The sequence below is a fragment of the Xyrauchen texanus genome, chromosome 8 (genome assembly GCF_025860055.1).
Source record: "Xyrauchen texanus isolate HMW12.3.18 chromosome 8, RBS_HiC_50CHRs, whole genome shotgun sequence".
Taxonomy (NCBI): Eukaryota; Metazoa; Chordata; class Actinopteri; order Cypriniformes; family Catostomidae; genus Xyrauchen; species Xyrauchen texanus.
Window position 1 is genome coordinate 36060235 of NC_068283.1, and position 72089 is coordinate 36132323.

The 72089-nt window shown below is 39.3% G+C and overlaps 2 protein-coding genes across 3 annotated transcripts; both read left to right on the forward strand.

Annotated features, from left to right (window-relative positions):
• The first annotated feature begins 3845 nt into the window (after positions 1–3845).
• Positions 3846–18345, forward strand: LOC127647154 (beta-1,4 N-acetylgalactosaminyltransferase 1-like). 2 transcript variants are annotated; one of them, XM_052131238.1, is made up of 13 exons: positions 3846–4121; positions 4880–4957; positions 6143–6286; positions 6411–6443; positions 6556–6693; positions 6951–7057; positions 7386–7423; positions 8249–8429; positions 8636–8722; positions 9671–9852; positions 14648–14791; positions 15068–15296; positions 16686–18345. In XM_052131238.1, the coding sequence occupies exons 3-13, from the start codon at positions 6156–6158 to the stop codon at positions 16865–16867; spliced, it is 1452 nt and encodes a 483-aa protein (XP_051987198.1). In that variant the 5' UTR covers positions 3846–4121; positions 4880–4957; positions 6143–6155; the 3' UTR covers positions 16868–18345. The 2 variants fall into 2 exon arrangements, with proteins under 2 accessions (XP_051987198.1, XP_051987196.1); XM_052131236.1 differs by lacking the exon at positions 3846–4121 and having other exon boundaries at positions 4610–4957.
• Positions 18346–38353: 20008 nt separating this feature from the next.
• gngt2a (guanine nucleotide binding protein (G protein), gamma transducing activity polypeptide 2a) lies at positions 38354–42588 on the forward strand. The gene is made up of 3 exons (XM_052131244.1): positions 38354–38501; positions 41750–41839; positions 42126–42588. Exons 2-3 carry the CDS (start codon positions 41756–41758, stop codon positions 42249–42251), a joined length of 210 nt encoding a protein of 69 aa, XP_051987204.1. The 5' UTR covers positions 38354–38501; positions 41750–41755; the 3' UTR covers positions 42252–42588.
• Positions 42589–72089: the final 29501 nt, after the last annotated feature.

Consider the following 72089-nt stretch of genomic DNA (forward strand, 5'->3'; position numbering starts at 1 on the left):
TCTCCAATTGTCAGGAATAGTGTCCAGTGTAATCAAGCAATTATTTCTGAAATAATATACAATATTGTTATCATATATTATAAGTAGTGAAGTCCAAAAGTCTGACTTGTAGAACTAGTGGAAATGCTGCCATTTTGCATTATTCAAATTGAATGCACGTTATTTGAATGCAAATAATTTTAATTGCAAATGTCATTACAATTAAATGTGCATAACAGTGAAATGTTAAAGGAAATATTTGCATACGTTAAAGAGTTTCTTAGTTTTAGAGCATGTATCCGAGCTAACACAAAACTGATTATCCATGTTATCCCAGCGTAATCTGTTTATTCCAAACCTCTGACAACATCAGTCACAATCCACTTTCAGTGCATCTTTTTCCATACAGTTTAAGTGAATGGCGATTTAGGCTGTCAGTCCCTAACATCCTGCCTAACATCTCACTTTGGAAGAATTAAAATAATTAAAGTTTGGAAGTGCATGAGGATGAGTAAATGATTGTGAGATTTTTTCATTTTTGAACGAACCGTACCGTTACATTTTTGTTTTCACTGTTCAGACTAAGAGCATTAAAGGGATAGTTCACACAAAAATGAAAATTCTCATGGTTTACTCACCCTAATGCTGTCCCTGATGTGTATGACTTTCTTTCCTCTGTCGAATACAATTAGGATTTTTAGAAGAATATTTCAGATCTGTAGGTCCTTACAATGCAAGTGAACACTCCAAAAAGCACATAAATCCATCATAAAAGTAATCCATATTTTCAGAAGTGATATGATAGGTGTGGGTGTGAAACAGATCAATATTTAAGTCCTTTTTTTGCTAGAAATTACCATCCTGCCCAGTAGGGTGCGATTATGCATGAAGATTGTGAATCACCAAAAACACAAGAAAAAAATGTGAAAGTGAAAGTTAAAATGGAGATTGACTGAGCAGAAAAGATCATTTATAATAAAAAAGGACTTAAATGTTGATCTATTTCTCACCCACACCTTCTATATCGCTTCTGAATATATGAATTTATCTGCTGGAGTCATATGGATTACTTTTCTGCTGACTGATGAGATTTTTAGTGCGTAAATATTTTGGCACACATTCACTTGCATTGTATGGATCTTCAGAGCTGAAAAATTCTTCCTACAAATCTTCATTTGAGTTTAGTAGTTGAAAGAAATTCATACATATCTGAAATGGTATACGGGTGAGTAAACGATGAGAGAATTTAAATTTTTGGTTGATCTCTTCAAGTATGTTGGCTCAGCTTTCTCTTTTTTTCAGTGCTGGCATTGAACCAGGTGAGCTTATATATATATATATATATATATATATATATATATATATATATATATATATATATCTGTTGGCAGGATGTTTGTCAGTACAAAGCACTCTTTTAGAGAAGAACACAATTGCAAATACCTGACAATGTAAATCTTGATGTGACAGTAAAGTGATACATGGCTAAAGCAAATAAACTTGCCTTTGTTAACAGCATTTCCTTGTCAGTTTATCTGTTTCTAAAACAAGCTAGGTGGTTTCAAAATGGATGAAAAAGGGATAGTTCACCCAATAATGAAAATTCTGTCATTATTTACCCTAATTTTGTTCCAATCCCAAATGCTGTTATGTGGAACACAAAGGGAGAATTTTCCATGTAAAGATTAAAAAGTTCAAAGTGACCATAGCTGCCAAGAGTCATATGACTAGTACACTGTATTTACTGTCGTTTGAAGAAATACAATGTATGTGCAATTATTCACAGAAAATCCTTCCCCTCTGCAATGGTTCTCAAATCTCACCATTTCACATATTGGTCAATCAAATTCGGTTACGACACATGCAAGAACATGCAATTACATTCTGGCATTAATTACAGTACATCAAACTTGGTATGATGAGAATCTGAATATAACCACAAATTACATTTCTGAGCTATGGCAGAGGGGAATATCATCAGAGGATAAATGTAAATTTCAGTGAGTTCCTCACACAAAAGTCTTTTATTTTGGCGAGTGAGTCATATGGACTACTTTTATGTTTTTTATATATTAGGCAACCCTGTGCTGCAGCCCCAAAGAGCGGTGCCACCCTAGGCCGCTGCCTATATGGCCTATGCCAGGATCCGCTACTGATCAGATTCATGTAATGTAAAGAAGAGTCCACAGTGTGAGTTGCTTAGGCTAAAGGCCTACTGCTGGGGAGATATATTGTCCTCACAAAAGGGTAAAGTGTCAGTCTTCACATTCCTTACCTGCACTCCTGCTATTGTTCTTAAGGAATTGTAATATGACTCTGTTGGATATGATTGATCACTGATGTCAACATATTCTTAAATTACAATGGAAAAACCTTTGCAATGTGCCACCTTAATTCTTTGAATGGACAGGAGTCAATCTTATAGGAAAAAATGACAAGGCAACCATTTCAATTGTACCGTGAGGGTTGGTCTTTTTTGTATTGTAACAACTGGACCGCAGCCATGCATGTGCCAAAAATAGGCTACATGAAAACAGACCTGTCGGGTGAGTTTAGATAATCACAGTGACTCTCTGCGCACCACATATTGTGAAAACTGAATTAAAAGAAAACATTGTTCCTGTGAACATCCCTGACATTGACCAATTCAGCTCTCATTCCAACTCTTGTAAGTTAATGTGTGATATTCAGGGCCGTAACCAGGCTTTGAAAATTAGTGAGATCCACTGTGAGGTGTCAATATGTTTACCAATGATAGTTTTTGTCACAAATAAATGCACATTTGACAATAAAGCATTGATTTGAGTTGGGCAGCAAAATTTACTCATATTAACTACAGAAAAATCAGCTAAATTTAATTAACATCTAATTTATCTAGTGCTATGTTAACTATGTTTCCTTTTGCCAAACTCTTAATTATTTAAAGATACACTCAGTAATTTTTTCCCCTTTAAAAAAGTTTTACTCCTAAAGAAATTAATGATCATTTTGAAACACATGTATAAAATCATGACTGCTCACATGAGATGAGGACTGTAGTTATATCAGTGGCCTTATAAAAGCGGTTTTATTCTACATGGGGCAGGGGCGCCCTCATGGGGGCTGCCATTTTAGAATCACTGGAATGATTCTGAATGAACGGCTGGCTCACTGGTGTAGTCAAAACAACCTGGAGCTGAACACACTCAGTGGAAATGATTGTGGACTTCACACTGAAAACCCTAATATGTTCATTGCACTCATTTGATTGAGTAAACTCATGAGTAGTGGGGTCTCCCAAAACTTGTTTAAGTGTTTAAGGATCAATTAACTTGTTTTTCAAGTAGAGTGACCTTAAATAGTTAAGTTGAGTTAACTAGATGCAAGGAGACAACTCAGATTTGAGTTAAAATATTGTTGTTTCTACTGTTGTCAAACAACAGCACAGCTCAAATAAAGATGAAAACTGATTCTAGGTCAGTTATTAAATAATTATTTTCAGAAATGCAAATATGCACTTCAGCAATGCATGAGATAGTGTGACCAGGGTCCAACTTGACCAAAGAGACACAAATCACCCTTATGGTGACATTACACCAAACAACTATTTGCAACAAAGCATAAATAATAATAATTACAATTCCCCAATGTCTTCTCTCTGACCAAGGAAACATAATTCAAACAGCAAGGGACTATGGGTATTCACCGTAGCCTCAATTTTGTACTCAGTAGTTTAAGTTATTAACACTTCAAATCTTAAGTCATTTCAAGTAATACTTTACAGTAATGTGAACTTTAGGTTTACGGTGTAATAGGAACACCCCAACATTGACCCTCACCATTCTAAACAATGCAGCAATGGAGTCATTCAGGTTCCTGGGCACTACCATCTCACAGAACCTGAGTGGGAGGCCCACACTGACTCAAAAAAGGCGCAGCAGAGGTTTTTCTTCCTTCACCAGTTGAGGTAGTTCAACCTGCCACAGGTGCTGCTGATCCAGTTCTAGTGATCAGTCATTGTGTCTGTCATCTGCAATTCAATAACTGTCTGGTTTGGTGCAGCTACGAAATCGGATATCAGAAGACTACAAAGGAGGGACCGTTGAGAGGATTATTGGTTGCCCCTGCCCTCCATTCAAGAACTGTCGAGTCTTTCCTCTAGAGTGAGAAAAAAAATCACTCAGCTAATAATATTAACATTTATTACAAATATATACACTATTTCTGGCAAAATACCATAGTTACTACTGCAGTTAATGTTACTACAGTACCTCTCAGGTATATTTCTATAAGCGTGCTGATTGGTGAAATGAAAAGCCAGTAATTACCGTTGTGAATTAACTTAAATTAATCATTTCTACAATGGCTTCTGTAACTGAACAATGTTTTCCTGTTTACCTCGGCACTGTAGTTTAATATGACGAGCTGTTTAATCTTGTTTCAGCTAGCTTCAGCACAGAGCCTTAAAGTGTCTCATATCAGATGGGTTTATAACAGAGAATTCTGTGTCAAATTCAGACGGGTCGCACGCGACTCGCGCTGTGTTAACCTCGAGACATCACGCCGCATGCGCAGAACAGGTGCATCAGACTGGTGAGACCGGTCCCGCTTTCTGTTCTGCAAAAATGCAAATTCGCAGTGTCAGGTGGTGCCATTTCATCTCATTCTTGTAGTATTTGCGGACACTAAAGAATCCAACCAACCGTCTAAACAAAAGTATACATGCATGAAGACACTCAAAGGATTTATCTACCACGTATTTTCTGTTATTCAGTTGCAGCCTGCCATATAATATAATAATATAACATAATATCCAACTTTATTTTTTTATATAAAAAATATACCGAGGACCGGACCTCGATGACATCATAGAGCTACTGCCATTGATATTTGATCCTCTCATACAAATTTGTTCCGACAGATCTCGCCGCATCTCCTCAGTCAAACAGCTGCCAGTGCGAGATTCAGCTTCTGCACTTTCTTCACGGATTTATTTAAGGTGGGATTTACTTTTTGATCCATTTGTGCTTGTCAGGTGAAATGTATGACCTATTCTGATTGTCTGAGATCTTCATATAACTTAAATCAGTTTTTTTCATTGTCCTTATTTATCGTTTTATTTAGCCTAATGAAAAAAAAAAACATACGCTCTTCCATTTTAATATTGTAATAGCTTGTTGTCAACTTCGGAATGTTGTCTCAGTATTATTCTCGTGGGATGTACAGATCAGTGATGTATAGCATTTCTTCATAAGACGATTGCACGTTGCTAAATGCTCCTAAAATGGTTTAATTTGTTAGTTGCCATGATAAGCTACATATCAAATTAATATTTTGGGTTCGATTCAAATTAAGCTTAACGTTGAATAACACAGTAATTCATTTCGACTTGTGCTTAAATTTTGTTTTAAAAAAAGCCAATGTTTTGAGGGTTAAAGGCAAAAATGTGAAACTTATAATTTTATAAAAGCACTTACATTAATAGGCTATTTCTGTTAAAACTCGTGTATTATGCGAGCTGTAAAGTTGTTTATTCTTCGCTTTTACGGTCGTTTTAGGGTTTAAATCAGAGTTATTGTCATGTCAACGAAGTTATATAATTGGTTTTAACCTATACAGAAAATGTAGTGATTTTATCACACTAAAATCACATTGTTTATGTATTGTGGCTATATTTTTTAAACAGTGAGTATTTTAACGTTTAGCCTACGGTTTACGAGCACACAGGCCATCATTCCTGTATTAAAGAATCCCGTTGAGTGGGTCGACTATAGGGTTTAACAGCAGTTCTTTTGAAACTATATTTTATTGCCTTTGATTTTTTTTTTCTTTTTCTTAAGATTATTTTTTTCTCTCTCCTCTGATTAATTCCGAATGCTTCCCTGTCTGAAGCTCCATTGATTGCAAGTTGGAAAACTCTAAGTAAACTACTTTAAAATATATATATCATTGTGACCTTATATATAACCTTATATTGGTTTAAAGAGAAAAGACATTTCAGGCAACATTTCTGTTCAGGATATTTCCACGTGTATGTCGACACTATACAATGTTGTTCTTCAACATGGGGGAGCAGGACAAGAGCAGTGCACAGCTGTACAGACAATATCTTTTTGAAATACTAGATATGTTCTATAGTAGCCCTTTAACTGCTATTGATGTGTGTACTACTTTATCCTTTCAGATTATCTCCAATAATGAACTACAACGGACAATGCCTGCTTAAATTATTCCTGAGTGTGCTTGGAATTACAGCATTGGGTATTTACGTTATTCAAAGTGGAATGCTGAATCTTACAGAAGTCAGGACTAGATTGTTGCCATCAGGGTGTGGGCCTAATTTTCTATTCCTCCGTCTTCCCGACTGGTTTCAACATAGCTTTTTTGTTTTATCTTGTGGTGTTGTAATGACTTTATGTTTAATAATTATGTTTTCTTTTCAACATCTCAAGGTATCTCCAAAATATAGTCTTTACCAAACCAAGGTAAGTGATTGGTTATTTAGCATTTAGAAATAACTTCCATCTCATGTCATATGATTTCTTATCTGTCATCTTAACCTATTTATTGCTTTTGTGTGTTGACACATTACCTCAGCATTGGACCATTTCCCAGTAAAAATCGTTCATCTTGTTCCTGCGAGGGATTTAGTGTCACTGGGCTAACTGTGCCAGCGGCTGAACTGGAAGATGTTCAGAGACGACGTTCTGAGGAGTACAGACAGTATCAGCTCAGGTCTAACAGGATTTCCAAATATTTTACTTTCCTCACCCTTTGCTCAGTTTCATTACATCACAGATTATTAAAGAGTTGCAGCAAAATTCATATCTTTAGGAAGCATCATAGAGTGGAAAACAAAAAAAATCAATGGAGACTATTTCATAGACTGTTATTTTAATAGAACTGTTGAAATTGGGGAGGTGTTTGGTTTTAATGTATGCTAAAAGTTAGTACATTAAAAAAAGATCTGTTTCTCAATGCATTTCTTTCAGGATGAAGACAAACTTGGACACTCTTATTCTGGCCCCATCCAACTCCCCTTTCCAATATCCCATCCAGGGTGTCAAAGTGGAACCTCTTCAAAAAAGTGTGATACCAGGTAAATCTCTTTCCTTTCATGTAACTCATGTTCCTCATCTCAGATGTGTTGACTGTTTTATTGCTTATTTCAAATCGTTATCTTTTAGCCTTGAGAAATCACGTGTACTTTATAACAATAAAAGCATATTCAAACAGTACTGGTATCTGTCTTCAAACTGAAGTCGACATCAAAGGTTTATTGCCAAGGAAGATTGGACTTCCAAGGAATTAAACCTGAAATTGAAACCCAAGATCCTTTTGTCAATACGATATTTATATTATTTACTATTACTGCTAATATATCTGGAGCTTGGATATATAAATTAAGAAACTGCCCATTCTCACAGGTTTGGCTTTGCACACACAAACAAGAAGACTATTTGAGGTTTGTTTTGAAGTCATAGTGGTCATGTGGGATTCTTTGGTTTGTAAGGTGGTTGGTGTTTTGCATTTGGGTTTGCAGGGGCACACAGTTCAGAGATGATGCAGAGATAGGCCAAATTAATGTCATATTAATATGATTCTTTTCTATTTCTGTTCTGTTTTTGAAACGTGGACTGGAGTTAATACTGATTACTTTTCACATGATGTCAAAAAGTAAAGGTCTTATAATGTTTCAAAGTGTCCAGCCATGATAATGTAATTTGAAACCTATATTGAATGGTTTAGGACTGAAACATTAACTCTTAAAAACTTGTCATAAATCATCTTCCTCTATCTGTAATTTGTGCTGACCTGATGGGCAACTTTCACTGGACTTAATTTAACTCACCATGGCATCTGTTGTACGGCAAATTCCATGGGTGTTTGTAGAATGACCTGCATATGCTCTTTCAATTTCACGCAATTTGGGCTTTCTTTTTGCAAACACAAGTTTACATACCACCCTTTCCTTCTTGTCCTATTCTTGCTTGCTTTTCATGCTTGCTGCTTGCTTACCTGCCTTACAAATCAGTTTGATTGCTTTTCAACTAGTCAATCTAACAGTTGCTATTAAAATTGTCATGCTAAGTGTTTACAAAAGTGAAAAGGGAAGACTGAGGATGTTTAACACGCAGTAACTACCTGATTAATGTGTATAAACACTTCATAATATTAAAGAAACCATGGAATATTTAGGTTTGTCAACTATAGCTTGCCAATTTATTGAAACAGGTGAACTCAGTTGTGAATCACAGTTTTGAATCTGATGATCTTTTGTGTCTACAAGGTGTCCTTGAGTGTGAAGAGTGGAGTGCTCTCAGTGGAGGGTCTTGTAGATGGAGAGCAGGTGGATGGACAGGGTCAGAGTAAACTGACCATCTCATCCATCAGTCTCATACAACTCAATGATCTGCTGAGCAGAGTGACCTACACTAGCACCATCTACCATGTCAAGACTAAAGATCTAGGTAATGAAAAGTCCTATTCTGTGCTATTCTTGCTTATTCCGTTTAATTACTTCAGAGAACAGATGTAAACTATGTGCCTATATTCTCTTGCTTTGCAAGAAAGCTTGTTTTTTTATTTTCTAGTTTACTTTTTCTTGGGTTTTGGATTCACTTGAGTTTTAATATTTAAGTCCATCCTAACCATTTTAAGTTTCTTCAATCCTTAGTTCATCTGTCATTTGAGGACTATGAAGCCATATTTCCCATCATTATCAAGAGACAATCTGTCCCTGTTCTGTATGATCCAGGGAAAGGTAAGACCACAAAGCTCAATAAGAAATATAAATATCTATTGTAAAAATATATGCAAAACATCTTCTGCATTACATTCTGCGTTAAATTTTTGAATCACTTTTTTTATTTTTTACAATTATAAGGTGTTATTAAACCGCTGTCTGGAATGATTGATGCTTATTGGTCAATCACAGACAAAACTGTGTTCAAATCAACCAATTTCATACATAGCTGTACAGGGCTGGACTGGTAATCTGGCATACCAGGCATTTTCCCAGTAGACCGACCCCTTAGGGGGTCAGCGGTGGACTGGCCAACGGGAGAACGAGCGGGTTGTCCGCGAAACAAGCCGAATGGGCCTCGATAAGCTAAAATGAGCTGCTGCGTTTGGCAGAATGGACAACAAAATGGCGCTACGATATGCAGAAAAGGACAACAGGCTGATTTCTCTTCCCAGTCCAGTCCAGCCCTGGCTGTGCTAGTTGTAAAGAATGTCTCTCATATCTGTTTCATTTTACATATTAAAATAATTTCAGCTCAATTTAATTATTAATTTACTTGGTGAGTGTAATAATAAGAGGGATGATCTCCAGTCAACAGGTAATTATTGCAAAATCAACCCATTTAGGGGTTACAAGACTGATGACCCTGTCTTGTTTTATTTTGCAATTGATGACCAGCTGTCTAAATACATCTTCCATTACTTATAATATACACTTAATACAAAAGTTAAGTGAAATTGTATGACGTAAGAACAATTACAACAAGTGCAAACATTTGATTTATAGCAATGTGTGACCAATAATGTAATATGATTGTGTATTCTAAAGGATAAACCATTAAAAATAATATGTATAGTGAGACCAACTTTCTTGAAAATGCATTGGCGTTGGCGTTAAAGGGAATCAGCTGTAACTTGTAAAACCTGATTCACTGATGAGTGTACCTCTTGCTATTTCTCAACTTAGATATTAACTCACAGGTAACCATAGCAACCAAGACCTTTCTGAGATATGAGGAGTTGGATGTCCTCATCAACAGTATCCGGCAGTTTTACCCGAAAATCAAAATCATTGTTACAGATGACAGCCTGATTCCAGAAAAGGTGAATGGCAGCAACATAGAGCACTACATCATGCCACCTGCACAGGTAAACATTTCTATGCTTTATCTACACATTAAATCTTTTTGTACTCCAAGCTCAATTCCCCTGGAATTCAAGTTGGCACATTTTACACTTTGCTGTGTTTAGAGAAAGCTCAAGATGCAGTCAAACTCTAATCCACAAAATGTATCTCAATGTAGGCACATTGACAGTTTATATAGGTCTGTAAAATGGCAGGCAAAACTGCTAAAAATATATAGATTTGCCCCTTGAAGGTCTCTGCGTTGTTCTGTCTTTTCTCAGCACTGAAGTAAAGCAATTATTGTTAATAATTTGCACTTTACAAATTCATCCCTTTATTAATTTTATCTGACTCCAATTTTATATTAATCTGACTCCAATTTTAAGTTGACCTCTAATTTAGATTAAAGCTCTAAATTCTTTCTGATTATTCTTTTATTTTAATCATTTAAGTTATTGATTACTCTGAATCCTCTTCTATTCATTTACCTTTTGATCAGTTTCTAATTAGATTCAAACTGATAGTCTTTAAGTGGCTTCCTCCTACATTAAAGCTTCAGTTATGATATAAATGATTCTTAAAATGGGATTCTCCTGCTCGGTTCCTCCAGAGCAGTTTCTCCTATTTTAAAGACCAAGTATAGGTATAAATGATTTCAGAAGAATACAGAATAAATCAAAAAGTAACAATTTATTTGCCAGGTAGGATTTAAAACACAAGTTAAAGAACATACCTGGCAGTCGAGAAAACTACATGTAATTGAAAAGCATGGGAAATCTGAATGCAGACTCCAATTATTACAGTTAAACACATTGAGGTGTGGGATCATTTGACTACAGAGAACCTTGAGCTCTGGGCCAGCTTTCCTTAAATATCCAGAGAGAATACACATTGTGTACCAAATGGTATTATCCTTTGATCAATGAGAATTTGGGGGTGAAATGGTCATTGGCTTCCTAGTGTTAAACCTTCAAGGAGGGGGATAGACCTACAGAGTTATTCAGTATTTGGCATAGACCTTATATAAACCTGGGAATAAGAGCACTACCAGACGCACTGAGACATTTTAAATGATACCAAACATGTTACTCTAGTTACATTATTTGTATACATCAGATATTGACTTTAGTTACATACAGATCTTAGGTGATTCTGAGCTGAAGGGGAATGGGTGAGGGGGAGAGAGGAGAGAATGGGACAGATGTGGAAGGGCAACAATGAGGTGTGAATTTGCAATCTTCGCTCAGTGGGGTGTGGTGCCTCAGGAAGAGTTGCTAATTGCGAAGAAGTTATATGTTGATTTTTCTCAAAGATCATACATTTGCTCTTTGCCTTTGAATGCAAACACATTGGCACCCTGTCTTGGCACCCTGCCTTACAGGTCTGTTATCGCTGAGAATTTGACAAAGCGGAGGCTGCAGTGGTTTCTGTTCTTGGCTGACAGAAGTGGAACTCCGGGGCGGACTGAGACTAAAAATTGGCCCACAACACACCACACCATAACACACTGGCTCATTGATTTAATTTTCCAGCAAAATTTCAAATTTTTGTGTTGGGAAAAAAGAAAGAAATTTCTATTGACTGCTGGTCGTGACAATGGACCCCACAATGCAAAAATTGTCATAAATTTAAAACATATAAAACCAATGTGATGAGTGATACATTTTTTTAGAGATAAAATAAAGTGCTTATTAAGCACTTAATAGCTCAGACAAATAATGTCCGAAAACATACAGATGTTAGGTTAAAATGTACATGAAAGTACAAGGGAAAGTGTGTATTTTACGTCCTGTGACAAGTCAGCATTTCGTAATCACCTTTTATCTTTTTTCTAAAAGTGCAAATAAACTATTGTCTTAGTTAATATGAGGTTGTGGAAACAACAAGTATAATAATAATAATAATAATAATAATATATATATATATATATATATATATATATATATATATATATATATATATATATATATATATATATAAAGCTATACAAGATCATAAAATGTTTAAAATAATTATATGAAGAAAGTGTCACACAGCAGGACACTGATGACAATGCTTAAAACTTCATGTCATTTACTCTCATAACTATGTGTAAATGTGTATTTAAATAAATAAATGAATGAAAACATACCTCTTAATGTGTAGTTCCCTGTCAAAAAGCTACACTTTGATGCTGAGCTGATTTAGGGCTTTGGGAACAACTTTAGGTGTGACCAGCTGTGAATGTGTGTGCAACACATCAATGAAATTGACCAGAATTTATAGCCTCTGCTGGTGACATCATTGGATGCACCTGTAGCAGGGCTATAAATAGATGCGTCACAGGTGCATCGTCAGATCATTTGTCTTCAGATCACTCTGTGTGTGTTGTGCTTCATGAGCCAGTCAGAAACTTTCTACTTTCCTCTGTTTGGAGTTAGATTAGACTCGTCTCGCTTACTTCAAAGAGCCAGCACCCACTCTTTCATCGTGGGGCTCTCGCATTGATCTGGCTGAGGAGCGAGAGATGAGTCCATCTCTATCGCTCGCTCTCTCCCCAGATCCAGCTGATCCTTCTCGTGAGCCTGAAGCGCACTTCGGTGCCTCTTCTGTTCATGAGGGGGACGCTGAATCTCGAGTCTGCGGACTTTGAGCACCCACCTCTGAACATTACACGCACACATAATAAGCGGCTGGAATTACTCGAGGTGGCTACAGTTAGACTGGCCACGTGAATAAGAGACCCCCAAACGATCCAAACTAGAAGACAGATTTCTGTCTGGTGGCCAAAAAAAATAGAAAATAAATCAGTCCCTTCCTTTTTTTGATGACCTCCATGATGAGCTTTCTCGTTCATGGAGTCCTTATACTTCCTGTGTCTTCGTGCCCTTGACGTCGACATATTCGACTATCGTGGGTGCTGAGACACGGAGGTATTCGGTGAAGAGACACTTGCAGGTTATGTCTCGCCTGGCTCGGCATTATCGCTAAAGAGACCCACTCTCCCCACAAAGCCGTGCAGGACCACCTCCTTCTCGATGCCCCAGTTTCGCCTTCTGGCTTATTTGGTGACACTATGAATGTAGTTGTGAAAAAAGTGAAAAGCCTTATGCTGTGACAAGCACTGTTTCTGCTTTTTTTTTTTTTAGAGAAAATAAGCCTCAAATAGCCACAAAATAATATTGTTCATTACTTATTTTCTGCATTGTAATCATTATTCCGCAAAAAATGGGTCTGCATGGGCATGTTGGGGCCCAGGGCGGCCACCTATGTCACCTGTAAGATGGGCTGTTTCTTGTGCAGCAACAGACCAGCACAAATTACCCAGCGGCCCACCGGGATAACGCCCGGTGCTCCCTTTGGCCACTCCACCCCTGGTGGAACCCAACGTGGTCTTCTGCTGTTGTAGCCCATCCATCTCAAGGTTCGATGTGTTGTGCATTCAGAAATGCTATTCTGCTCTCTACAATTGTGCAAAGGGGTTATTTGAGTGACCTCTCTCATCAACAAGGCGTTTCCATCCACAGAACTCTCACTCACTGGATATCTTTTGTTTTTGGCAACATTTTGAGTAAACTCTAAAGACTGTTGTGCATGAAAATCCCAGGAGATCAGCAGTTACAGTAAATACTCAAACCACCCCGTCTGGCACCAACAATCATGACACTTTTGAAATCACCGATATCACACTTTTCTCCCCATTCTGATGGCTGATGTGAACATTGACTGAAGCTCCTGACACATATCTGCATGATTTTATGCTTTGCACTGCTGCCACGTGATTGGCTGATTGAATAATCACTTGAATAAGTAGGTGTACAGATGTACCTAATAAAGTGGCCGCTGAGTGTAATTTCTCAATGTTTGGTTCATGTGTTCAGACTGTGATTAGTGATGCTAGTGTATCCAGTTCTGAGGTGAATCACAACATTAAAAATTTTGATTTGAAGCAAAAAAGTACATAAAAATCAGGCAAAATGACAAAGGAAGACCAGGTACTTATTTTCTTTTATTAGTTAATCAACTTCTGTTCCCAGAAGAATGACGTGATCAAATTAAAAATTATGAAAATATAAATAAATATTGATTATAGAAACAATATATTTTCAGATATTTACAAATAAATGGACCGGCAATCTGGTACACCGGGCATTTTCCCAGTGGGCCGATGCACTTTGGGGCCGATCAGAGGCGGACTGGCCAGCGGGAGAACCGAGCGGGCTGGTGGGTCGGCCTCGAAACATGCCGACCGATAAGCAAAAATGAGCCGTCGCGTTATGCAGAACGGAGCACAAAATGACGCCGCAATATGCAGAAAAGGAACAAGTTTTGGGCCAATTTCTCTTCCCAGTCCAGTCCTGTTTGAAAGTGTAGCAAGACCGATTCCTTGCATCATTAACAGTACATCATACGAATGGGTGATCGCTGCAGCGCTTGTTGGTGCACTTTTTTGGCTATGATACTCTGATTCTTGGAGTAGTTCTCATCATGATCTTGGGTAGTGCAGTTCTTCAACAGGAGTTTCACTATAAAAAACGAGTTCTAAAAAATTAAGTTGAAATAACATTGACTGATTGTTTAAACTGAAGCATACCAGCAATGAACAACCTCAGAGCTCACGGTATGTCTGTCTTCAAAGGTTTTTAAGTTATCGATAAATTCACCTATAGAAAAAATGTATGGGATTTTTAAATCAGGAATGCAACCAATGCGATCTATAGCAATATCTCAATGTGCTTAAAGAACTGCTTAATGGCCTGCTCAATCTCATGCTTTAAAGCAAGACACAACCTATCTGGCAATGCTATTTACATACACATATATTAACTTGTTCCTCAGGGCTGGTTTGCTGGCCGGAATCTGGCTGTATCACAGGTGACAACTAAATACTTCCTGTGGGTGGATGATGACTACATATTCCACAATTATACGCGTATTGAAAGCTTTGTCGAGATTATGGAGAAAGTTCCAGAACTGGATGTGGTAAGTTATGAGATTCGTTTTAGAATATAACTTAAATTGAAGCTTTTGTTTGTTTTTCCCTTGTTCCAATTCTCCAAATGACCTCTACTCTTTAATCTCTTACATGTATTAATGTTCATTCATCCCTGTTTATTAAGTTCAGTATGCAAATTTGGACAAGAACCAATCATGTGGATTCTAGCTTGGTTCCACTAGCTGAAATGTTCAATCATGTGTTTGGCCCACTTTGGCAACAAGCCATTGGAACAGTACCTCATCAGTGTCTCTTGACTCTAGCTTGGAGGAGCAGTTGGAAACAATCAGTTCTTTTTCCACCTTTCGTACGAGGAGGGGGATGAAGAGGAGGGTGGCTGTCTCCGACGTCTACATAGAAGGAAGCTTCAATCTATTCCAGGCTTTAATGGCTGCTTTTTTGTTGATGGGGTTGTCAATTTCTTCCTGGCACGGACAGATGCGGTGAGAAGGGTCGGCTTTGATCCATTCCTGAAAAGGGTGGCTCACACAGGTAGGCAGATCTTGTGGTTTTAAGTTTACATGTATCATGCTCATTTCATTCTTCACTAGAAAAATGCCTGGATCTCTTTTTCCAACAATCAACATTGCAATTGATTACCTAACCTTAAGTTTCACTCTAGACAACTTATTATATTTGAAAGACAAGTTTAGTGCAGTGAAAGAACAAACCCTTTTGAAAATTTGGTTTCACCAAAATGCAATGTGAATAAAATGACGACTTTGTCAGCAAATAGTAAGGGGTAGATAAAAACTAGGTAGATTTTGAAACATTTTCAGTAAGTTTCTGCGCAATTAGGGTCCGTTTAATTACACTGATGCAAGATCAAAAGCGCACTGCCTAATTTTCTTGCGACTTTTGGAGTCTAATTTAGCCTTCATACAGTACTGTAGTCTAACACATATGCAAGCATGCACCGTACACCCACCTATTTAATTTTTTTTGCATGTGAGTAAGAAAACATTTTAAGACTGCCAGAACAACAAGCTGGCTTTTGATCCAGACCTCTTAAAACTACTGAGCCGATGCCGCATCACAGTTAAGTAAATTGTGGACTTTCCTTTGTAAAGTTATAGCCAGTTGTATGTAATGTCAGCAAACCCTAAAACGACTGTAAAAATGACAATTAAAACAACTTTACAGCTCACATATTACACAAAAAGAATTAATGCAAGCGCTTTAATATAAATATAAGCTTCAAATTTCTTTCTTTAAACCCACCAATATTGGCCACATTCACTTTCATTGTAAGTGCCTCACTGTAAGCTCTATTTTTGCTTTTTTTCTTAAAGAAAAGGAGGAACGTGTTGAAATAAAATTTAGTGGTAATCAACATCGATTGATCTTAACTTGAACTGAACCTGCAACCTGGAATATTCCTTTTTTACTGTAATTCTCCACCTTTGACCAACCCCGACCAGTAGATGGCGATACGCAAAAAGAATGCGAATCTCCAAAAAACAAATGAAGAATGTGGAAATGTATGTGAAAGTGGAGATTTATAGTAAAAAAGGACTGAACTATTAAGATCTGTTTCTCACCCACATCTATTATATAGCTTCTGAAGACCTCCGGAGTCATATGGATATTTCATATCGGATCTTTTGCTATTTGATCAAGGACTGAGTAGATATAATATGGTGGTTTGAAGAGTGAGTGTACTGAAAGGTTATGTTTCACTATGCACTGCTAATGAAAATTTTATTAATATATCACAAAATGGATGCTATGGTGGTTTAGAGGTCCTCCGTGTTGTCCCCTATACAGCCCATTTAGCCTAACAGGGTGAAAAGTGAAAAATATTATGTTAGTTTGAAATACTTTTAGATATCTTTTATTGATTTTTCTTTTTCTCTGCCCCTTTCTTATGTCTACCCTCAGAGTTTTTTCTCGATGGTCTTGGAGATTTGATGGTTGCCACTTGTAAAGGACTTAGAGTCGGCCACCAGAAGAAAAGAAAACAAAGCAAATACAGACATTTTAGGTTTCCAGGAAAAAGTGATGGAAAACACAAGATGGCCCATCATTACTTCAAGAATCATTTGAAATGCATGAAGTACTAAGGTACATTGAGGAGAGAGGAGACCAGTTTTCAGGAGACAGGAGACCAAAGTGCTGCTTTTCCCTAAATATTAAGAATTTAAAATGTGTAAGGAAAGTGATTTAATATATGCATATGTGTAAGTTTTAAGGCTCGAAAATACAAAAATAAAAATCAATAAACAATAATAAAAAAAAATATCTACCCATTATTTTTTTTAAATGTTTTGGAATAGAAAAAGAGTAGTTTTTCACGTTTTGTGGGAAAAGGGGAAAGGTGTGATATTTTCCATTCTGATACTAATCAATCAGTGTTCAATTGGTTTTGTTACCATCAGGAGGACAAATAAGGGAACAAAAGAACCTTTCTCGTCAAATGTATTAACATGTCTTATTTATCACACTCTGTATGTCACAAATATTAAAATATTGATTTTAAATTATTTTAAATATTACTGTTATTTAACTGTTATAATGTTGTGCAAGTGGTATTTATTTAGCTGTAATTTATGCAGTATGTTTGTAATGTAATGTAATGATTTTAAGCTTGATATTTGTAGTTTTATTTTGCAGCAAGCAATTGGATCCAGTGCTGGTCTTTATTAGTAAGTCTATGCAGTCAAGCAGCTACTTTTTGAAGAACGCTGCTTTTGGGATTGCTTCCCCAAGAGGTTATTATTAGGGGCCAAGCGCGGAAAGTATGGAGACCCTATTGTTCTTCTAATGATTATTAGGGGGCCAAGCACCAAAGGTGCTGGAACCCTATTGTATCCATTAGGATTTTCTTATTATTAGAGGGCCAATCAGTGAAGCTGCTGGAACCCTATTGCATTTGTACTGATTTTCTTCTTTGTCTTATTCTTTTTTTTTTACCCTAAAACTGTCTGGGCATCAGAGACCGTAAGTCGTGGAGACACCAAACTTGGCAGGATAGTCCCAAATCCCCCCACTACTCAAGCACACAAATGCACACACATCTGGCCCTAGGTGACCTAACTTAAATAGTTTTTGAAATCCTACTTTTTCGAACTCATCCTAAGCAGTTTTTTCATTTGCGCTAAAATGGGTATACATCATCTAAAGACCCTACAGACAAAAAGTTATCAAAATAATTTTTATAATTTCAAAATCGTTCTGAAGATATAATCAAATATGTTTTGGGGTGTGGCTAATTGGCCTTGTATCTTGTGAGTGCAATTTTCGAACTTAGCAAAACTTATGTAATAAAACAAAACAACATGTAAAAGAGAACTTTGAGGTCACTTTCAAAATTAATACATTTTGCAGAGCTATTAAAGAAGAAATAGCTATTTGTACAACTGTATTTTTCGCAGTTAGAAATATGGAGGAAGACAGGCTGTTTTACTGTATGTCTACCAGATGGAGCCATAAGACAAGAAATGTCTTTGTGAGGAGGAGGAGGTTGGGGCTGGGCCGTGACTATGCACGCCCACCCCCAATCGGGCTAATCAAGAGAGGGATAGGTGCCTCAGAATGTGGCAGTTTCGGAGAGAGCGAGCGCCACATGCAGCTGCCATGTGTGTGTTTGTGTTCCGTGTGTAATATTTAGTATGCCTAATAAAATATTATTTTTATTGTTCAGCTGGTTCCCACCTCCTCATTTCCCAACCTTAACCGTGTTACAGTCTTGTTTTTGCTTGCACTTTTTTAAGCGTCACATTAAACCTGCAGTAATGTAATGATTGATTGGTGAGCGTGATCAGGGTTTCTATGGAGAAGCTGAAAGCACAGCTCATTGATTATCAGCGCACCTGTCCTTCTTTTTCTCTTCCTATATAACTCTTGTTTTTGTTGTTTGTCGCCAGATCGTTGTGTGTACTTGTGAACATGGTCACCTGTAGGATTTAATCTGAGGGTATGCACAGAAATCTGCCTAGAAGTCTGCACAGGCCTTCAAATGAAACCCTAACCAGTGACTGTGTGACACCTGTGACCCGAAACCCTACCTGGCCCAAACGATATCATCAGATTTTAAACCTGAACCCGACCCGAAATCGCTTACTATCTAATTTCTTCTCCTGGTAGTATATAAGCATATAGGCAACATTACTGTATAACATTACTGAAACCGTAAACATACACAGTTTTAACTAGGCACAGCAGCCACTTAGTACACTAGAGCTGAAGGGGGAAAAGCATTGCCTTTCCATTTATTTGCTGAAAATTCACCTGGTCCAGAACAGTCTGGAATAATATGAAACAATGCATCAGTCCAGCCTGAACAATGAACAATTGTCCAGCAAAAATAATGCAACCTGAACTTGTTCAGATTGTGGAATCTTTGTGACAACTGCGCTAAAAACAATCTAGATGCAGCGCAAAGAATGAAACAGAGTGCAGGTGTCTCAACATGCATTTTTGAAAATGTTATTTTTAACTTGTCAGTGTATAAACAGTGCCGGTCCTGCGTGAGACACTGAAGAAAAAGCGAGATGTGGTGCAAATGTCAATAATTTGTTCAACTAGTGTTTAAACAATGGGAAAATGGAACAGACGTGCAAAAACACATTTGTGTGAACGCCCTCTAACCCGTCCATTTCGTGCATGGTCCATAACAACGTTCCACCCGTGACAGGGAGGACACACCATTCCATCTCAGTAGACAAATATTATATATTGTATTACTTTCGGAGCATCTAAACAGAAGAATGAGGGAGGTAAGAATCCAGGCAGGTGGGAAAATATGACCTCGTCCAGTTTTTACCCCCTTGAATAATAAGACTTTCTATGTCAAAAAAGTGAAATGCTTTATGGGACATACAGAGTTGCTTGTTTTAATAATCCAAGCCCATTTTATGACTGTCTGAGCATCCAGCTAAAAGAATGAGGGAAGTAGAAACCAGGCAGGTGGGAAAATATGACATCGCCTAATTTTGAACCCCCTGAATAATAAGACTGTATATGTCAAAGAAGTCAAATGCTTTATGGGACATAAAGTGTTGCATTTATTAATCCACCAAACCTATTTTTATGACTTTCTGAGCATCTAGACAGAAGAATGAGGGAGGTAGAATCCAGGCAGGTGGGAAAATATGACCTTGCCCAATTATTACCCCCCTGAATAATAAGACTGTATATGTCAAATGATTAAAATGCAGTATGGGACATGGTGTTGCTTGTGTGAATATTCCAAACCTATTTTTATGACTATTTGAGCATACAGCCAGAAGAATGAGGGAGGTATAATACAGGCAGGTAGGTTCAATTTGGTTTGGTTAGGTAGGTTGTACTTGCTTGTTTTGATTATCGAGGGTGTTATCTCCACCCCATCCCCCCCTGGAATATATGACCCTGGGCTGCAATATTTAAATATATGCTGTAACAATCAATACTAACAATATACTATATCTGTAAGTATCACTTTTAATGAATGATTGTCCTTCTTTTCTGAGATTTATTATCGGCCATAAAACAGTTAGCAGGAAGCTAACGAACAATTCTAATTATCTTCAGATAATCTTTAGTGATGAATTGCACCAACAATTATCTCCATTATAGCTCCTCACTAGGACTGCGTTTGGGAGTTACTGCAGAGCAGGCATTTATATTATACAAAGTGGCGTGCTGAATGTCACAAAGGTCATGAGATTATGTCATCAAGGTATGGCTTTAATACTCAAAAAAAAAAAAAAATCTCATGCATACTATTGTCATGTCTGTTTTTTTAAAGTAGCTTTTCATGCCATAGCCTATTGGATCGTCCTGGCTATTTTCAAAGTTGCTTTTTATTCTCTTGTGGTATGGCTTTATGAGTCAGTGATTCATTATTTTCTTTTCAAAAGCGCAAAGCTAGTCTATGGTCTTCTCCAAACCAAGGTCATTGCTTTTTATTGGTCATAATAATAAATATAATTTCTTTGTGAAGTGTAATACTTGTCTTGTACCATACCATAGAATATGTTTATTTTAATTTTAAATTAGACTATACAGCCTATCACACCTCAAACTGAGAATACCAAATTCTCTGCGTCTTTATTTAATCTGCATTAGCTTATACGCTTTAAGATTATTCAGTATATAAATGCGGCATATGTGACAGGATGATTAAAAAGCTTCCTTGATTTCCACAGCTTAAATATGTAGCTTTATTTTTAATGAGATTTAGGGAAAACGTTATTGACGCTTATATCAAGTAGGCTATTTTTCAAAATATAGGCTAAATCAAAATGTTTTCTAATTAATGTTGTTAATTAATATTGCTAAACGCAATATTCACTCAACCAACCGGATGAACGTGATTTGGAAATACAACCGGTATCTCCGGTCATCTCTCACCCTCTGAATTTAAAGTAGGCGTTTTTATATTTGACAGGTTGTATGAGGAAAGGATGAGTCTGTGGTTACATTCTTTTTGCCGCCCGTTTAAAGGCAATTTGGAAATGTTGTTTCGTGTGGGGCGTTTTAATGGAAAAGAAAAAGATCACCGAGATTTGCGGCTGGATGTCGTGCTTGAATCTCAGTTCCTCACTTGTTGTGTAATACGACATTTTTGAACAGTTTCAATGACGCAAAGACAGCTAACAGTGTAGATGAATCGCGAGTTTAACAGTTATCATTTACAGCGTTTAGAGTTTAACAAATTAAATAGAGAAACAGGACGAAGAAGCGCGCGGGAATGTTGCCATAGCAATACAACAAATAAGAAACACATTTTCGAATTTTATGTAGGCCTAATTTATTTGTGTATTATGTATCCGTCTGTAAATTCCAGAATATTAATAAATTAGTAGGCTAATAAATGCAATTACTTTCATATATGTTCTGTAGAAACATGACAAAAAAATTGCATATAATGTTCACTTCAACATCTGAACTGTTGCTGCGAATTACAGGATGTGCCAGAAATTCCAGAATTTAAGTCAAGCATTCAGTTTAGAGTAGCATTAATCATAATCTAAATTTATCCCAGTCTTGAACATCGAGTGCTTGTAATATGTGTCACAGTTCCAGTGTAGCAGCTAATAATGTAGCAACCCTTTGTTCTTTCAAATGATCTCTTAGTGAACTGCACCGTTCACTTCCTGCTGAATTGTTTTCTGAGTCTGCTTGGTATGCATTGGAGCATTTGCTTTATGCAGAGTGGAATGTTAAAAAGCATGAAAGGCTTAATTTTAATTTTTCATTTCTCATTACATCTAAAAGACACTTTAATTCAGTGCCATTTACAGGGTTGGGGCAGTGGTGGCTCATTGGTTGAGGCTCAGGGTTACTAACCAAGAGGTTGAGGTTCAAGCCCCAGCACCACCAAGATGCCACTGTTGGGCCTTTTGAGCAAGGCACTTAACTCCAGCTGCCCAGATAGCAAAAAATATACACACGGCTTCTTTTTGCCGCCGTCCCTAAGCTGTCGGCTATAGGTGCGTCTCACTGGCGGGGATGAAACGTTTGCCGCCGAATTCGTCACACCTATTTCGTGCGAGATGCCGCCCGCGAAAAGCTGGCGGGCCGCCCGCTTCATTTTCTCTGGCGTTTGCCTCGGGCTGATCGACCGCGGGCGGCTGGGGGCAAGCGCTTTGAAATACAAGGATTTCTACTCTCAAAATCGACCAGCCATGTTGGCTATTATTATTTTTTGCTCCAAAGCCATTAGGGTCTTGACTCTTGATTCCATGATAAGGTAAGGTTTAGGAAATGACATTTAAATTACTTTGAAACTCTGAAGCGATTATACAGTAATATATGTAAAATATATTGAATTATTTTATGCACTTGAAAATTGTTTACATTTCTTTGATTGCTGCGCATTTGAGACATGCACCAATAAACCAAAAATAATTCCTTTTGTAAAACTTACTTGGCAATAAATATCTTTATGATTCTGATTAGGTTTTAAAATAGATATTTAATTCATGGTATGAACAATTTAGCAGAATAAACTGATGAAGTTAGACTTTTCACGAATGCCTGACTATCAGTGAACAGTGAAATACATCTGCAACATGGCCAAAATCTCGGGTATACTTTAATTTTTTTTATTAATTTGCAACCATGGTGATATCTGTCATAAACATGAAAATCCCTGTTTTGACGTGAAGGATAAACTCAATGAAAATGTGAAATTATCCTCTGGTTTCACAGTTGCGCAGAAATTTGGTTTATGTCTACATTTTTTCCAACCTCGATTTTTTTTTTGTTATTTTACCTTTTACAGGTTTTGCAATTATGACCTGTACAAATGTTTAAGAAAGTGTTAAAGTCCCTGTAAAGGCAATAAAAAAAATCTAAACGCATTATAAATGTTAAAAATGTATTGCTAAAACACATTACAAAGACTGAACTGTGAAATTCCGCTGTCGCCATATCTGTTTCCGGTTTACTTGCGCGTCGCCCAAAATGTCTGTTTTTACTCGATGTCTCCAGAATCTTCAGAAAATACGCGTCAGCGATGTTCATCGCATTGTTGATGCCTGGTCCCCTGCTCCGACAAGCAAGAGGGACAAGGGCTTTAAACTCTACATATCGAGTTATCTGCACAACTATAAGGGTAAGTATTTTAATCTAATGTGGTGTGCCGGCAGATAGCGGCTAAGCTAGTTCGCCACGTGTTCATTTTTTATGTAAGGTTAGTATAGAAGCTTGTTTTTTCTTAGTTTTAAAGCAGACTGTTTGTTAATTTTTGTGATAATTGTAATATAAACTAGAAAAAAAAGTTCGTCGAGACAAACTTTAAGTTGGCTTGTGAAAGTTTGGACCAGAAAGTTTGAAGAAATTTAAAGTAGCTTGAAGTTTAAATTAGTTTAAAGTAGTTTATAGTTTAAAGTAGTTTATAGTTTAAAGTAGTTTAAAGTTTAAATTAGTTTGTAGTTTAAACTAGTTTAAAGTTTAAAGTAGTTTGTAGTTTAAAGTAGTTTAAAGTTTAACTTAGTTGCTAGCTAGCTAGATAGATAGATAGATAGATAGAGAGATAGACACTCAGATAGATACATAGATAGATAGATAGACACGTTTTTAGCATGTTTTAGCACTTTGCTAGGCGAAGCTAGCATGTGTTAGCATGATGCTAGCACGTTTTTAGCATGTTTTAACACTCCGCTAGGCGACACTATCATGTGTTAGCATGATGCTAGCACGTTCTTAGCATGTTTTAGCACTTCGCTAGGCTATGCTATCATGTGTTAGCATGATGCTATCACGTTTTTAGCATGTTTTAACACTTCGCAAGGCGATGCTAACATGTGTTATCATGATGCTAGCATGTTTTTAGCATTTTTAGCACTTCGCTAGGCGATGCTAGCATGTGTTAGCATGATGCTAGCACGTTTTTAGCATTTTTTAGCACTTCGCTAGGCGATGCTAGCATGTGTTAGCATGATGCTAGCGACGCTTTTAGCATGTTTTAGCGACTCGCTAGGCGATGCTAGCATGTGTTAGCATGATGTTAAGACGCTTTTAGCATGTTTTAACACTTCGCTAGGTGATGCTAGCATGTGTTAGCATGATGCTATGACGCTTTTAAGCATGTTTTAACGACTCGCTAGGCAATGCTAAGCATGTGTTAGCATGATGCTAAGCACATTTTTAGCATTTTTAGCACTCGCTAGGCGATGCTAGCATGTGTTAACATGATGCTAGCACGTTTTAGCACTTCGCTAGGCGATACTAGCATGTGTTAGCATGATGCTAGCACGTTTTTAGCATTTTTTTGCACTTCGCTAGGCGATGCTAGGACGTTTTTAGCATGTTTTAGCACTTCGCTAGGCGATGCTAACATGTGTTAACATGATGCTAGCACGTTTTAGCACTTCGCTAGGCGATTTTAGCATGATGCTAGCACATTTTTAGCTTGTTTTAGCACTTCACTAGTCAATGCTAGCATGTTTTTAGCATGTTTTAGCGTGTGGCTATGAAGATTTTAGGTCATTACTTTTTGGCTGCTTGATAAAATAAATCCTCTGAGGGAGAGAGAGAGGGAGAGATGCAGGGCTGACAGGCCCTTTTTGTCTGTGTGTGTGAAAATGTCAGTTGGGATTTAAATTTCTGAACATTCCGCAATGTTAAGTCAATGGGAGTTTTTTCCGAGTTTAATCGTTATTTTTAGGAAAACCGTAAGTCCGATCAGTTAGAAAAGATATAGCACACTATTCGGGATTAGTCTGAAGGTCTGTGCCGAGTTTGGTGCCTGTAGCTTAAAAGCTCTAGGAGGAGTTAGATTCCGAAATGTCACCGCTAAGAAGAATAAGAAGCGCAAGAATAACTAGATGGGTACATTTCCTGAAGAAAATGTGAGTGGTGCTTGCCGTGGCGAAACTCGTCAAACAGCATGTTGTAACTTGAAAAGAGCAAAAATCACGGTCGTAAATAAATCAACCCAGAAGTCTGTACGATTCTCTGGTGCAGAAATATGCGATTTGTTACTCGGTCGCTAGGGTAAGCCTGTGTGGTTGCTATGCAGTCACCAAGGTAATACAATACATGGCTCCTTTCCATCCTGAGTGAAAGAAGTCAACCCGGAAGTCTGTAGTGTTTTCAGGTGCAGAGATATGTGATTTGTTGCTCGGTTGCTAGGGTAACCCCATCTGGTTGCTAGGCAGTTACCATAGTGATACTAATGAAGTGTCCTTGCCATCCTGGTTGAAATAAATCAACCCGGAAGTCTGTACGATTTTCTGGTTCAGAAATATGTGATTTGTTACTCGGTTGCTAGGGTACTCTGTTTAGTTGCTAGGGAGTGGCTTGGCAGCTGCCAATCATGAAACTGCAAAGGCTGCTTGTCAGTATGAATGATATAAACCAACTCCCATGCCTCTGTGACATTCAGAATGGAAGATGTCCCTGTATGGATTTTGGTTGCTATGGTGCTCGACAATGGTTGCTAGGGAGGGGCTAGGAAGTGTTGAGGTGATTCATGATTGGCTGTTTGCTGCCCAGAGTCAAACGAGACCACCCTTGTGTTTCTGTGACACTTCTATCCGTAGATATCCCTTTGATCTCTTTCATTAGAAGTCTATGGGACTTGTTGCTAAGGTGCTCTAAATTGTTGCTAGGGCATGGCTTGATAGATTCAAAATGATCCTGAGAGACTGATTGGTCATCTGAGTAAACTGAGCCCACCCCCTTGTCTCTATGACACTGTGATCCGTAGCTATGTTCAATACAAAATCCCTATGCCATTTCATTTCATGGGCCGTCCTACACCATTGTAAGTCAATGGGGGCAAATTTGGGCAGCTCCTGCCCCCCAGGGGTGCAACATTTACCCCATATTGAGGTATGCTCTTACAGAGCCTGCCAGCCTCTTCAAATGTGGCAAATCACACGTTTCTGCGAAATCCTCGCTCGGAGCTGTGACGCGGCAAAGTTTGTCGCAATGTTAAGTCTATGGGATTTTTCGGCCGCTTTTTTGCCCCTGGGGCAAATACCGTACCCCCTATCGCTTATAAAAGTCATAGCACACGTGTCCTCAATAGGCCGTTCGATTTGACACCTCATTCGTGGGTCTACGCCAAACGGTGCGGGACGAGTTAGATAATAAGTATGTGAGATTACAATAGTGATGCTTTGCAAGCACCACTAATAAGTATGTGAGATTACAATAGTGATGCTTTGCAAGCACCACTAATAAGTATGGCGAATAACAATAGTGATGCCTTGCCTTTGGCAAGCACCACTAATAAAAAAAAATAATAAGTATGTGAGATTACAATAGTGATGCTTTGCAAACACCACTAATAATAAGTTTAAGTAGGATTTCAGTAAGTTGGCTCTCACAAGCCAACTTAATTATATTAACTTGCTCTCCTCTCAGTTTCTAATAAAGATCAGGGCACAGGTGAAGTCACTGTCAGGGCATTGTGCTACAGGTCCATGAGGAAAACAGATAAACCTCACAGTTTGAGTGTATGGTGAAGCTAGAATTGATAAGACCGCAGTTACAGGCTTGTTACTTTAATAGCCCGATGTTCCTGGGGACTCGGCTAAGGTTATTCATGTTTAATGTAACTCAAATCAAATGAAAACAGTTATTGTAGGCAGGTAAGTTTCCCTAACTGGTCCCCTCTGTGTAAAATGCGTTCTTATTCAAGTTTTCAACTCAGTCATTCGTTTAAGATGCAATCTTGTGTTATAAGTATTAGGCTATCATGATTATACAGTGAGCAAGCTATATAAATAAGTATTTAATATAATAAAAGTGTAGAGCAACAACTGAGGGTGTAAGGTAAAGGCTGAATATTGTAGATTTATTACAATATGTTGCATGTTTGAATTAAAATACCTGTGGATATGCAGGAGCACACACTCTACAAAGGCCTGACTGGAGATTTGCCTGATCTATCCATCCTTCAGGTGAGTAGGGATACAACAATAGCAAATTTCACTGTACAGTATGATATATCTAGAGGTCGACCAATTAATCGGCCGTTTTTTTGAATTTTTTACATAATCGGCATCGGCCAATATCCACGCATATCAAGCCGATTATTAGGCAGGCGCATCTGTGGGCAGCCTAGTGTTGTTGTGGAACACGTGTTCGACACACGCTGCCCCTAGAGTCATTTTCCAGCAGAGTGAGCAGACCTCATCCAGTGCCTAAGGAAGGAGCTAAGTTCCTTGGAGAAAACAGTAAGGATTAAATTTGTATAACTTCTTTAGATTTAATTAAAAACTTTTGATATGTTACTGCCAACTTCAAGAAAAAACGTGACAAACGCGATAGTTGACATGACGTTCGGCTACTTTGGATATTGATAGCGTAGTTGAAGTTGCATTATCACAGCAGAAGGGTTGCTATCATGTCACAATAAGCAAGAATTTTGCAATTACAGACAGTGAATCTGAGACTTTTATTTGTTCTGTTTGTGTCTTATATTTGAGAGGGTTGTCACTCAATGCAGATAAATAAGTAATAAAAATATACCAACGCAGTATAGGCTAGTGAAGGACTGGCTTTGGTAAGCTCGGACGTTATCGGTTCTGCTGTCGGTACTGGAGAAATTAAGAAAATACATTCTTTATTGCTATAAAGAGAAAGTTATTTTATCTCGCCAGCCATTTCTATGTATAATAATATGAAACCATTTGTCTGTGATGCAATTTAGCTATTCGCAGTCAGTGAGAGAGAGAGAACTCGCTCACGCGGTGCCACAGCGAGCACAAAACGAGCCCTGCTTAATGAGTGACAGAACTAAACATTCAGACATAGCCTGGTTTAGATCTGTGATTTATTAGTCTGATTTTATTTTAGATTTCGCCTTCCAAAGATTATAAAAAGAATATTTATACATAAGCCGCATTCTGTCTAGCACAACATCCTTCACAGCGGTGCACTGACATTTGTCCCTAAAACTCAAACTTAACGTCAGAATCAGCACGATCGGTGATTGTTGTAAAATGCAGTCTAGCTACTGTTGCTAAATTGCGGGACGCGTTTAATAATAAAAAGAGCGCAAGAGATACCGTTCCCAAGGCAGCGCGCGCTCCGAAACACACCGCAACGAGACAAGCAAAGTATAGGCTATTTTGGGTTTCATGTGCGCGTCTAAACGATCAAATATACACAAAAATATGTCAAAACGACCGGCTTGGAGATTCACTTAAACACAGTTTATGTCTTAAATGGATGTAGTTATGGAAATAGTTGGGAGAAAATATGCTGCATCAGGAGCCTATTAGAGCTACACTCGGTCTTAAAGGGGAAGCTGTCTAATAAACATGCTGACGATTGAGCCATTACTGCGAATCAAACAACAAAAGGCAAAGAGAAAATCACTTACAGCTCTTGAATGAATAACTTCTGCATTAATAAGCATTAATCTATCTATGATAAACTATGCAGTGTTATTTTACAATTGATTACTTAATTAGATTTCTTTTTAGACCACACCTGAACAGTAATGTTAGTAGACCTTCCTGAAATTAAATCACTGTGCCTATATAACGTTTATATTTGTGTAATATATATATATATATATAACAAAAAGAACCATTAAGAATACCGTTAAAGTACCGGATCGATAAACAGTATCGGTAAGAGTAGTAATACCATTAAAACCTTAACGATACCCATCCCTAGTTATGCCTGTGCTTCTCTTGGATGCTCTGAATATTGGATTACGTGTCTGGATTGCCCCTTAATTAAAGCTGCATTTGGATCTCAACCTTCGTGTCTCGGAGCAGTTCGTAACACCTGCTTTGTTTATTTAATATATTTGTTATACTTTATTTATACAATATGTTTTTACATTATACATTTTAAATTTTAAGTGTACAAGTGCATTGGTCAAGTGTTAAATAAATGTATTTCTTGAGAAATGTTGTCTATCTTAAGTAATTATTTGTGTTACATTTTATCTTTCAAATAAAAGGTTAAAAAATAAGAGGTTAAAAACAAGCACATATTGGCCAAATATGGGCCAAAATAAATCGTCAGCATTAATCGGCCATCGGCCGACCCGGATTTCAAAAGATCGGCATCGGCCTGAAAAAAACAATATCGGTCGACCTCTTGATATATCAACCAAAATCTGTATACCAATATTTCATTATTTTCTTTTTCCTCCCCTTTTACAAACAAATATTCTGCTTCAAAGAAAAAAAATTAAATTGATGTTATCATAAGTGTTCTTCATTATGAACTTGTATGCCATGCATAACATACTGTGGATAGAAATTACAGGGAAAGTTACTGGTATGATAATTGTGGTTATATTATATTACTATTATATTTAGTGTATTGCTAATCAATATATTGTTACTTCCCAGGTGACAGCGGCTCACTTCAAGAGCAGGTGAAGCAAGTTGGGACAATGTTGAAGACATTTGCTCGCACTGGGCAATCGGGTACAACTTGCAAACAACACCTGTGGTTGTTGGTTTAATTCCCACTGGGGCTAGAGCCCGAAGCCATTTGTTTTGAGAATAATGGCTGGCTGATGAAGTTATTGGCTGGCTAGCCGGCTCAGCCAAAACCTAAATGGCTGCTGCAGCCGCCAAATTTTCATAGCTGCAAATGGCTGAAGCTGCCACTTCATGTCTACAGATGTCTATGTTATACTGATTTACTAGGTCTCAATATTTCCAAGCAATGCATGGCTTACACTATGTTTCTACAAAATGCAATACAATGTAATAAAGAAAACACCAGATTTTACTTTCACAACGTATGTACATATTTGCTATAGTGCTAGGCGCATTCAATAGCCACTGTAACGTTAGTGAATAAAGTCCCTGATGCTGTGTAAGAATGCACACTTGTCAAACTTCACGGAGTAACGTTATGCATATATTTATGACATGTACAGTAATTCGCTGTTCAACTTTATAGTTAAGGCGAGACACTACGGGTGAATAGGGTAAAATCTTTAACTAGCAGATATCACCATGAAACTTTCCCAGTTGATTAGTTACATTAAGATGAGAAAAAAATGTATTACAAGTTTTCTTTAATTTAATGTTTAAATATGCAAATTAGGCAATATCTAATTAAATATGTGCTAATTTGCATATATTAAAAATAAACGAAATCTGAGTATTGGATAAAGCCAGGTTAAAAATATTGTTTTCATTGTGTTCACATATTAGATGGGAAAAAAATTACAGAGGGATTTATGGATATCTACTTTTGTTATCCTGTAAATCAGAATATAATGATTTTCGCCATGTTTTTTGGAATAAAATGTTATATATATCAGGCTAGGAATAATATATTTACAAATCCCTCTGTAAATGTCTTCATAATATAACTAGGTACTACTGAAGTGGAGATTTCGGACTTGGAGTATGAGAGAAAGGTTATTTTGAGAAAACGGGCTTTAAAGATTTATCATCAGCCAATGAGATCGCACATTCAGTCTTTTTACTTTCACGATTGGTTGCTGATAAAAAGGAAATGACCATATTTGGATCCAACAGGATTGTACAGAAGAGAGAGAGTTTCCTAACGGTGCATGCGATGAGAGGGTGAGTGACGGCAGAGATCGCGGAGAAGTAGGCTATGTTGATTAAGAACGCAAACTTTTGTTGAATTTATGAGAAATCTACAGACGCAAACAGACGAAGTGTAGTAAATGTGTATTTCTGACTTTTTTTCACCACAAGTCTGAAAGAAGACATGTTATTGATGACAAATATCCAAAAATCTCAAAATTGACCAGTAAAAAAAACCCCGATGTTTTTGCCTGCCGTGTCTCGCCTTAATATAAACACACACTGTTATCAGTATTATTTTGGACAAAGTTTTGCACATTTCACTTCAATGTACACTGAAGCATGCGTCGTGAATTAGCAATGTGGAAACGGTGGTTTGTTACTGCAGTATCATGTTCAGTGCTATAAATCTCTCCGTTCCAGAATATTTGGTTCATAACATCAATCTTTGATTCAGGTGTTTGTGCAACCGTGCCCTGAAGATTTAACAAAAGTCTGGGTAGGCCCAAGTTTAAAAAAAAAGTAAGTAGGAATTAGGAAAGTATGTGAGAAGTGAGATCAAAATTACCTTGCTTCCTTCTTTCCGCCATTTCACCTCAGTGCGAGAAAAAAATGCATCGCTTCTTCTGTACGGAAAACGAGCAATTTTAATTGGTCGTCAATTCACTGTGAGTCTGTGTATCGTAGCAACGGGCACAAGACAGTGCTGTTATGAATCAAGTGGGAAAATAGATCTCGTGTATTGTTTATATATTTCGTGTGTGTATGTCACTATGTGATAGAATTATTATTTGATGCAAATAATTCTAGCCGGCTCAGCCAAACTTTATCAGATGGCGGCTCAATTTGGCTTACGAAATTATTGGCTGGCGGCGGCTGAAATTCTAAATGGCGCAAATGGCGGCGCCTGGCGGCGGCTTCGGGGTCTAACTGGGGCCACCTGTACATGTAGTAGACCTAGATATAAATGTCATAGTTTAGTAGTTGAAGGACCAGGACTGGCTACTTTATTCTTTTATTCTGGGAACCCCTGTAGGTGCAGATCAAACCCTAATGCTGCGACGTCTTGGAGTTTGGCGATGTTGTGCGTAGCATGGACAACAAAATGCTATGCTGCAACATTTCAGTGCCAATGTGTCTGTTGGAGAGTTATCCCTGCCAGGGGATCTGTTACTCCCCCCTAGACACCCAGGAAGATTTGGCGTTGCTTGACAACAGTTTGAGGCAGGATAAAGAGCTCCAGCAACGATTTGTAAGTGTGCCGATTTCGTTTATAACGCCATAGGGTAATCTAAAAAGTAAAATTAAGATCGTACACTGCATATTCTACAGTCTGAATCCACAGCCTGTCACATTTTAAATTTATGAGAAGCTTTAGAGAAATGTAATTTGTAACATGTTTTTTTTGTATTTTCAGCTTCGGTTTTTGGCAATCAAATGTGGGAGGGACCTAAAGACAACCCTGTGGCGAATGCTTCAGAGTATCTTCTCTAATCACCTTTCCATCAATACAACCTGGACTGGTGTAGGGGATAAAGCATGTTTTAGAGACATGTTCCTGAAGACCATTGTTCAAAGTAAGTTGGATATTTTTTTTATATTTAAGTAGATGTGTATGACCTTATGCCATTCAAATGGAATGACAGATCTTTATTTTCTACAGGAGCCATCCGGAAGAACCCGGCAACACAGGATGCCACTGATGAGGTGATCCAGGTTAACGTTACACGTTACCTGAAAGGAGCATCTGAACATGAAGGTGGAAAAAGGCGACGCACAGCTGAGAGGGACCAACAGCCGACCCCTTAAACCTAGGCTGACTACTGACACCCCAGCATCACTGACAACTGGAACCCTTTCTTTATCCTGCAGTCAGTAACATCAAGACCCCTAAAAAAGCCTGCTAAATGTGTCAGACTACACTCACCCAATCCACACTGTTCACTGTGGAAATTGCTCTTTTTTTTTTTTTTCTCTCGTGACCCTGCTTTGAGGGCAGCTCCTTGGATGAATATGGGATGGTTTGTCCTTTTATACAGGCATACGAGGAATCACTGAAGATATGCCAATTTGCACTGCCTCATTCTGGAGGTCGGGAAAACCGGTGATTCTTAGCCCACTACGCCACGCAGTCCCCAACCTCTCCAGACATTCTGATTGGCTGTGTTCTCTACAGCCAGATTTTCTGCTGTTAATTATATTTATTCCCACTTGTTGTCATGTGTAAGTTGAATGTCAAAATGTATATTATACCTGTTATCCTGCACATTCCTTGATACCAAAGATCTCAATTATTTCATATACAATTTGCTGCTTATTTCATTGTTACAGTGCTTAACCATTCTATTTTTAAATATAGCTTGTACATCCTAGATTATACATCTAATACTTGATATTTGCACATTATCTGGTATCAAATATTCTACTTACCGTGACTTTAGTATTGGCTTATTTCATTCCGTCAGTGCTTAACGATTCTATTATAGTTTGTAAATCCTATTTCATGCCTGATATTTGATAATGCACATTAACTAGTACCAAAAATTCTACTTTCATTCCGTCACAGTGCTTAACTGTTATTCTATTGTTAAATATAGCTTGTAAATCCTTGTGCCACAGGTCAGCATTGCAGTTATAATGGTATATTCTACTGCAGAGCTTTACTCTAAATTATTACCACTTAACATATTGTTAGAAATTACTTGTAAATATGATGTTATACCTCAATTTATTTGGTATCCTGCACTTTATTTGGTACCAAATATCCTCATTGCTTATGTTTACTGGTAATTCTTTTCATCACTGGCCTGTTTATATTATCAACAATTATTGTGTTACAATAGTGTTTTTTTAAAAAAAAAAATATTTTTTTTACCAAAATTGAATTGGAAACCTGCATGTTCTTTAGTGTGTTTGTGTGTATATATAATGTTTGTATTTTTCTGTTATTTATATTTCAGTGATCTGACATCTTGTTTCAATGACAGTTACTCCTATTATCCTATTTTCAGCTAATCTTGATGTTAATATTTTATCAAAAATAGAATTGGAGAAAGGACGTCTTTTGATTGTGAAAGCTGAAATTCATAATCAAGTATTTGTTTTTATAAATATTTATGCTCCAAATAGAGGCACAGATAGAACGTTGTTATTCAGAAAGTTGGGAGATATTTTAAAAAGTTTTATCCTGGATGAATTTATAGTTGTCGGTGGTGATTGGAACTGTACTCTTAATTTTCTTTTAGACAGAAATAATGAGGAACCAGATTCTGTATCAGCTTCTTTCTTAAAAAGTATTATTGTTCAACATGATTTTATAGACGTGTGGAGAGAAAAGAATAATGCTGTAAAATAATATACATGGACAAGAGTTTCACAAGGGAGGATTAGTGCAGCTAGGCTTGACCGGCTCTATATCAAGCGTGCAGAAAATAATAGATTAATGGAGTGTAACGTTTTCCCATGTTGTGTATCAGACCATCATTTTATTACAGTGAATATTGCCTTGACAAATCAAAAATGTAAAAGTCCTTATTGGAAGATTAATGTAGCGTTGTTAAAAGAAAGACTTTTTAGGAAAATTTGAATCGTTTGAGTGAATGGGTTTCCCAAAAGGATGATTTTGAAAGTTTGAAACAGTGGTGGGAAATAGGAAAGACCCAAATAAAAGTTTTTTGTCAGCAATTTACTTTTTTGTCTACTAGAAAGATTAAACAACAAATAGCTGAAATAGAGCAAGAGATTTTTCAGATAACATCTGGAATGATTCAACATTCAGATTCATCATTAAATGGAACGTTATCTGAAAGGGAACAAGATCTTGAAACTTTATTGCAAGTGCGGGCTAAAGGTGCCCTAATAAGGTCGCGGTTTATGTCTATACATGACATGGATGTCCCACTGCATATTTTTTTAATTTGGAAAAGGTCTTAAAGAAACAAAATGAAATGCACTGTTTAACAACACCAGATGGACTAAAGACTTTTGATTCAAGAAAAATGCGAAAGATTGCAGTGGATTTCTATTCAGAACTATATAAAAAGGAGGACACTGATACTGGATGCATTTCACAATTATTACAAAAGCTTCCTACCATCACTAAAGAGCAGAGTCGGACTCTGGACAGTGCTGTTTCTTTTAAGGAGTTAACGGATGCAGTAATACAGATGAATGCTGGCCGTGCACCTGGAATTGATGGACTGCCAGTGGACTTTTATAAAGCGGTTTGGAAGATCATCGGAAGAGACTTCTATGAGGTGGTTCAAGAATGTTTTAAAGATAAACTACTTCCCATAAGTTGTCAAAGGGCAGTGTTGGCACTGATACCTAAGAAAGGAGACTTGAGTTTACTAAAAAATTGGAGGCCTGTATCAATTCTGACTTCTGACTATAAGCTAATAGCTAAGTTATTGGCCAATAGAATGAAATCTGTTTTGGGTGATATAATACATCAAGACCAGTCTTATTGTATTCCAGGAAGAACAATACATGACAATATTTTTCTGATCAGAGATATTTTGGACTACTCTAAACTTTATGAAGTAGATATAGGTTTTTTGTTTCTGGATCAGGAAAAAGCCTTTGATAGAGTTGACCATGGTTTTCTGTTTGAGACAATGCATGCGTTTGGGTTTGGGAATGCTTTTATTTCTTGGATCAAACTCTTGTATATGAATGTATCGTCTATTTTAAAGATTGGTGGTGGTTTAAGTCAACCAATAAGAATACAGAAGGGTATCAGGCAGGGGTGTCCACTGTCAGGTCAGCTATATGCTTTAGCAGTGGAACCACTTTTATGTCTACTAAGAAAAAAACTGTCTGGTTTAAGTATTGGTGATGATCTTCATTCTGTTAAACTGACTGCGTATGCAGATGACATTACTGTAATTGTGAAAGAACAAAAAGATATTGATATTATTAATTACAGTATTGGATTGTATGAGAGAGCATCATCTGCAAAACTTAACTGGGGTAAAACAGAAGCGTTTTGGTGTAATGAGAAAACAACAATGCCTTTACCAGCTATCCCTGAAAATGTTAAGTGGGAAAAAGTTGGTTTCAAGTTTTTAGGAATTTTTATGGGTTCTGAAAACTACCAAAGAAAAAATTGGGAAGGTGTGAAGGACAAAGTATGTGCCAGATTGTCAAAATGGAACTGGATTTTGCCTCAACTGTCTTATAGGGGAAGAGTGCTGGTGATAAATAATCTTGCCGCCTCTATCCTATGGCATAGATTAATTGTATTGAATCCACCAGATGATTTTATTGGAGGAGTCCAAAAATTATTTGTAAATTTTTTCTGGTCTGGACAACATTGGCTACGAGAGTCAATTTTGTATCTGCAGGTACATGAAGGAGGTCAAGGTCTTATGGACATTAAGTCTAAAGTGGCTGCTTTTAGACTGCAAACGGCTCAGAGACTATTTTATCATCAGTCTCAGAACTGGATAAGAGTGGCTTGTGCCTTATTGAATCGAGTGGGACGGTTGAAGTTGGACAGACATCTCTTTTTAATGAATTTAAAGGAGATGGATCTTAGTGGGCTCCCATCTTTTTATGCCTCCGTATTAAATGCATGGCAGATTTTTATTGTTAAAAGGGAGGTTTTTGAAACACCGAGTCTTTGGGATCTTGAAGAACCCTTAATCTTTAATTCTCACATACACAGTGCAATATTGGAATCACAGACTGTGCGCACAAGCTTGGTGGGAGCAGGAATCCATAAGATCTGCCATCTTGGGTCAAATGACCAGTGGATTACTGCAGAAAAACTGGCCTTAGAGACTGGTATTCGTTCTGTTCGAACTGTGCAAAAACTCTTAGCTGAAATTCAAGTCTCTTTTCCTGTTCTGCCACTAGAAGTTGAAAAATCGGAGATTGTATTTCCCAAGATCAGTGTGGCTGTGGATGTAGGAGAGTGGCAGGAGTTTGAAGGAAGTCTGCTCTCTTTCAGGACGCCTGAACTTGGTCTTTTTAATATTACTTCTAAGAAAGCTCTTTATTGTGTTTGTGTAAAATATCTCAATTTAAGAGCGTTAAAAGAACTTCCAGAAACTAAGTGGACTGATTTTGTTGAGTCTGGTATTTCCCCAAAAGGAAGTTGGAGGTCCTTATATAAGAAACCAATTGAAAAACGTAATGGAGATTTGCAATGGCGAATTTCACATTGGATAATAGCAACAAATCGATATAAGGCACATTTGAATCCGTTGCAAGAGGAAGAGTGTTCTTTTTGTGGAATTTCAGAAACTGTTTTTCATATTTTTATTGGTTGTTCAAGGCTAAACGACATGTTTGGTGTATTAGGAGAATTGAGTCATAGTTTTGGTTTTCACTTTACAAATGGTCTTTTTGTTTTTGGACCAAAATATAGTGCCTCAAACAGGACAAAAACAGTATTGATTAATTTCTTGTTTGGTAAGGCTAAAATGGCAATTTGGCTGACAAGGAAGAATAAAACAATTCTTAATGGAGGAGTTGAACCTTTACATATGTTTAAGGCTTTGGTAAAAAGTAGGTTAATTTTGGAGTAAAAGTTTTATGAACTCGTAAATAATTAATTTTAATGTGAGTAAAAAACTATTTTTGTATATGTAGGTAGGATTTTTTTTTAAATGTTTTCTTGTGTAGTGTAATATTTATTGTCTTTTTTATAAGTGTCTGTAAATAAAAGGAGCTTAAAAGTCAAAGTCAGTCTCTCTCTCTCTCTCTCTCTCTCTCTCTCTCTCTCTCTCTCTCTCTCTCTCTCTCTCTCTCTCTCTCTCTCTCTCTCTCTCTCTCTCTCTCTCTTTTGAACTGGTGCCTCTGGCTGGTCTTTATCCACCTCCCGGCTGATTAGCCCGATTCAGGGCCAGCCTTGTGTCATCACGGCCTGATCCTGCCCTCCTCCTCATCACAAAACATTTGCATAAATTCTGTTTTGTTCTACTCATCTTTTTGACTTATCTTTATATAGTGAGTTCTTCAAAGAATGCAAAGACCACAAGCCTTTGATAGCTTTTCTAGCTAAAATCTGAAAAGTTGCATGCTGCTTACAGGTGATTGAGCAAACAACCTTGTAAAAATCTGAGAAGAGAATGGAAAGAACACAAAGAGTTCATTGTGAAAATCAAGAGTGAAAGTGGCAGTTTTCAATCTATAATCTCTTGGAATAAGACAGCCAAGACCTTGTGATGGGATTGGGTGTAAGAGGCTTGTATCTAGGATAACAGGTCTCTCAGATGTGGCATTTAATGGTTGCTGACCCAAGAAACCAATTTTAAATTCCTTTAGGTTGTAGGTCAGGTACTGTGTTTCCCTGTCATTGTGGGTTTTATTTCTGATACAGTACAGATCTACTGTACAGATCATATCTTTTCAGTAATTAAAAAAATAAATTATTGTATTTTAACTTTGTCCCATTTAGTGTCCTTTTATCTGCTTCCTTTTACCAACAGGTTGATTACGAGATGGGGCACGGGGTCAAGGGTACCTGTGTGCTTCGTTTCCATAGCACTGGACATTGCATAAAATAGATCTTTGATTCCTTGTAAGCGTGATTTCACCTCCCTTATTACCAAGATGGCTTAAGCTCATCAGAAATATGTATAAAGGGCATGTGTTTCTTTGGGATTAGTCCCAACCCTTCTCATTTCTTACTAGCTGGAGGTGGTCCTGAAGAGGTGAAGGCAGCGAACTGAAGCAATCATTTCATCTACAGATGACATGCACCTTACATGGTCCTTAAAGGGAAGAGTGACCTATTTCTTGCCCCGGCTGCTCTTGCGACCAATAGGTGAGTGAAAGATATTTCTCTGTGAAAAATATATAGATTCAGATCTCATTTGGGTTACAATTTTGGAATTGAAGGAAGAATGATAAAAATATCCATATACTACTGTATTTATACAGCTAGATTGTGGTTACAGGCTAATTGCAGTTAATGTTATTTTCTGAATGACATCAAAGTGAATTTCTGCTGTGGAATATCTTCTACTCATGTTATTTGCATAACAGTATTATATTATAGTGTGTGTGTGTGTGTGATTATATTTATATATATATTTGTATTGTGTAGGCCTATATAAAGTGGCAATAATTAAGTATTCACAAAATGTCTGAGCTTCAGCTAAGTCCTTATAATTAATAAACACAATCTGCTTAAAGTAATGAAACAAATAATTGTAGTTTTCATGTCTTTATTGATCATGTTGTCTAATTTTTCCTCAGTCCATGCTGGAAAAATATGTGAATGCTTGCATTAAATAACTGGTAGAATCTACTTTGGCAGCAAAAACCTCCGCTGTTTCCTGTAGCTCATGATCAGCCTTGTATATCACTGAGGAGGGATTTTAAACCATTCCTTTTAGTACATTAATATTTCTTTCAGGAACAGCACAAATCGGGTCATGCCAAAACATCTCAAGTGAGTTAAAGGAATAGTTCACCCAAAAATGAAAATTCTGTCATATTTCTCACACTTATGCCATCCCAGATGTGTATAAATTTCTTTCATCTGCTGAACTGAAATGAAGTTTCATAGAAAAGAATTTCTCAGCTCGTTTTGTTCTAAAAATGAAAGTGAATGGGTGGCAAAATTTTGAAGCTAAAAAAATCACAAATCAGCAAAACAAATCTTTTGTTTTTGATGATTCACATTTGTCATTCATGCATATTGCCCCCTACTGGGCAGGGAGAAGCGAAACAGGACTTAGGTTTGGGTGTGAAACAGATCAATATCTATCAAATCACTTCTGAAAATATGGATTAAAACACTGGAGTCATATGGATTTCTTTTATAATGCCTTTATGTGCTTTTGGAGCATCAATTTTAGCACCAATTCACTTTCATTGTATGGACCTACAGAGCTAAATATTTTTCTTAAAATCAGAATTTGTGTTCTGCTTAAGAAGAAAATCATACACATCTGGGATGGCAGGAGGGTGAGTAAATTACGAGAGAATTTTAAATTTTTGGGTGAATTATTTTTTTTTTTGCTTGTGTTTTGGGTCATTATTTTGTTTCATCACCCAACCTCTTTAATTTCAGATGATGGACCGTTACCCTGACATTCTCCAGAAAAATCTCTTGAGACAGTTTTGAATTTGCCTCCTCATTAGCCACTCTTCCACTATCGGGCCAATGCGAGCCAGGGCTATCAACTGACCAGTCGGGGCCAATAGCCACAGGACGCGAGATCAAAATCGAAATGTGTTCCCACCATCGGGCCAATAACGCTGCAGCGTTATCCTAAAACCCACTCTAATATGTCGCCCTGATGCCAAGGTCACACACCCTGCCCATTTCACAGAGGGAAGCTCTATCTGTTATCTAGAATATTGAGTTTATATAGTTTTTAGCTAGCTCACAAGATAGGGTAGCGTTTACAATTCACCGAATCTAACTCCCATGGTGTCCCGAGTGGTCTCTCCACTAACAGCAGGATGATGTCCCAACACAACGTCCATGATCTTGAACCTTGTTACGTTCTTTCTTTGGGCAACGCTTTGTCCATTTGTGCATTTTAATGCATTTGTTCTGTCCCGCAATCTTTTTATTATTCCCAAAGCTGGGCCTTTGTGCACTGGATACACAAACTAACAAGTTCGGCAAAACTCCGCCTTTGACATTGGCCCTGCTTCAATCCCCAGTTGGCCTTGTTTAGCTCATGGGTAATCGCGACCAAAAGCCATTGGCTCAGAAAGTCCCGAGGAGGCACGATGAAGCCCCGAAAGTGACGCACTAGCAAGCTTTCATTTGGCCCGATTTTGGAAATTTTTCGATACGGCCACAAACCACAAACAGTTGGGATGAGGTTTTAGTGTTGGTGTGAAGCAGCTTTTTTCCTCCAAATGAAATATGCGTTTCTGCTAAAAAGTTAAATTTCATTTAATTCGTCCACAGAACATTGACCTAGAAACTTTGTGCAACATCAAGGTTGTCTTCCACAAACTTGAGACATGCAGTTTTATTCTTTTTTTGGACAGCAGTTGTTTCCTCCATTGTGTCCTCCCATGAACACCATTTTTGTTCAGTGTTTTTCTTATAGTGGGCACCCACTCCTAGGCAAAGTAGCAATAGTGCTACATTTCCTCCATTTGTAGATAATTTGCCATACTGTGGATTGGTGAACATCCAGGCCTTTGACATTTGTTTCGATCAAAGCATGAGTCACATGCTTCTTGAGAAGTTCAGACTCTGTCAGTAACCAGACTGTACTGTTTTTATAAGGTATGGCACCTCCACAGTGCACACCTACAATGTCAGTTCAATGACTGGAACACCTGCCTCCAATGAGCTTTTTTGAAAGTCATTAGCTCTGAGATTCACATACTTTTTCAACCCTAGACCTTGAATGTTGAAATTATATTTTCAGTACTGGCAAGAACAAGTGTAATTATTTGTTTATCTTTAAGCAGATTGTGTTTATTAATTATTAGGATTTAGATTAATCTTACACCACATCATAATGAACAAACATGAAAGTAATTCCAAAGGGTTCACATGCTTATCATGCCACTGTATTTATATATCCGTCCGTCCGTCCGTCCGTATCACTAAGCACAAAGAACATTTTGTGCTAAATTTGACCTTAATTTAATGTTGTGTAGTTATTGTGTGAAAAGTGTTATTCAAACAGTGAGACCACAGGCGAGAGGAGTCACTTTGCTGCTGATTTAACCTAAACATGTGTATTTCTCTTGTATTGTATAACAGATGCAGAGCATAGTAAAGGGTGTTCAATGTTTTATAATTAATTGTTATTTTAGTGATGTCCTTGTCACCTTTTAGTTTGGTTGTGCAAATAATGTGTTAATAATGTGCTATACCTGTTCTGCTTCCCTGACTTTTGCACAATATCTATCCATGTAGCCTGTTAAAACCTGTCAATCCACCAACACTTGGAATGTAAACACTTCTATTCAACACAACGGAACTGACAGGGGTCCAGACAGCTTTTAAACCCCATCACTAACTTTCATATTGGGGGCACCAAATGTCTAAGGAATGCTGTGATTTATCCTTATTCTTTCTATGCTCAGGGCAAAATGGCACGGGATATGTCTGATAAGGATATCCTGAAAATGGAGCTTGATCAGCTTCAGAAGGAAGTGAAGAACACTAGAGAGCCAGTAAGTATACTGCCTGCCTGCTGAGTTTTGCATGCTGAGGTAGCACGGTTAGCAAAGAATAGGTGGAGGTGCACACATTCAAGATGCAATGACAAAGTTTGACTTTCATTTCCAAAATGCAGTTTTTGTACAAATGTTTTGTGAATAAAACACTTTTTTGTAATTTGGATCATTCCAGTTTATCATGAAAGTCTGGGATGTTTAGTCAAGTTTTACTCACAATTTGTAAAAGGTAAATTGGAAAATGGTTTCACACTCATCTGGCTCACTGCCTCGCTTTCCTCAGGTCTCCAAAACGGCAAAGGAGATTTGTGAGTGGGTGGAGGGCCAATCTGCAGAAGATCCCCTCATAAAGGGAGTTCCTGAGGACAAAAACCCCTTTAAGGAGAAGGGTGGATGCATTATAACTTAGCATCCAACCAATAACTTATGTGATTTCTTGTGGAAACAGTAGATGATGACTTTATTTCCCCATTTGCTATATAATGACTGATAATTAGCAATGTGGTTTTTGCAACTTGTAAATGAGTATTCATCAGTAAGCTTTCGGATTGTGATGGGCTGCCCTTACTTTAAAATACGAAGCTGTTTGACTGTCTGTTTAATTTTTTCCATAAATCAAGAATTCAAAGATTTAATGATATTTTCTGAAAATAAAGAAACTAATGTTCAATACTTGTGTAAATAAGCCAGGTCAGCATTCAATTTAGCATGGAAATAATTAATGATATGTATAAAAATTAGATATGCTGCCATTACAAGATGCACATTTTATGTCTCTTTTTTTTCTTGTACCATATCTATGCTTCAATTGCTCTTTTCTCACGTTATTTATTTTACAACGGCGACTGTCAGAGGAGACACTGGAGACAGAGATGCGACTAAACTAAAGTGATCAGATTTCTGGTTGTTTTAATCGTTAAACCTACTAACTCAGTGAGATACATACAGGTTTTTTTGTTGCCAGACCAGTTTAACTCATTTCATGATCAACATAAAACGAGGCTGACGTCACAAAATCTCCTCTCATTAGTACACAGTCAAATTCCCTATAGAAGCCCATTTTCGCCATTTAAAAAAAGTGTATTGGTCAGTCAAAATTATAAGATAAAAAGCCGAAATTATGAAATGCAATGTCAAATTTATAAGCTGCTAAGTCTGAATAATGCAATGACTTGTATCTCGCACTTTTTATTTTATCTCATAATTATGACTTTTTAATCACAATGTTTACTTTTTATCTCAACATTTTTACATTTGTATCTCAGAATTGAGTATCTCATAAATTAAATTTTACATTTTTACCGTTTCATTATCTTAATTAGTTGACTTTTTATCTAATAATAATTCTCAATTATGACATTTTATCTCATTATTACTTTTAAACCTCAAAATTATGATTTTATATTTGACTTACAAAAGAACGATTTATTATTATTATGATTATTTTATATGGCGGAAATGGGCTTCCATACCAATCAACCCAAACTGCAGACAAAAAAGGCAAAACAGAAGCAATCTGTCCCAGTATGCATTAATAACCAATGATTATCAGAGGAAAGCGTTCAAGCCAATTAGCTTTCAGGATCACTTTATTTATCAGCCTGCTTGTGGTGAACGCGACAAACAAAGAGAGAAATTCCAATTAAACCAAAATATCGATGAAATGCGAATTATTAAAGGATCTTAAGTGAAAGACTGAACGACAGTATCATAAATATACATTTTACTCAATGATGGAGTGGAGGATGGATTTGCTTTTTACAGGTGAGTAGGGTAGACCGAGTAGCCTACAGTTGTTACAATTAATATTTCCCTTCTCATTAAATTTTGAACTGTCATTAAGCATGATGATTGTACTTGATTTAAGAATTTATTTGACATGCTAGGATGCAAGGTTACTGAGAAAACCATGCGCAATATGGCCAGCGAGAGACAGTTGTAACATCTGTAAACACTTTGACCCGTACAAGAAACATGGTAGCAATTAGAAAGTGCACACAATTTCATATTTTACAAAGTTGCTGATTTGGAAGTTCGCATTATGCTAGGATTAAACTAGGATTGCAACAGTATACCGGTTTCACGGTATACCATGGTTTGAAAATTGACGGTTATCATACCATGTACATTTGCTTATCTTCTGTATTGAGAAAAAAATGCAACCGGACGGAGAATCTCACGTGCGTGTGCGCATCTCCTTTATTCCTTGTCTGCCTGTCAGACGCGTCAACTTGCTACATGCACGCGTGCAGCGGAGAAAATGTCTGAGAGTGAGACGAGGGGGTCTGACATGAGTGTGTGTGTGTGAGTTAAAACAGTGTTTCTCAACTGGTCTATTCGGACTGGGTCGCGGACAGCAGGGAAAGAACAATGCCATGGTTCTCCCATTGAAGATATTTCGGCGGTCGCCAAGTGATAGACTATTTAGAACTGCCGACACAGATTTAATGATAATCTCGCAAACAGGGTCCGGGTATCGTTCGTTCATTTGTTTTTGCTTTCATATATAAAAACGAAAAAACGAGAAAACAACTCTTTTTTTCTTTTTTTTGAAAAAACGAAAAAACTAAATTATGACTTGATTTTTGGTTTTCCCGTTCTTGCACGGAAATCAGAAAAACGACTTGATATTCCGATTTTCCCCTGTGGGTGGGGCTAAATCTGATTGGCAGGATATGCATTCATTGTTTTTCAAATTAAGAGTTTTCCAAACACTGTATTTGTTAGCCTGTAAAATTAATAGTCTATATGCATGCTATTTGTCACCCAATTATTTGGCTTCACTGACTGAAAAAATCTATTGAAATAGCCTAAATTCAAGCCTAAAAGCCTGTTCACGCACTGACAGTTGTCATTATACAAATTTAAATAATACATTTATTCTTTGTTTTAGATGTTTTTATGAACTTAAATTCTTATGAATAATATATTTTCTATAATGTCTATTTGTTATTTATGGCCTGTATGCACATACACATAAATATGCTTTGAGGTTCCTAGTAATATGCCACATGCAGGCTATAGTCAAAGTTTAGTGCTATATTACATCGTCATTATAATACAATATAATGCAGGATTGTCATCTGTCCTCTTATGTCAGATTCTTAAATTTAGTCAACAAATTCAATCAGAATGCAAAGACACTGTGTTTGGTGTATGGTTACTATGACCAAATAAAAGGAAGTCGGTATCAATATAATACATTTTTGGATTGAGATTTTGGATTGAGATTGACCCAGGCTGTTTAGCCTGTGTCATGTGGATTTACACATACACAGCAAATTATAATTGCATAAATTATGTTAAGAGATTAATGTTTTAAATGTAAAAAATTGTATGTAGAAATATGAAATTATTGGAAAAAAAATTAAACGTCTACTTTTTAACTATATGAAACTAACACCGCCATTAGGTGGCGGCAAGTCTCTAATGAGGGAGTTGATTCCTTTATTCCAGGGGTCGACAAGTAAGGTTGGCATCGGGCCAAAAAATATTTTTGACACTAGATGGCTGGCCAGAACATAGTCAATTGATAATTTAAGAAATTAATTGATGAAAAATGCAACTAGAATTGCATGTGACAGACTGTTACAGTGTCTTTTGTAACTGGTAGTGAGCTGTTACTCTGTGTTAAATCCTGTAGTAGGACAGTCATTAACAAAAAGCCACATTTGTGTGGGGGTGTCCGGGTTTTACACTGAATACATTAATAAAGCAGTAGGGATGAGTCACGATTTTCGAATATTCGATTTGTTGATTTAATTATAGAATATCGAATAGGTCGATGCGATTATTGTCTAAAAAAAGATTGATGAAGTGTTTCTGCCAAATGCCTCTGTTGCAGCAGATATGTATCATCAACAAGTTGGGTCAACTCTGACCAGGTTGTCCATGTTTGGCAGTAATCCCATCACATCAGTAGAGGACAGAGCCAGTGTGGAACAGCACTTCACAGAACAGTGGCCTGACATTTCTGTTCTTTTTGATGAGGCAGTGAACTACAATGGCACACCTTTCAAAAATGCGTTGATGTGTCTAATAAACACAACAAAAAGATTTGCCTAAAAATTGTTCAAGTTTTATTGATTATCTGATGTTTCAACGATTTACTTAATCAAAATAAATGCATGTAACAAGCTAAAATTTCTGTAAGTGTTTCCATGCATATTGAAATATAATTTCATTTACATCTTAGTGAAAGCTACCCTACATTTCAGATGACAAATGTGGATATTTGTAGGCCTATGAGATTATTAATTCATGATTCAAAAGTGTAACAGTTGTTACTTATTTTTATATATTTGATATAGTCTATTGGTGAAGTAGCTTTTTTAATATAGAACTGCTTTTGAAATTATTATACAAATGTAAAGTCATTCTGTTGGATAATATTTGTTCCTTAGTGTAAAATGGAAGTATATGGTAATTTTATTATATGAGCAAAAAACTATGCTGTAACAGTTTTAGAACTAGACAAATCTCTGCATTAATAATATGGTATTAAATGCATTAATAGGCTAATATAAAAATTGCTGTGTTTGCTCGGGATTTGAACCCGTGTCATGATCGTAACGTAAGTTCTACCACTCGGCCATGAGTGTACTCGCTGAGAAATGCCCAAACGTTCATTTCTCCAGTGTGTGTTCGCTCACATGAGCGAGAAGCTCTTCATTCGTTTCATTCCTCAATAGAATAGTAAAAAATATCAGCTTAATTGCACCTAATTTATTTTTGTTTGTTTATTTGATTTTTTTTGTTATCGCGCTGCTCCCCGGCCCGGGAATAGGCTTATGTCAGCCAACCGACGTCAAGATAGGCCTACAATATGAAATATATAGGCTATATATTGTTCTTGTCTCTATTTTTTCTATTTTTCTGGGCTAAAAATGTTTTATTCTGTTTACCATAGTTGTAGTATTTCATCTTTACTGTTAATTGACATTAACCCCACTTACATTTCAAAATGCGGCAATTGCTGCTGTTTTGCACAATATCCATTTGCGCCACCTGGCGGTCATTTCGTGAATGACTTGAAATGCGACTGGTTTATTTTTTCTGCGTGCGATAATAGGCATTTTGGTTGACTACTGTAGGTGTTTGCCAATGACTGTCTTGAAAGGCATCCTCAAAACTGTAGTGAGCAGGAGTATAGGGACGGCAAAAGTAACCTATATTGCGATGGAATGCAATATAAACTATAAGAAGGGCCTTCTCTCCATTCAGCCTTTTGTCTGATAACCACCGTGACAACTTCAATGCGTGAGCATGTTTACATTTAGGCTATTTCAATAGATTTTTTCAGTCAGTGAAGCCAAATAATTGGGTGACAAATAGCATGCATATAGACTATTAATTTTACAGGCTAACAAATACAGTGTTTGGAAAACTCTTAATTTGAAAAACAATGAATGCATATCCTGCCAATCAGGTTTAGCCCCACCCACAGGGGAAAATCGGAATATCAAGTCGTTTTTCTGATTTCCGTGCAAGAACGGGAAAACCAAAAATCAAGTCATAATTTAGTTTTTTCGTTTTTCAAAAAAAACGAAAAAACGAAAAAAGGAGTTGTTTTCTCGTTTTTTTCGTTTTTATATATGAAAGCAAAAACAAATGAACGAACGATACCCGGACCAAACAGCTAAAGCAGACATGGGCAACATATGGCCTGCGGCACATTTATCGTAAAAGTGTTTTTATTTTTCATTGGATATTTCAGTTCACTTGCATTGGGACCTAACCCGTCTCCACAATCGTTAAACATGCTCAGAAAACAAAAACCAAATCAATGCAGATCCTTGTAGGCCTATCTCAAAAGTAATACAATGTGTCCTCCCCATGCACTACTTGAAGCCCGATGTGGCCCCTTTACCAAAATAGTTAAAAATATTAATAAATACACACATCACCTTTACAAATTTGTTTCAGGATTTTACATGAGTAAAAGAAACTGTTATATTTTGACAAAATGTTTCATTTGAAATAATCTAAAGGTAGAATCTATTAGACCTCATTTTATATCAACAGTGGCAGTTGTAGTTAAAGTTTCAAGATGTGTTTCAGCTAGTATTTATTTTTCATAAATACATTATTATTATTATTTAAGACTAGCATACTGACCTAACCATGGTAACGAAGAGCCTTTCCTCCTGTGTAATATAAATATTTAATATTAGGTAACAAACGTGATAATAATGGGCTCATATAAGTAAATATGCTCTTCAATTTTTAAAACATTTACGTTTATGCATTTTGAAGACGCTTTTATCCAAAGCGACTTACAGTGCACTTATTACAGGGACAATCCCCCCAGAGCAACCTGGAGTTAAGTGCCTTGTACAAGGGCCAAACAGTGGCATCTTGGTGGTGCTGGGGCTTGAACCCCTGACCTTCTGGTCAGTAACCCTGAGCCTCAACCACTGAGCCACCAGCTACCGAAAACCAGGAGACTTGGTTGTCGGTAGCTGCAGTCATCAAGTCTGAGCAAGGGAACTTTACATTGTAGTTTATATACATTTAGAGGGCAGTGCTTAGAAATGGAGACAAAGCACCAAGGTGACAACCTTAAACAAAGCATGCAAATGAAGTATACAGGACTCTAGAGTGTTACCAATCCTAATCCAATCAGCACAAATATTCAAATGCATAGATGCTAATCCAATCACACTGTAAACCCAGATTTTGATTCAACTCAAAGAGATTGAGTTCATATTACTTAAATGTGTCTAATTTATTGACATTACTTGTTAATTCTGATTAAGCTGAACTTTTTCATGTCCTTTCTTATTGTAATTTTGTTTTTAAATCCAATCAGTAGTTTCTACTCAAACAAACTGGAGTTTATATTACTTAAACATGTGTCATTTATTTACATTAATTATGAATTCTGAGTAAACTGTACTTTTTAATGGCCTATCTTATTGTAATTATGTGTTTGAGCTCAAACAACTCAATATCATCAAGTTTTGCCTATTACTAACAAGACTGGCTGCAGCCTGGCGCTTCCCGTGTCATGCCGAGGCATGTCCAACGACAAGTTCAGAGGGTCAAAAACAAAATACGAAATCGCGAATTATTTTCCAGATGGAGTCACGGGTAAGTTTGTGATTTCTTGATGTTATTGTTGTGTCCCTGATGTTAACGTACAATTGACGAAATCTCGTTTAAAACTGCATTAGCGTTGATTGACATTTGTTAGTGAATATTAGCTAACAATTTTAGCCATACAGTTTGCTGATTTCTGGATGTTGTTGTTGTGTCCATGATGTTAACATACATTTGATCAAACCTCATTTAAAATTTAGTCTGTATTTATTTTATAGACGGACATATATATATTTGTAAGTATTTTATTCATGAGCATGATAGTCTGCATTTACAGATATATTTAAAGTATTTTATTCGTTTGTATGATTGCCGTTACTGTTTAGTTAAAAAAACACCAAATATATTTTAAAGTATTTTATTCGTTTGTATGATTGCCGTTACTGTTTAGTTAAAAAAACACCAAATATATTTTAAAGTATTTTATTCGTTTGTATGATTGCCGTTACTGTTTAGTTAAAAAAAACACCAAATATATTTTAAAGTATTTTATTCATTAGCATGATAGTCTGCATTCACGCTGCAGCCATGCCCCACCTCTTAGCAACGCATTGACGTCATCCATGCAACCGCCAAAAATCTAGTTGTTATATCAGTTTTGACCGAGTGACATTGATGACTTTTAACTTTTTAGACAGAACAAGACAAAGAATTCAGCTGTATTTTCGTCAACTGACGTTCTAGCAAGGAAGTTGCGTGAAGCCTTCGGCAAATGAACCGAATTCAGACACAAAACGGTAAGTTGATTAATTTTTTTAAAACTGCACTGGTTGCATTCCCGACTGCTAGCTGAGGTAACTTAGCTAACGTTAGCAGTTATATCTCGAAAGTGATTACACCCCTCACATTTTTACAAATATTTTATTATATCTTTTCATGGGGACAACACTATAGAAATGAAACTTTGATATAATTCAAAGTTAGTCAGTCTATATATCTATCAGATAAAACGTTATATCTGTATATCAAGTTTCATTTCTATAGTACTGTAACTTAGTTATTTAAAAAAACGGGGGAAAAAATTACTTGGCTAGCTAGTTATTGACAAGGAAGCTAACCAGTTAACTCTGCCCCACACTCTCTTAGCTAACGTATGTGTTGTTCACTAGTAACTTTAGCTAGCGCCAGTAACGTTAACGGAAATTGTATGTTGACCCCAGACAGCTAATCCAAGTTGAGCTGAGCCGGACACCTGAAGCGTTAGCTCGACCACGGACCAGCGAACTTCCTGGTAAGTTGGCGCAGATCCCAGCTGCCTTGTTAAAGCGGGTTCTATTGTGTGACACCGAGTACGAGTACGCGGAGTCCGCCCGGACATAGAAATTGAGCTTTGCGCCGACGTGACCATCCACTTTGGGTACACTTCGAGTCCGCCGCGGTGTTTGGGTACGCGTACTCGGTCACACAATAGACTGCTCTACTATGGCAAGCCGTTTGAACTTTTATTAATTTCCAGGATATGACGTAAACAAACCGGGAACTATATTCTCAGAAAGATAGTTCCCGGTTTGTTTCCAGTTAGAAGATGGCTTATCTAACTCTGGGGGATACGGTGAATAAGACAAAGTCCCAATAAGTCGGTGTGTTCCTTTAACTTTGAGTAGCCTATGTGTAATGGAGTTGAATTGGCTAAACTAACTCCTCAGAGTAATTACTTGCCACACATTACATTAGTTTGCCAGGTTTCGCTAGTTGATCTGTAAATGAGGTATGCAAATAACTACCTGTATGCATAATGTCAAGAACAATGTGTGTGTGAGGTAACAGGTGGGGTCCAGTACATATGGCTCTGCTGTGTATTATTGATTATGTGTGTGCACATAGTGTTCAGGGTAACATATGGACCCTATTTTAAGTGTTTGATGTCCTCTCTGCTCCCTCAATCCACCAGGCTTCACTCCGCCCAAGTAGCAGTGCTTCGCCTTCTGAGAATATAGTTCCCAGTATGTATATGGTTATAAGGTGCATGGCTGTGTCTCATATGACCTTGTTATTTGTACACACTGTGACTATACAAATCACAACATATAAATAGGAAAATGTTGGCGTTATTTTGTCACTTATTGGGAGCAGTATGCTAGCTGGAGCCATTTACTTCCAGTCTTTGTGCTAAGCTAGGTGCGTCAGACAGAGTTACGGGACGCACAGAGATGAAAAGGGTATGTATGGACTTAGCTAACTCTGGGGGATACGTTGAATAAGCTAAAGTCCCAAAAAGTCAGCATGTTCCTTTAATGATCAAGTTCACGATTGCCAAGATGGGGGAGTGGGGTAGAGAGAGGAGTGGGGGAGGGGAGAGTATGGGCTCTCCATACAGGTATCTGCTCTCTCTTATTTTTTTCACCCTCCTGTTCTCTTCTTTCATTCTCATACATGTTTTGTTTTTCCATGGACACATGACATTTTTTATTTGTAAATGTTAAGCTGCCAGTGTTCAGCAGAGCTGAGTTTTATCTAGCCAGTTTGTCAAATAAAAAATGTAAATGTTAAGCTGCCAGTGTTCAGCAGGGCTGAGTTTTATCTAGCCAGTTTGTCAACCAAATGTAAATGTTAAGCTGCCATTGTTCAGCAGGGCTGAGTTTTATCTAGCCAGTTTGTCAACCAAATTTAAAGAGGTGCAGTACAATATTGTAATGAATGGAGGTAAAGAGGAAGAGATTTTTTTTTATTTTCATGCCATCACTGAGGAAACTACACACTAGAAACCTATTAGGCCATGCCTTTGTTTCTTTTGTTGCTGAAAAAAAGACATGTTCAATAAAAAAAAAAATTTATTGTAACGTTGCAGTTGTATGTATGTATTTTACATGGCTCTATTGATTGAAAGATATTTTGAGTTTCAGGAATTAAAAGTTAAGTTGGGTCAGTTAGAATATACAATTTAGTTGAATTGGTAATGGAGTAATGTTTACTTAACAAGCTGAGTTAAATAAATGGGTGGGGAATGATTGTTTAAACTAAGTATCTTCAGTTACTGTAACTCGGTCATTGTACATTCAACTTAAATGTTCTATTCCATTCCATTATGGGCTTAAGTACATTGAACGTAGTCCACTTCACTTATTCAACTAATGCTTCATTACTTAAAAATTTTAAGGCAACGAGTTACCTTGGTTTTTTTAAGTAGATTCTACTTATCCGGGTTTACAGTGCAGGGCTGGTGAGATTCTCAGTAATCGGACTCATTTAACTTAGAATAGAGAGAACAGGACTGGCAGGAATCTCTTGCTGGAAAACGATTGTTTAACAGCTGATATTATCTATCATACCTCAAATGCTAAATGCAATCTACTCTGCTTTCTCAGTTTATATACGATTGTATTGAACCTAGATTTAACATTTTATAAATTTGTAATACAACAACAAAAATAATGTCACTTGATGCATGTCCTTGTACTGTAAATCCATGAACAAAACTATGCAACATAAAAGGAAATGTGACCCAAGATACATTAAATACAGGTTATGTTTGATCTATGACATGTCAACACTTGATTTCCAATGTAAAATCTGTCCTGAAGCAAAACCAGTTGAGAAGCACCGAGTTAAAGGTACAGACAGGTGCTGTCTACAGTTAATTATTAATAATCATCGGACATTACTTTAAAATTCACACAGCTGATGTTATTTTTCATTTAGTAGTTACTTTAACATATAAACATGCTTTAGTTATATAACATGTTATAGTTACATCATGTTTATAATTCGATTTATTATTATAATTCTGTTAGCTTTATTATTTTTTCTATTTAATTTATTTTCAAAAAGGAGACTTTTTTTTTACACGTACTTCAATAAAATAAATGGTTTCCAAGTGCAATTGATGCCGATATCTACTTTTAGATTTAATTTAATCACTGAGAAGGTTTACCTGCAAAATTAGTAGCACCAAACATCACAAACAGCCTCAAGAGTAGCCGTAGCCTATAACACATTTCCTTGAGCAGATATTGAACTCCAGATCGCTAAGTTTGTTCAAAGGGGAAAGCCAGATAGAAATAGCGCACTCGCTGCATGGTTGCCAGATTGCTCAAAATATGTACACATTATATAGGAGGAATATTTCCAATTTGCGTAAGCTTAAATCTCAAACTGGGGTGTTTTGTCTCTTATCTGGCAACCCTGAGCATGTTTAACGCTTGTGGAGACGGGTTAGGTCCCAATGCAAGTGAACTGAACTAGCCAATGAAAAATAAAAACACTTTTACGATAAATGAGACGCCGTATGTTGCCCATGTCTGCCTTAGCTGTTTGCGAGATTATCATTAAATCTGTGTCGGCAGTCCTGGGCAGCCACCAAAATATCTTCAATGGGAGAACCATGGCATTGTTCTTTCCCTGTTGTCTGTGACCCAGTCCGAATAGACCAGTTGAGAAACACTGCTTTAACTCACAGACACACACTCATGTCAGACCCCCTCGTCTCACTCTCAGACATTTTCTCCGCTGCACGCGTGCATGTAGCAAGTTGACGCGTCTGACAGGCAGACAAGGAATAAAGGAGATGCGCACACGCACGTGAGATTCTCCGTCCGGTTGCATTTTTTTCTCTATACAGAAGATAAGCAAATGTACATGGTATGATAACCGTCAATCTTCAAACCGTGGTACATGAAACCGGTATAGGACCTACCGCTGCAATCCTACATGTAGAGATCTTCTGCTGGAAAATCGATTAGCAGTAAGTTGGTAGGAGTTGGTAAAAAAAATATTTTTGAAAATTATAAATGCAAGCATCAACGAAACTTTTCTAAATAAAAATATTTTTTTAATGTTAATAGGCCTAACTCAATTAATAAGTACATTTATTTCATTACTTGTTTAATTTCACTTCTATCAAAATGTGATCATGGCAGTTTGTCTGAAAGAACACGTGTCGGAAACAGGTGTAGCCTACATTCTGTTCTTACGGATGTTAATACGAAACAATTTATGAATCAGAAAATTTATTTCAGACTGGCTTTATGAATGATTTATACAAATTCATTCTGCTTGTGTTTCATAAAAGAGGCCAACTGCTTTTTTTTTTTTTAAGTATAGCCACAATACTTAAGTTTTAACATAACTCTAAATCGCTTTAAATAGCTTAGGCTACTAACTATGTCTGTGTCAAGTTTTCCAGTATTTTAACTCCATTCTAATGACAACGACGTAACACCGGTAAACAGTGGACGTAAATCCCGGAAGCTTGATGTAAAGTAAATAAAAAATAGTTGACATGACTGAGTTTTCGGTTTTCATCATTATCTTCTGTTTTTGAACAGTTGTCCTGTTTATGATCAGACGCACAACGTCGAGAAGATGCAATCAAAACAGCCAAGAAATGCTCGTGCTGGTCTGATGATGGACTGCGGTGCGTTTTGTGGAGTGATTTAGATCTGTCAACTGTGTTTAGTGTAAAAGTCTGCATAGTCCCTGAGTGCTGTTTTAAGTCTCATTTGTTACGAACATGAGATTGAATTCTCCACTGTAGTTGTAATGCCAGCTCATGATGTGGGCAGTGTTGCCAACTATTTTCAATGGAAAGTAGCTAAAGCCTGCTCGAAAAGTAGCTAAATGTCGCCAGATGACGTCATGCATCATTAGCATATTAATGACGTCATCGCGTAGTATTTGCATTCTGCCTAATTTGTCGGTACTGTAGCCTACTTCAGTTTATAGTAACGGTTATCTCCCCTAAACCATGCTCATACTGTTTTTATATAAGTATATAGCCGAATGTCCACTAAAACGGTTCTCAATTACATATTTTCTGTTAGACAACGGAACGGAACTTAGCTAACATTACATGTTTATGAGTTTGAAGAAGGTTTATTGTTGTGTTTGGATAAGTAAAATGTATAGAGTCTGTAAATATACGATCTGAAGTCGGAGAGTTCAGAAACCGAACCGGAATGAACTAAAACTCTGATTAGTAGTGAATATAAGCGCATGCCAAGAAAAAACGGTCAAATTAAATGTTTTGAATTAAAACAAAGGAGAAGGCAGCTGCTATCTGATCACTGATTGGTTCCTGCTAACACAGCGTGCACATGCGCAGCTCATTCATGTCTATGTCCGCTGGCGTGCAGTCAACGGAATGTGCTGCTCCTCTCAGCCGCTCACTGAACAGAGCAGACGCAGCGGGGAAGTAAGACCTCACGCTTGCAGTACTGGCGATATTTGGAATTTGGAAAGTTGCTAAGGTTTGTCCAAAAAGTCGCTAGATTTGTCGCTAGTCGCTTTTTTGAAAAAATGTCGCTAAAGGGGTCTGAAAAGTCGCTAAAAATAGCGACAAAGTCGCTAAGTTGGCAACAATGGATGTGGCAGTGATGTGATTGGATGGAGGCGTTCCTTCTCATGATTAATGTGGGAAACACACTCAGAATCTAGTCATGTAAATTCATGCAGTCCTACCAATAATAAGTGTTTACGAATTTAACTCATTTTTGCGACATTGCTTCAACTTTTGTTTTGAAACAGGACTAACGAAAGGATCAATAAAAGTAAAAAATAACCACTTTCCCCTTAACGACAAACATAATGAGTGCTGTCATTGTTTTCAGTTTTGTGCCACCTGTACATTTCTGTTCACATCACAAAAAATGCCTATACCGCTTCTGTGAATAAGGTCTATTGCGTGTCTGTCAAATAAATGTTTGTACCACCTTGCCTTGCAAGACATACCTCTCCTCTGAGGCAAATATTGCAATTAACTTCATAATGACTAAAGGAAACTTCTCATATTGTGAAATGATAGTTGGCTGAACAAGAAATCGTTTGGTTACGTATGTAACCTCCATTCCCCGAGGGAGGGAACGACACGTGTCGGAGAAGCAACACTAGGGGTCTCTCTTGAGTGCCGATATTCACCTCTGACCTATTGAAAAGGGCCAATGGGAGTTGGCAGTCAGTATTTGCATACCCCGCCCCCAGACATACGGGTATTTAAGCGGGGCAAATACGGAAGTTTAGTCAGGATTTTTCTGAGGAGCCGGAATGGTCCGGCCACAACAGTGGCTCGGTTCAGTGACATGGCGGAGGAAAGACACAACGTGTCGTTCCCTCCCTTGGGGAACGGAGGTTACATACGTAACCAAACGTTCCCCTTCTGTCGCTCTCTCCACGTTGTGTCGGAGAAGCGACACTAGGGGACCCATTCCAATCTTGCCATGTGCTGAACCATGTACGTGAACCGCTGATACAGAGGCGGGCAGGGATTTCATCCAGTGCCGCGCATCGTCTGTACCTGGCTGCACGTACCCTTCCCCAATGCCCCATAAGAACATCGGAGTCCTTCTAGTTACCCTGGGAGGGGAACAAGGCGATGTTTGCCAACATGGGAACAGGCCAGCCTGGCTGGGCCTCTTTTCTCTCTATGTTTCTCGCATAGAGCAATCGCGGCCGGGGCCCTTACACGCATATAGGGAAGGGGGTCTTACCCAGACCCTCGCGGAGACCACACCTGCCCTTTTTCTTGGGGAGGAAAAGTGGTAGACACGTCACACGGCCGTCTTAGGGCTCGTGTGGAAAGTATGGTGCGGTGGTAGATCCAGCCTCGAAAGGGGGGAGTTGCTACAGCACGGCGACCGAGGCAGCTGTAACTGCCTAAGGGAGACACGGGGGTCCGCTCGTAAGGGGACAGAACCGTGGAATTACACACAGGGGGAGTCCGAGCAGGAGGCCTTACCTGTGGAGCACCTATACCAGTACAGGGTAGCCATCAGGGTACCCGTAGTGGCTTGGGTCGGCGAGTTCCTCCACTGAACCGCGGACCCGGAGGGCTGGGGAGGAATCGACCAGGGATGTGAGTGGCACGCAGCGACTTGAGACGGCGGGCGAGTTGTGACATGGCAGGAGCGTACGCCGCCTTGGCGATTTATGTACGCCACCACCGTGGTGCTGTCCGATCTCACGAGGACATGTTTGTCCCGAACTAACGGGAGGAACTTCCTGAGAGCAAGAAGGACGGTCAACAACTCCAGGCAATTGATGTGCCAACGCAGCGGGGCCCCTTTCCAACGGCCCGCTGCTGCGTGCCCACTGCACACGGCACCCCACCCAGACCGGGAGGCGTCGGTTGTGACCAGAACATGTCGGGACACCTGCTGCAGGGGCACTCCTGCCTGTAGAAAGCAGAGGTCTGTCCAGGGTCGGAGTGTTTTGAGGCAGGCGGGGGTGATCCTTACCCGATGCGTGCCGTGGTGCCATGCTTGTCTCGGGACTCGAGTCTGGAGCCAGTGCTGGAGTGGTCTCATATGCATCAACCCCAGCGGCGCGCCGCCGGAGGACGCCATATGCCCCAGGAGCCTCTGGAAAAGTTTTAAAGGGACCACTGTGCCTGGCTTGAAGGAAGCGAGGCAGTCCAGCACCGACTGAGCACGCTCGCTCGTGAGGCGTGCTGTCATTGAGACTGAGTCTAACTCCAACCCGAGAAAAGAGATGCTTTTCCCAGTTGACCTGAAGCCCCAAGCGGCTGAGGTGCCGGAGCACCTGGTCTCTGTGTGTGCATAGTAACTCTCGAGAGTGTGCTAGGATGAGCCAGTCGTCGAGGTAGTTGAGAATGCGGATGCCGGCTACTCGTAGCGGGGCAAGGGCCGCCTCTGCGACTTTCATGAAGACGTGAGGGGACAGAGACAGGCCGAAGGGGAGGACTTTGTACTGAAACGCCTGGCCGTCGAACGCGAACCGTAAGAAGGGTCGGTGTCGTGGCAGAATTGAGACGTGGAAGTACGCGTCCTTCAGGTCTACCGCTGCGAACCAATCTAGATGCTGAACGCCAGCCAGAATATTTCTCTGCGTGAGCATTTTGAACGGGAGTTTTAACAAGGCCCGATTGAAAACTCGCAAGTCCAGGATTGGTCATAAGCCACCGCCTTTCTTGGGTACAATGAAGTAAGGGCTGTAGAAACCCTTCCTCATTTCGGTTGGAGGGACGGGCTCTACTGCGCCCTTGGCTAAGAGGGTCGCAATTTCCGTGCGCAGGGAACTGGCATGCTCGCCGTGTACTGCGGAAAAGCGGACACCCCTGAAGGGGGGCGGGAGCTGGGCAAACTGAATTGCGTAACCGAGTCGAATGGTCCGGTGCAGCCAGCGTGATGCGCTGGGAAGCAAAAGCCACGCTTCCCAGCTCTGCGCTAGGGGCACCAAAGGGACGAGTATTTTGGACGTACCCGGCGGGGCCTCGCAGCGGGGCGGAACAAGTAATGCAGCGTCGGGTGGCTTCGTTTGCGGCCTGAGGCTGAGGTGCTGAGAATAGACTCAAAGCACTTACCTTGCTCTGCGTGCCCGGTAGGGGGCGGGATCTTGACTGAGGAGGAGGTCTGATGTTGGCGTCCTCTGGACTCGTCTGAACCGGCCGGCCAGGGGACAGTCGTGGGCAGGCGGAAGGCGGGATCGCCACGTCCGGTGTACCGGGACTGTTGTGATCTGAAAGTACATTGCCGTGAAAATGGCATTTGCGGGCCAGGTGACCCAGAGGCAAAGGAAATAGCTCTTTTATTGAGAATGTGGGTACCACAGCCCCCGTCAGAGGGTGTGGCAAATGAAAAAACAAAGGATTCTTCTCCCGGCCCTCCACTGGGGGACGGAGCGGTCTTACCACCTCCAGAGCTAACGTCTTCGGCTCTGGGTCGGCTGTCTCAGGAACGCTTGGGAGCCTTCCGTGTCCTGGAGGGGGTTCGTGAGACAGGGGGCGTCGCCGCCTGCGGAGTGCTTCGACGCTGGGGCTGAGAGCTGGGCCCGGGTTGAGGCGGAGCAGGAGCTGGTTTCCTCGCAGGGGGACGCCCTCAGCGGGCAGACGGGGCAGGGCCCGTAGCGGCAGGTCTGCGGCGGGGCATGATGTGCTGAAATGGCCTCCGTCTGCTTCTTCACCGCGGAGAACTGTTGGGCGAAGTCCTCGACGGTGTCACCGAAAAGGCCAATCTGGGAGACAGGTGCGTCCAGGAAGCGGTTCTTGTCAGCCTCACGCATCTCGACCAGGTTGAGCCAAAGATGGCGTTCCTGGACCACTACGGTGGCCATCGTCTGTCCGAGTGCCTGCGCTGTGGCCTTCGTCGCTCTCAGGGCGAGGTCGGTCGCTGAGCGCAGTTCCTGCAGCACATCAGGATCAGGTCCACCCCCGTGCATGTTTCTGAGAGCTTTGGCCTGGTGGACTTGCAGGAGGGCCATCGCATGCAGGGCGGAGGCAGCGCGTCCAGCCGTAGTGTAGGCCTTCGCGTTGAGCGAGGATGTTGTCCTAGAGGGCTTGGATGGGAGTAGGGGGCGACCCCGCCAGGAGGTAGGGCTATCGGGGCATAGATGGTGCGCAACTGCCCTATTGACCTGGGGAATCGCGTCGTACCCGTGGTGCTCTCCGCCGTCGAGGGTGGAGAGAGTGGAGCGGGTGGCACCTAGACGAGCAGAGAGCGGGGCTCTCCACGTAGATGTCAGCTCATCATGCACCTCCGGGAAGAAAGGGACTGGGGGGATGCGAGGCCGCGAACGGCGCGCTGCCCCCAGGAACCAATCATCCAACCGAGAAGGCTGTGGGGAGGATGGAGGGTTCCAATCCAACCCCACGCTCAAGGCGGCCCGGGCAAGCATGTCGGACATCTGAGCTTCGGCCTCAGCCTGGGCCTGCTGGCCCGAAGGGGAGTCCTCGGCATCAGACACCGCACTCTCCGATGCAGCGGCGAGCTCATCTGCTTCGGACTCGGGAGGATAGACAGCCAGGCCGTGAGGCGAGCTGTTATCGCCACGCAGCGTGGACGGAGACCAGCGAGCGTGTCGGGAACGGGAGGTTCGAGGGGGTTACCCGGCGAAACTGCACCCGCTGCCGCCCCAAATCGCCCCAGCGCCAACCGCACCGTCCTCAATCCCGTGGGAAGAAGGAGCAATGTGGGGTGCAGCTGGGGTGGCTTGCTTTCTGTTGAAAGCAAGCCGCGACCGCAACGTGGTCATGGTCATGTTCTCACAGTGAGAACATGAACCATCCACAAACGCCGCCTCGGTGTGATCGTGGCCCAAACACACGAGACAGCGCCTGTGGCCGTCTGAAGCGGAGAGCACTCTACCGCATCCAGGATTGACACAGGGGCGGAAAGGCATCTTGAAAAAGATGCGTCCTTAAAAGGACGTTCAACGCCGCTGTGTTTGCTCTTTTAGAGGAAATTACTCTTTTAGTAAAAACTCTTTTAATACACAGTGTGTGTGTGTGTATGTGTCTGCGCTGTCGAAGCGCTCAGGGGCAACAATGCACGCCGTGCAATGAAAATGAGAAAGCCGCTGTTGTGCGCCATCAAGATCCAACAGCATGCAGATCGTCAGAGGAAAACAGGAACATTTGAGTGGTGTGTAACTCACAGCAAACTGCAGACAGACCATCGGCTCCGAAGAAATTTTCTGACTAAACTTCCGTATTTGCCCCGCTTAAATACCCGTATGTCCGGGGGCGGGGTATGCAAATACTGACTGCCAACTCCCATTGGCCCTTTTCAATAGGTCAGAGGTGAATATCGGCGCTCGAGAGAGACCCCTAGTGTCGCTTCTCCGACACAACGTGGAGAGAGCGACAGAAGGGGAAGTGTAGTTTTCTCTACAATATTTTTTTTTTACAATGTAGACGTTAGATGAAGTGGGGCCCTCTGTTCATTTATAAATGTTGGTTTGGTCACAGTCTGTAGATGGCATTGATTGGAATTTTCTGTTTCTTTGCTTAACTGACAAAGATTGAAAATCCTTGGATTGGAAAGATTATAATGCATCATTAATTACCAAGACTATTACAGTATAATATATCCGACTGAATTATTTTACTGTCACTCCTCTCCCTGTCATAATTATTTTGGAAAAGGGTGACAGTGACTTCCAACGTACATTTTCCCTGCTAAATAATTTTGCCTACTCAATGTTATTTCACCATTACATAGCCTGTGTCTGACAGACTCCACTATAGATATTAACCTTTGGACTATAATTTTTACTAAATAAGCCTGCATATACATACACATTATATATATATATATATATACATACATACATACATACATACATACATACAGGTGAAACTCGAAAAATTAGAATATCGTGCAAAAGTTCATTCATTTCAGTAATTCAACTTAAAAGGTGAAACTAATATATTATATAGACTCATTACAAGCAAAGTAAGATATTTCAAGCCTTTATTTGATATAATTTTGATGATTATGGCTTACAGCTTATGAAAACCCCAAATTCAGAATCTCAGAATTCTAATTTTTCGAGTTTCACCGGGTCGTGATTATACACACCCGGTCCCTTATCAGGCTAATTATGCCTCTGAGAGGGATAAAGGCCGATTGCGGACGGTGGTGCGGGAGAGAGAGAAATGTTTATGGACATGCCGTCATGTGTGTGTTTTGTCTTTTGTTTCAGTTTTATATTAAACTATTATTTATATTATCAAGCCGGTTTTCACCTCCTCCTTGCCCATTGAACTACGATACACTGGTGCCGAAAACTGGCTTGATTAGCCTGATAAGGGACCGGGTGTGTAGAATCACGACCTGGCCCCGCCCTCCACCCTGCCACAATATATATTATAAATGAAACGCCACCACTAGTACTACAACTCCATTAAACAGAGATAAAGTTGCTGTTTTGTATTAAATTAAATCCACAATATTCTAATAGATATTCCAATAGCTAAGGTTAAACAACATTTAACAAAAAAACATGTTTTTAAAACTTGAGACTACAACTGATATTATTAGGATATGCTCCAAAAAGTTACTTTACAGCAGTTTATAGAAATATACAGTATTTCTAGTTTAAAAGCTGTGTATAATGAGAATACAGAGCATCTTAAGAGGGCAGCATTGCATCTCAAATAGAAAAACGAAAAGCTTTGAAGCACTGATTTTCCTTTTTGCTATTTAAATGAACTTGCCTCAAACTCCGCAGCAATAAGTGTAATCAACTCTGCCCAGACAGTGCAGTCAGAGATTCTTTTATGTAAAGTCTCCATAGACAATCTATAGCTGAAAGACATTTTAATGGGTACTCTATTCAATGCCTTGTAAGAAATCCTACAAAATTGCTTTATGATGTTTATCTTTATAATTATGTAAATGCAAACCACTAGCTGATATACCTGCTAGATTACTAAATTCCACAATAACACGGTAGACTTCGGATCGGGCATTTCAAACAGCTACACCCTGAGGACTCTATTGTCTTGCCTGTGGCAGAAGAAGACCAGAGTCTATTTAGCTTGAGACGGAGCACTTGTAATTTAGTTAATGTGAAAATGTAGTTAATTGGAATGTCCATTATGGTGGAGGTAGAAAAGTAATTCCTGCCTTACAGGTAAAAGAGCCAATCACCTTTTAGATACAGACATTGCTTGTCAGTTAACTCGAATGCGCATTGGCTGACCAACCTGAAAAATAGCCGTGTTTTTAGCGTGAACAGAGCAAAAGATGCACAATTTAGCCTATGATACCAATGTTGTCATTGTTGTTAAAAAACAATCTTGACCAACTTTTTGGTAGATTTCGGTCTTTTCCCATTCAAGTAGATAGGAGCTGTACTTGCATGGTCCTTGTAGCCTTAGAGCAGTGGTTCTCACCCGGGGGGGTGCGGACACTCTCCTGGGGGGGCGCGAGTAGGCTACGATGGAAGGGGAAAAAAATTTTTGGGCAGATTTTTTTTATCACTAAACTACTGTCATAAAAAGTTATAGTTTTGTATATACATAACTCCTGAATAAAAATTAAAATGTGTTTGGACTGATTAAAAAAAAAAAGGTTTGAACAAATTTGATTGGTTTGTCGATAGTGAGCGCAAATGCAGGTGATAAGCATAAGCGGTTTCATTAAGCGAGTCATTGAGTCGTCCATTCAAACGATTCGTTCAAACGGCCGATTCATCAAGAATGAGACAGATGTTTGTGAATGGGTCATTGAATCTTTGACTCAACCGATTCGTTCACAACACTGAATCATTCAAAACACGACTGAGTATTGCTGTGAGATGCGCTATGCTAAATAAATAACAATACATTGTTGTAACAGCAATATCTCCAAGTTTTGTTTTTCACTGTAAAAATGTCATGATTTGCCAATGCAAAGAGTGTGCCCCCACCTTTTCCTCCCACTTTAAGCACTGATTATAACACAAACAAATCATCCTCCTGGCGGCTTTTTTTTTTGTTGTCAAAAGCGACAAATCCAGCGACTTTTACTGGTGTTTTTGGAGACTTTTGTGGTGTTTGGAGACTCGAAAGCACGAACAGCGGGTGCTGCCGTGAGCCCCTCTCCCGTCCAAAAGCACTCACAGGCGGTCAGTCTCTCAGTAGCCTCGCGCAGCAGTCAGAGCAGAGAGGAGACACACACCCCTCCGCGTCCAGGCTGCAAATGAATCGCGCATGCGCATGGCCGCCGCCGTTCCCGCCCTGGCTTACAGAGCGGGGTATAAATGTAAATGTTCTAAATTTAATTGATATAGCTTTCCATTCACTCTAGTCTAGTCTCTTGCCAAGTTCACTTGCTCTCGCTAGTCTTATCAATCTCGATTTACATAGGCCTTTACTACAAAACCCCAACAGTCTTTTTAAAGACTAAACCCACAAACATTCTTTTTTAAGATTAGATCAAATCTCAGCCCTAGCTAGTATTTTTTTTTTAACTGCTAGGCAGTAGCTACACTTAGCTAAAACTACCCACACGACTAAGACACACACACAAACACACACACACACGAGGACTACAATCGTTAAGTATTAAAATAAAATCTGAATTGTCTGCAAAATAATTATTTTGTTCGTTTAATTAAAGATTGTGCCTAAGTCCCGACTGATTAGCCCCTGATACATCTCTCAACATACACCACACACACAGTTACATATTGCCTAAACTTTATTGAAAACACATCAAAATGGAGTAATTTCTTGTGAGGACCAACAAGCCAACCGACGCACCACCAGCTGCAAAAAAGCTTCGAAGGTACGATGAAGCATACCTGCAATTTGGGTTTACAGTCACGGCTGATCTGAGACCTCAGTGTGTCGTGTGTGCCGAGGTGCTGGCAAATGACAGTATAAAGCCCTGCAAATTAAAAAGGCACCTCGAAACAAAGCATGCTAGCATTAAAAATAAACCAGCTGAATATTTTAAAAGAAAGCTTGATGGCCTCCATCAGCAACAGGCAACAATTTCAGTGCACAGAACTGTGTCTAAACAGTGTTTGGAGGCATCGTATGTAGTGGCCAAAAGGATCGGTAAACTGGGTAAACCGCATACAATCGCCGAGACTCTCATTTTGCCGGCAGCGCAAGACGTGCAGAATAATGATAGGCGATAGTGCAGCAGCCAAACTCGGTGCAGTACCACTGTCCAATGACACAGTCGCTAGGAGATTTGTAGACATGTCCAATGATATCAGAGAGCAACTGATAGAGTTCGTAAAAAAGAGTCCTTACTACACGCTGCAGCTGGACGAATCCACTGATATTGCTGGGTAGGCACAGCTCCTCACCTATGTCAGGTATCTGCGGGACAAGGCGATTGAGGAGGATGTCCTGTTTTGCCGGCCTCTTCAGTCGCACACTACCGGAGAAGCCATTTTCAATGTCCTTGATATTTTTATCCGTGAAAATGGTTTGGCTTGGGACCGATGCGTTGGCCTATGCACGGATGGTGCGCAGGCAATGACGGGGCTTGAGCGTGGCCTAGCTGCTCGCGTTCAGCAAGTAGCTCCACTTGTGAAATGGACACATTGCATGGTCCATCGCGAAGCACTAGCTGCTGAAAAAATGCCGGTTCTCTTTGACTCCGTGCTGAACCAATCCGTGAAAATAATAAATCTCATCAAATCACGGCCGCTAAACTCTCGCTTGTTTGGGGTCCTCTGCCAGGAGATGGGGTCAGGGCATGAACAGCTGCTTCTGCACACTGAAGTTCGTTGGCTCTCCAGGGGGTTGGTGTTACAGCGGTTGTATGAGCTGCGAGAGGAGGTGAAGTGGTTTTTGACAGAAATCAAATCAGATCTGGTGAAGCATCTGGATGACACTATGTGGCTTGCGTCTCTGTCCTATTTGGTCGATATATTTGACCGCTTGAATGGCCTTAACCTGTCTTTGCAAGGCCGCGAAACTCATATTTTGCTCCTTGCAGACAAAGTGCACACCTTCACACAAAAACTAGACCTCTGGCATGGCCGCATCAGTCGAGGGAACTGCGACATGTTCCCCAGCCTTGCAGACTTTATCACTGATGCAGGCACGTCACACGATTTCTCCTCCCTATTTCAATCAGCGTCTGAGCACCTGTCAGCAATGAGAAAACCATTTGCGACCTACTTTAAAGAGGATTATCGCTCTTATGTGTGGGTTCGAGATCCGTTTGTGTGCACAGCAAACGAGCTATCAATTGATATGCAGGAATAGCTTATTGAGCTGAAGAGTGACAGTAGACTGAAGGAACTCTTTAGCTCCTGCCCTCTTTTGTCATTCTGGGCAGCAGTGATGCAGGAATACCCTGAACTCTGTGACGTCGCCTTGAAGATTCTCCTTACTTTCGCGTCGACATATTTGTGTGAGGCAGGATTCTCAAAAATGACTGCACTCAAAACGAAATACCGCAATCGTGCACAAATCGAGGATGATTTGAGGCTATGTTTATCAAACATTGAGCCAAGAATTGAGGATCTTTGCAAGGCAAAGCAGGCTCAGGTCTCACATTAACATCACCTACCAGCAAGCTTCTGTAAAAAATGCAGATGATGCCTACTATTAGGCCTAGTAATAATAACAATAATAAAGCATAAATTAATATCAGAGGTCTGGTGCCAATTCCCAATTATAGCAATAGCCTAGTGATGATGATAATAATAATAATAATAATAATAACAACAATAAAGCATGTAACCTCATATAATTATATAGCAATAGCCTAGTAATGATGATAGGCCTACTACTACTCATAATAATAATAATAATAATGCCTGCAAGCTCACATTAGAAATCTGGTGCTACTGCCAATAATAATAATAATAATAATAATAATAATAATAATAATAATAATAACAACAATAAAGCGCGGGGCGGGGCGGGGGACACTGGGTCCCCAACTGCAATGAACCAGCATTGGGGGGGCCCAGTTGCAAAAGGTTGAGAACCCCTGCCTTAGAGAATGGCTGCCTGGGAGTGTTCCCAAGATGGCCACAGAGTGGGCTGACTTGCCTTGAAAGGGACTTTATCATTTGGCACTCTAAAAGCCATGTAGATTTCTTGGCATTACAAGTAAATTATCACAAGCTATGCAAATGTTTAATAAATGTAAAACATTTACACTTCTGGGGAGGTGTTAATATCTCAGTGAGCATCTTTTCCTAGATCTGAAAACCAGGGCCTGGTCTTCATTGTTGGGTCTTTTTTGTATAAAATGAAATAAAATAGCTGCTTTGGATTAGATGACAATACTCTGACAACAATGATAAGATAATAGCTGTACAGCTCCATCTACAGTCTGAACAGACATACAGTATACAGTGCTAAAGGATATCTAAGATATGCCTGCCTTGTACAGATGTAACAAAAGATGTATGTTCTAATGTTTAAGTAGGACTGGGTATTGATACAAATTCCCCAATTCAATTCCAATATCGATACATACGGGTTTATTTCAGTTATAATGTCACTTTTGCTTACTTATAAAAGAAATAATCTCCCAGCAAATACTGTTTATTATACAGGGGACCTTTTATTTTATTTTTTATCACTGACTGTAATTAACAGAAAGGGTATTAAAAGAGACCGTATTCAATGACAAATAGGTTGCGTGGATCTTGTCTTTGGACACACATTACACGAAACAACTTTTACTCTCAGCATGCTGTGAAAGGATCTTCCTGCTGAACACTTCAAGAATAAATGACACAATTACTTGTGAGCGAAATGTAAACATTTACCAGCCATTTGCCAATATATATTCACTTCAGTTGCATAGCGTGAAATTTAGTTGCAAATGCGGGTGATTTATTATCATTGTAGTAGAGGCTTGCACACTGAGTGAAAGATCAATCTGGGGATTTAAGAATAGATATTGAGATTGTTCAAATGAAGATCTTGATTAATTAGAAAAACAATATTTTTACCCACCCCTTCGTTTAAGTAAAATGTTTTATCATGCCTTTGAAACTAACTCTTTTACAATTCAGTCAATTAGGGGGAAAGTGTTACGGCTAAAAATATGTATCAGTTTGGAGAGAAAACGTATCTGTTGAGTTGTTTGAAACCTGTTGAAATCCAATTTGTCTTCAGCTTATGAATTTATTTACCTGGGCCCCATGGGACCCAACACTTACTCTCTCTGCAATGTTGTTGTCCTATTAAATCTTCCGGTGTGTATTTGGACAAGGCCTGGAATCAAAGGTGTGGTGATTAGCCTTTACTCTGGTGGACTAAGTGAACATTTCCTTGGAAAATCTGTATAATATTTAACTGGGATGAGATGAATGAAACCTTTGTGAGGGACAGAGCTCCACTCCTCTCTTCTCTCTCCATGACTCTCTCACTCCTTTGAACATATTAGTTTTCTTTTTATACTCCTACAGTAGCATACAGCCTTCAAACATATCTATGGCCATGTTGACATGCACTTAAGGAAACGGTTTATTCCAGGGTTTTTCCAGAAAGCAGCATTCTGAAACGTTATTGTAAAGCAGTCAATGGAATGAGGAGGCGAGAACCGGCTTGACAATATAAATAATAGTTTTAATGATAAACTTAACAGACAAACACACACATGACGGACATGTACGTAAACTATCTCTCTCTCCCGCACAATCCTCCGCAGTCGACCTTTATCCCTCTCGGTGGCTTGATTAGCTTGATAAGGGACCGGGTGTGTATGATGACGACCCGGCCCCGCCCTGCGCCCTGCCACATTCCTCCATTCTCTCAGGCAGGGGAGCACCCGGCATGACGTCCCCCTTCCCTGGGGAGGGGCCTGCCTTTTGCCCTGTCTGCCGGCAGGTCATCCCCGTCTACCTGGACGAGGGAGGGGACAAGGGGAGGGAAACAGTATAGTACCCCCCAAAAAAAAGAGAGGGAAAAGTCCAACGCAGAGCGGCAGTGTGAGAGAGAGAGAGAGAGAGAGAGAGAGAGAGAGGAGAGGGAGATAAAAAAAAAAAACCACTTACTCGCCAGTTCTCCGATACGCCGTAGCTTGTTCCTCCACCCTCTAACGGACGACAGCCGCGCCTCTCCGGGCGGATCGGAGGCAGACCTCCAGCCCCTGGCGGACGTATCGCCCCGCTGCATTCTTGGGGAGCAGAAGGGGTCTCCCTCACCCCTGGCAGCGGTTCTCCCGCTCCAAGCAGTCGGCAGCGAGCTCCTCCACCGCTCGCGGTCGGCGGTCTCAGACGCCGGTGGGTTTCAGCGGCTGGCAGGGGACTCCTCCGCCCCTGGCAGCGGCCCTGACAGCTCCAGGTGGTCGGTTAGGAGCCCTTTCTCCCCTTGAGGTCGGCGGCCATCGTCCGCTTCCAGGCGGCCGTGCACCTCGTCCCACGACAGATGGCCGTGGCTGCTCCATTGGGGTGGACGGTAGTGGCGAGAACTCTACTACGGCGTATCCCTCCTCCTTCCCAGGTTTTCGGCACCAGAACCGGCTATATAAATAATAGTTTTAATGATAAACTTAACAGACAAACACACATGACGGACATGTCCGTAAACTATCTCTCTCTCCCGCACAATCCTCTGCAGTCAGACTTTATCCCTCTCGGAGGCTTGATTAGCCTGATAAGGGACCGAGTGTGTATGATCACGACCCTGCCCCGCCCTCGGCCCTGCCACAGTTATGTAATAAGAATGCTGATTACCTTTGTTTAAGGGATTAAGGGATTAGCCTTTTATATAAGGCTAAAATTGGTCTGTGCTTACCAAAATCTGAAACACAGCCCTCACTAGCCAAAGTGGTAGGTGTTGAGTGTATGGGCATGTGAACTCTATTTTCTGGGTGAAATGTCCATGGAGGTGCACCTAAAGCGAGTTGTTTTGAGATGTACAGGTTGTAATACAGTGAAGAGAAATACATATTTTATAAACTGTACCCCAAACCTAAACATCATTGGAGGAAAAATGTAATGTTAGAGGGAAAAATGCAACGTCTGAATCATGCTCATCACTTATTGTACAAATGCAATGACTTCATGGTTTCATGGTGGAATCTGAACATGGGTCTCCCATGCTGCTGATGCAACATGCTTCGGGTTTCACCACAGGGGAAGGTATACACACTGGAGTCAATGCAAAATGTCTGACTGGAGATGATGCTTGTCCATGAGTCGTGTGGTTGAACGACCCACCCCTCCCTCTCATCATCGTTTCTTAGGGACATCCTTCAGCCAGGCTCAGGAGTGGGCTGGACAGATGATGAGGTGCACCTGATGTTAATAGAGCCTCATCATGGCTGCCAGAAGAATGTAGTGTGTGCAGAGTGGGGAGTGTCCGGTGCAAATTTGATGCGTCGCCAGACCCGCACCCCGGAATCCCAGGCACAAATTAGATGCAACACCGTTGATTGGAGCGCATATCTTGGCTGAAGTTTGTGAAATTGTGAAAAACTGAGTTCAAATATATTTGGCTAAGGTGTAAATAAACTTCTGACTTCCTGTAATTTTGTTCATGGTTTTCAAAGATGAGAATGTTGTGCATGTCTTGCAACCTGTCTATGCTGCCATCTGCCTAATTTGACTAGCTTCCACCTAGTGACGGATGAATTTGCATCAAAATGGTGTTTGATCGGATACACGACCTTTGATGTCAACAACAATAGATATGGGAACTGTTTTTCCTTCCCCTTTTAAGAGTTAATAAGTCTTTTTATTTTGCTCCCATCTATTCCTAACTATGAACAATTGTATGGTTGGTTGCATTTTGGTATTTGCTTCTAGCATGTTTTCTGTGCTGTACGTGCCCCTATCAGAACAGACCTGCAACCCATTTTTGGGTTGCGAACCACCAGTTGAGAAACAATGTTGTAGAGCATTGTTAGATACAGCGAAACCCGTATTAATATAATTAAATATGGTGTGTGTAAAAATGTCCTCCAGATTGATGCCAAAGGTGAATTGTTTTAGTTTGAAATGAGATGAGACGGTCAACGGGCATGCATATATAATTAATTCTACACCAAAACCCCAACCCTGAACCTAACCATCTGTGTTGTAAAAATGACACTTTAGAGCATAAATGCAACATTTGAATTGCGCTCACCATTGTTTATGTGAGAGCAATAACTTTCCAGGGACCATAACCTCTCTGAGGTTGCTCACATAATGCACTCAGTAGCACTAGAGGGAAAAAATAAAGAATTTAAGTGAATGCAATCATTTCTGATGGGGAATGACACTTGTCAGTAATTAAACTGAATTGGGATGATTTCGTCCAGACCATGGGTGCATTTCCTATTAAACAACAGAACTCGCTGCTTAACCACCATAGTATGTTGCATTCTTGGAGAAAATACCTAGCTACTCATGACTGTTTCCCACAACAATAGTTACTGTGTTCTACACCCATCGTTTGAACCACATTGGTTCAATGATATAGAGCGTTCGTTAATGATGTAACACAGGGGGTGGAGTAATAACTTCTTGAGAGATCAAATGTATATAAAATTATAATTTACACGTACACACGTTAATGCAAGAAAACTGCGAAAGACATGAAAACAGCATGCACTATGTAACGCTTTAGATGGATTGCACTGCAATAGTGGGGGTTTCCCTCTACATCAGGCTCCGGGGTTCCCCCGACGCACTTCAGCACATATGCACATGTGTACTCCTCAAAAACATTGGGAACAGCACTAATGCGCTAATATAGACACAAGATTGTCGTGTTCCTTGACGGATACCGTGTGTGTTAAAGTGCTTTCTCTTATCAGCCTTTAATCCCTTAACCCTATTACGCCATATGTATCAAATATGATGCACAATGTTTGACGGCTCCTGTCTCTGTTTAAGCTGAAAAGCCAAGAAACATATGGGATGTAAGTTTCACATGTTTATGGCACCATCTGGTGGTTATTTGTGGATAGTAGTTTCAATGTTTATATCAATCTATTTAAAATGGTGGTGGACTTGCGCAAAAATGACTTATGTTGGGACAAATGACTGCTTATTTTATTAAAGTAACAGTGACAGTAATGATTATATTGTTACTGGTATTTCAAAATGAGTATTTGCTGACAGTAAGGAACTTATGCTTGCATATTTTATTTTATTGAAAAGCATGTTAAAATTACATGTATCAAATATGATACAGCAGGCTTTTGAGGCATATCTCTCAATTACATTCCATTAATGCCCACTTTGAGCTTTGAAAATTGTGACATATATTTTTTTTACACTATATATTTAAGGTGTGAAGTAATATTTCTGTGTATTTTTATATATATGCAGCCTGCTCTGTCATTATAAGATCTCATTATTTTACATTACAAGCTATTATGATGCCATCTTACTATAAGTTCCTCAGACCCAGTGAAAAAAGTTTTACAATTTCCCTTTTTTAAACCGTCAATGTGGTGTTGGGTGCATAAAATGCATAAGATAAAAATTGTTTATTGAAAAAATGAATTTTTCATAAATGTTGTATTTGATGTGCTGAATTGAGTGTGATACATTTCAATGCATATTTGTAGACCAAGAAGAGGAAGTTATCCATCATGGCCAAACTCTCAAATATTTTGTATCTCTGAAAAGCCCAGGGAGTCCCCAAGTTTTACAACTGTAGCATGTATGGGCTAAGAAAAACTAAAATGTCCTTGTGGCAGCGGGGGCATGGTCAAGCGTCCGTCCAGAGAGAGAGAGAAAGCGGTAAGGGCACTTCCACCTGAGCTAAATTATGTCTAACAGCTGTCTCTAATTATAGTGAGCACGGGAAGAACGGCATAAAAGAGTCACAATGCCACCAGACCGGGGGAGAGAGAGCCTGGGTGTAGAAGCGCACTGTGAAGCTGAAAGAGTATTGTAAAGTTAAAAAGTATTGTGAAGCTGAGAGTATTGTGAAGTTATTTTGAAAGTGTGAAGCTAACGTGTTGTGGCACCCCTGTAAAAACTCAAGTTACTCCATTAAACCGCATCCCTGAGTTGAAGAAACCTGGAAGATGGAAGTAATTCGCCCCGTAGAGTCCTCCAA

Bases quoted from the DNA above. Each gene is read 5' to 3' on its own strand.
- LOC127647154 (XM_052131238.1), top strand. From the start codon at position 6,156: ATGAACTACAACGGACAATGCCTGCTTAAATTATTCCTGAGTGTGCTT. The intron at 6,694-6,950 runs GTCTAACAGGAT...CATTTCTTTCAG, and splicing joins TACAGACAGTATCAGCTCAG to GATGAAGACAAACTTGGACA. The intron at 8,723-9,670 runs GTAAGACCACAA...TTCTCAACTTAG, and splicing joins TCTGTATGATCCAGGGAAAG to ATATTAACTCACAGGTAACC.
- gngt2a (XM_052131244.1), top strand. From the start codon at position 41,756: ATGGCACGGGATATGTCTGATAAGGATATCCTGAAAATGGAGCTTGAT. The intron at 41,840-42,125 runs GTAAGTATACTG...CGCTTTCCTCAG, and splicing joins TGAAGAACACTAGAGAGCCA to GTCTCCAAAACGGCAAAGGA.